Genomic DNA, 70,325 nt, shown 5'->3' on the forward strand with positions numbered 1-70,325 from the left:
CTAGCTCACTCCCATAACACACCGAATCCGACATCTAATACAAAACATTACTACGACCGGAAGGACTTCAAAGAATTTTCCTTGTGACAACAGCTCAAAGAGGAGACCCGAGTCAGACGCTCCTCACTTTAAAGCCGCCGAGTACACCGATCAATACAAGGTTGCCGCTAGCCGAGGCTGCTCCGAATAATCGACGCCACACTGAATTCTATCACCACACAATGATTCATTGTGTGCCGCATGCTAAAAAGTCGTTCAGTACCCGAGAAAAGCACTTCGCAATCACGTCCGTCGCCAATACACTACACTGCCTTTTCCCTTCGAGACAAGTAAACAGCGCTGTGTTTTTCAAAGTAGGTATTAGAGTTTGACAGTTTCGAGTTTCTACCTAATGAATCTTTTAAGAAAAATAAAAAAAATAAAAAAACCCAACCGAACCGGGAGTCGAACCTAGGCCCTTTGTAAAATGAACAGAAAGGCGCGCGCTTCGTACCACTCAGCCACGACGCGAGGCGGACGGATACATTTTGCTTGTTTTTTGCAGCGGACTACTTTCGTACCTTTGGCAGCGTTGACAGCTATGTATGAAACGGAGTATAGCGTCACGCATGGCCAGTTACGACTTTCAAATCGATCACTTATCGGCCAATCGCACCGCATTTTTATGGTAATGTTATCGTCTCAGTACTATTGCATCTCTGTGCTATCTTTACATCGAGCCCAAAACGAGCGACAGCAGAACACAAGTGACGCTAAGCACGTATACTGTCTCGAACGTCATCATACAATTTACTAGAACCGAATAATCTAACGTGCGGTCGTTCGCGAAACCTTGCCCTGAAATCCTTGTGATGATTATTTATTACGCGAAATATTTCGTGTCTTCAGGGCGAAAAGTATGAAAAGTAGTTTCGGGAAAGTTTTAAGCACAGCTGAAGGGGGTTCCCGCTAGAGGTCCAACGGAGATGCATGTGCTTCGTACGGGCTCCGAGTTCGAGCACCTTCTGCAAGAAAAAAACCCAGGATACTTCGACTCCGACACACGGACAAGAAGCGTGAGTCTATAACGCACCTTTCAAGACCTCATTTAAGCAAATCGGAGCTCGGGCGACCGAGCTCCGACTGTCTAAGGCCAGCGTCGCCCCGGCGCCCTAGCTTACCCGAACGCCAGGCCTGGCGCGGCTCGAACGCCACGGCGGCAGTCATGGAGTACGCCGTAGTTGGGACGAACGCCTCCCCAGACGAATTCGAAACGGCCGATTGGAAAACTATTGTTTCCTACCGTAATCAGGACCCCAAAGCTGTGTCATTACCATCTCAGAAATCAGACAAGCAGACCGAAAAGCCGAAGGCAAAACCTCTCCCTCCGCTCCATCCTATGAAACCGCTTCCACGACTACCGGAAGCAGACTATAAAATAATAGACAGACCAACGGGTGGTGTAGACATCACGCGCTACACCGAGAAATCCATCAGGCAAGCTATCGCATCAGCGAGCGGCATTACAGCGGCCGAGGCTGATAAAGACCAATCTAGGACGAACTGTACAAAGAATGTATTCACCCTATCGACGCCGGTGCAGGCAAACGCACTACGCTACGTCGCGGTCAAGCAAATGAAGATAGAAGGCAAAGACATCATCATGACATCGTACATCGCCCCTCCGGACAAGGTCTTGCAGGGCATCATCTACCGTGCTTACGATGGCGAAACTCATCAAGAAATGATGACAGAATTTCGGAAAAGAAACCCAGACATCGTCCAAGCACGAACCATGGGAAGAACAACAAAGTCCCTCCTGCTCCACTTCGACGCGGACGAATTGCCAGATAGCATCGTATACTTTGGAGTCCTGTACCCAGTCTACCCCTTCATTCCTAAAGTAGAGGCGTGTACGAACTGCAGAAGAGTCGGACACAGAAGAGACGTATGTCCGGAGCCACCGCAACAACGCTGCCCGTACTGGGGCAACACCTCAAGGAAGAAATCTGCGACTCAGTCTGCATTGTCTGCGGAGAAGGGCACCCACCGCACAGGCGATAACAGATGCAAGAAAAGATTTCAACGACCCCACACTACAGCATCGGAGCACCAGTCAAGATCCAAATCCCGGACCAGCGACGACCCAACATCCACCAAAAGGAAGGACCGCTCGAGCTCCTTCCCGCCCTTGGACAGCGGACGCAGCAGACGCAATGGAGGTGACAGTGGCACCAGCAGCCGGACGCAGAGCCCCGGACCGAAACAGGTGAGCTGGGCGGGAGTGGCCTCTCACGGAAATGGGACGGAGCTGCAGTTATTACAGTCTAAACTTGATCAGGCACTCCACCACAATCAAATACTCATGGACCGAATCAAACACTTGAACAGGAAAACAGTAAACTAAAAGCACCCGCCAAATTTAAGGACCCTCCTCCAAAACCACTTGCAATGCAGGAAGTCACAGAAATAGAAACTACTGTGTCCGCATCAGTCGAAACCCCAGTAAGCGTAGTAAGCAAGGAAGAAACAACCTCGCAAAAAACGAGCAGTAGCTGATGTTAGAAATCCCTTATTGGAGGATAGAGTCCCAAAACTCGAACAAAAAGCGGAAGAGCACAGTCAGAAACTCGATACCATAACACAGTTAACAATTTATCACAAAGACTCGAACAACACATACACGATGTAAACCACAAGTTCGGGGTAATCGACAGCATTTTACAGGAAATTTTACGTCGGCTTCCCCCGTCAGCTCAAGGGGCGCCAATCGATCTATCTCCGCAAAATGGCCAATCCTAAAACCATAAACAATTTGGCAGTGGAACTGCAGGTCTATGCGCAACAAAAAAGCAGATCTGCAGTTACACATTCAATCGCAATCCGAAAAACCTGACGTAATAGCGATCCAAGAACCTAGAATGTCTCGACTAAAACTGCCAGGATACCGGGCAGTTCTGCCATGTCACATCACAGAACATCCTTTAACCACTACGATGATACATAGAAACCTTACCGTTGTTAACCACGACATCGAAAACGTAGAGCTTGATTGTGTATTAGTAGAAATTTTACCCAGCAAAAGAAACTCCTCTTCTCTGTTCATACTGAACGCATACAGCCAGCCCAAGGCACTGGCTGGACCTGCGAAAGCCGCTATACTGAAAACCCTACAAATTGCAGGCCAAAACCCAATCCTAATTGTGGGCGACTTCAACGCTCAACACGTGCAATGAGGACACGCAACAATAACTAAGAAAGGCACGGCCCTAATTGATTTTATCCACCAAAGAGGGCTAACCCAATACACGGATCCCATGCAACCTACCAGGATAGGCAACAGCGTGAACAGGGACACGTGCCCGGACCTCACGATAGGCAAAAATCTCCCAGACTTAAGCTGGAGCAACACTAGACAAAATCTGGGAAGTGACCATTATATCATAGCATCTAAAATCACCACTGGCAATCTCAAACCCCAACCCAGAAAAAACAAAATCACCGACTGGGACAAGCTTAGGACGATCCGCGACCAAAATCAGGAACCGATCACAGACCTAGAACAGTGGACACAAACCCTCCTGTCGGATGTGGGAAAGGCCACTAAAGAACTAATATATGACCTAGGCGTAAATACGATTGACAGCCGACTTACACACATGTGAGAAGCAAGGCAAAGCCTAGAAAAAAGATGGCTTAAACAAAAATACAACAAAAAACTTAGAAACAGGATACTCACACTCACAGAGAAAATTCAACACCACTCCGCAGAAATCGCAAGACAGCAATGGAACCATATCTGCGAAAATGTAAATGGCAATCTAGGCACGAGAGAGACGTGGAATCATCTGCGGCATCTCCTTGATCCGGAATCCAATAAAGCTACGACTCAAAGGGAAATCACCAAAATTTTAAACATAGACCCAGGCACGGATCAAGATATTATAAACACACAACAACAGAAATACTTCTGCACAACCCGAGAGACGCAGTCCCTACCCGATTATAAAGGACAACCTAACCCCATCCTGGACGCTGACATAACAATAGCTGAAATAAGAGCAGCCCTCCATAAGATACGCACGACGTCCGCCCCGGGAGAAGACGGCATTAACAATAAGACACTCTGAAACCTAGACGACGCTTCCATCACAGCCCTCACAGACTTTGCGAACGAGTGTTGGAGGGACGGAAAACTCCCAGCGGCTTGGAAACATGCCATTGCTCAATTCATCCCAAAACCGGGCAAAAAGCTCGCGCTCGAAAACCTCAGACCTATTTCGCTTACTTCGTGCATATGAAAACTGATAGAGCACGTCATACTAGACAGACTCCAATCTCACATGCACAAAGAGAATTTATATCCACACACTACGGTTGGCTTTAGACCAAATTTATCAACACAGGACACGATGCTCAGACTAGCAAACGAAGTTCTATCTCAGGAGCAAGAAAGGAGCACCAGGGCAATCCTAGCTCTAGATTTAACGAAAGCGTTTGATAACGTCCAACACAAATCAATCCTATAATCTCTTTCATCGTTGAATGTAGGCGAAAGACTGTTTAACTACATCAAGGACTTTCTCTCTGATAGAACAGCTAAAATTCAAATTGGCACCATCAAATCCGACACCTTCAGTTTAGGAGACAGAGGAACGCCGCAAGGATCGGTCCTCTCCCCCTTCTTATTCAATATAACCCTCATCAAAATGGCACACGCACTCGCAGAAATCCCAGACCTAGAACACTCTTTGTACGCGGACGATATCACCCTTTGGACCACCAAGGGAAGTATCGCCACGATACAAGATACGCTACAACAAGCAGCAGGTGTAGTAGTAGAGGAGGCACAAGCCGCGGGACTCGCGTGTTCCCCCCAAAAATCTGAAGTCCTCATCCTACACCGCACATCCTATACTCATGTACTCAAGACAAGCCACCGCACAGTCAGCAGCTCTCTACCCAATCTCAGTGGGAGGCCGCGCTGCTCAGCTCGGACCCGGAGGTTCAACTTCGAGTCACAGAGCGAGCCGAAGAGGTCGCCGAACGGCATCGTCGGTCGGCCACCTGGCGTCCGGCCTAGAAGAGGAGCCCACCGCGCGCCTAAGACCTCTTCTTTAATAAAGTTTACCTCCTCCTCCTCCTAAGCACAGCTGAATTTCGCGTCATCGACAGTCACATAGGTCATTGTAGTTAGTGTAGCATACTACATTTGACTCGAATTGACAAAAAAAATTGATTGCTTTACAAAAACTCCTGTTAGAGCTCTAGAAAAGTGATTTCTTTTGCAGCGCCGAGAACTGCAGCCCAAAGTGCCGGTTCTATGGCACAGGCATACTTTATTAGTGCAAATCTTAAATAACGCTTTTGCTGAAATGAATAAGGGTTAGGCAAACGAATAAATATATCATTGAAGAAATGAGACAAGCGATAGTCTATAATGGAGAAACCAATACATTAGTTTCTGTGCATATTAGTCTCCCAGATTAAAAATAATAATAATAATAATAATAATAAACTGAACGAAATGAATCATTCTACGACACTTCCGTACTTCAAAATGGTGTGAAACTGTTGTGTTCGGAATAGTGCTATGCAGTCAATAATGGTGCACTGTTGTACCTCCGTTGGATTTCCTATGTTAATTCTGATCATATTTTGTTACTGTTGCTTCGTTGCTACCTTTTTTTTTTCTCGGTGATATCGTATCGATTTATGACATTTTGTATTATTGACAGCTTTATTTGCTCCCGCGCTAGCCATTTTTTTTTAATGCGACAGCGCCAAGGGCCCCGTGTCGCAGAGAAGCCGGCGTCGTCGTCGGCGGCGACCGAGAATTCAATTCAAAACTTTATTTCCAACGACTCGTTGGGGGTCATGAGGCAAAAAAGCTGCCATTGGCAGCTTGAGGGTGCCTGATGCCCGTACAAGGCAGCAGCATATAGCCAACACAAAATCTGAACACTTTCACATAAATTGACTCATCGAAACACATTCCAAACACGTCAAAACACAGCACAAGAAAGTATACAGTACGAAAAACATAAAGGCAATGAAAATACATTGAATACGGTTAGCTGCACAAAAACTGGGATGAGAAAAAAAATTTCACGTGTCTGTTTTCTATTACATGCGCTTAAGTCAAAATTTGCTGACAGTAATTTGTTAAGCAAGCACGGCAAGTTGTGCGTGAGCGACTGTAGCATATAATTTGTACGTCTGCGTGGTATCAGCCATGTCTCAGATCCACGGGTGCGACAATCACTTTTCTGTTTCTGCAAATGCGAAAGGAATTTTATGAGGCTCTTAAACTTTTCATCGGAAAATAAGTGTGAGTACAGTAGACGGAACTCGTAAATTTTTTCGACGCTTATTATGTTATACCGTGTGAACAATGGTGCAGATGAATGTAAATAGGACACATTTGCAATGCAACGAAGTGTTTTCTTTTGAAGAAGGAGCAGTGTTTGAATATTTGTTGGTGTGGTTGTGGCCCAAACCAGTGTACAGTAATTTATGTGAGAGGAAAACAGTGCATGATAAATTTGAAGTTTTGCTCTATCTGGAAGAAAATGACGGCACCGTGCTAGTGCTCCGACTGACGTAGATGGTGTCCTTGATAATGATTGAATTTGATGATTCCACGACATGTCAGCAGCAAAGGTCACGCCAAGAATTTTATGTTTCTTAACAATTTCTATGGGTGCACCCCCAAGGACCAACCTTTCTTCTATCTGTGCTTGCTTCCCTCTAGCCATGAATAATATGGCCTTAGATTTATTGCCATTTATTTTTAAACAGTTCTTACTTGACCAATCCCAAATTATTGCAAGCTCTTTTTTGGCTTCTATTAATAGTTCGTCTACATTTTTACCGGTGAAAAAGATGCTCGTGAAATTCGTGAAGAATGAAATTAGTCGAGTTGGGGAATCGAACCAGGGCCTACGGAGTGCACGCTAACCACTCCCCCACGCCAGCTCGATGGTTTGGAATGAACAAAGGCGCGTCTAGTGAATAAGGGCCTTCGAACGGTGCATTAGAGACATGTACTGTGGTGTCCATTCCTTTCGGGTGTCCACCGAGATATGAGAGACAGGCGCCGTTTCCGTCCCTTCGGGCAAGCCGTCGCGGCGAACGGGCGATGGCGTTCCGTGGACTCCTTGGCAACGCTGCAACACGCTGTCGCGTCCCACTATTAAAGACGAAGCTTAAGCGTCCTTCATTTTTTTTTTTTGCCTACATGCCTAGAAAATACGAGGCCAGAGGTTAGTGTGGCGCACTGTGGCCTCTCTGGTTTCTGGTCCTTTAAACTATCGTACAGTCCTGTGCATTATTAGAGAGAACTCACTCACTCTTTTCGCATAAAACCAATTTTGTTGCCTATTTCTCCACTAAATTTGAAAATGACTTTGGATACTATGCGCTAGGACGTTGAATAGGTAGAGAACAGAAAAAAACTATGCTTGTCACACAAAAATACTCAGTAATCAATAAATGAACGCTCCCTCTTTGTTCCCTATCATCTTTTTTAATACTGTACTTGTGCTTGAAAAGATTACAATTCTTAAGATAAGACATGAAGGAAAAATGACGCAGACACTTCGGCTTAGTTGCAGAGCCCATAATTATATTCCGGAATTGTGCTGGGTCTTAGACCTCCAAACACCTGAAGACATTATCCGGCTCTAATAGCTCTGAAGTTTCGGACATCTAGAAGTGGGTCGTGACACAAGTATATTTGTGTAGTACCTTTCTGTTATGTGGTGATAGAGCCTATCCATTTTCTATGCCTCGCCCACATTTGGCTGCGCGCGTGGCGCTCCTTGACAGTTTCGTTCGGTGTGGCATCGCATCCACAAGTATAAAAGGTTGCATCTCGATGTTGTGTTTGCGGAAGCAGCAGAATTGCGCGGTGCACTGCATGCACAGTTGAAGTTTACTTCGTCCGTAACTTTGAAATTGGGGCTTGCTGGTTCATACTTCAGGCCAGTAGCGCAACAAGACAAGGAACCAGTGAACGAGTAGACACACACACAGCGCTAACCTCTGACAAATTTAGTGGAAAAGATGCACAGCAGTTTATACATGCAGCATTGCCGTGAAATCACAAGATGTGCGAAAATCAGGGCGAACGTAGACAGGCAACTCGTTTCTTAGAAAGTATGACAGAAGGCGCGCTTACACAAGCACTTACTAATCTGGTTATCGTTTCTGCTTCGCTGATGTAACAAGTGCGCCTGTCATTGCTTTTTCCCCGCTAAAAAACACTTATCAAGGAAGGGCCCGAAATTGTTACATGCATTACAATACTTACAATCTCAGTAAACAAGGCACATACCCACGCGGGGGGACTGGCCAAGGTACGGGGGTGAATGCCAAGGAAGTATATGTGCGATAAAAGGAATCTAAATAGAATAGTAGAATGACAGAAACTAGAAAAATATATTAACTGTTGAAATTTTAAATAAATTAAGCAAATTAGAAATACCAGGGAGAAAACAAAATACAATATTTGGACATGCGGTGGAATTTTATATGGAGTTAATAGGGTAAGCGACCGGTTGCAATAATGTAATCATGAAGGTAGCCGCAAATAGTGCTTAACGAGAATCCTGTGGTACTCGCACCAAAAGAGAAGAACTGGTAGACACAAAGGGAGTCCTAACCTCGAAAGAGGGACCTCCAAATACTGTTTTCTCTGAATTGCGAACCGCCGGCAAGAGAGGCGAAAATGGTCTATTGTTTCAACTTCTCCGCATGAGTTACAAAGATTTGTCGTAGCGCACCCACATCTGCATAAGTACAAATTGAGGTGGGGGATTCTGCATCGAAAAAGCGTCATGGACACTTCACACAGCCTTGACTTACGCTATCGGACATTCCATTGGAACTTTAAATGTTGAAAACCTACGGTATTCAGCAACGGATATGTTGGAACCGCTGGAAGCGGGAAGTCGCCAACAGAATGAGGTGACGAACAGGATAGATTACAGTGGCAGTGAGAGCTGAACTTGCCAATAAATCATCCACCTCGTTGAAATAGATACCCGAATGATCAGGTACTCAGACAAAGCGGACCACCCTCGTTGTGCGCGGAACAAAATACGTAAGGGAACAATAATGCTTTACTAGTTCTCCGTCTTCTTCGTTGCTATTACTTACATTGCGATTATGCTCACGAAGACGGTCATTGAAGAAGTGACCAGTTTGTCCTACATATTGTTGTCCACATGAGAGTGGAATTTGAGACACTACATCTTGTGTACAATCAACAAAAGGCGTTTGATATTGCTTTTTGCACTGACTAGACACGTGACGAACAGATTTGTTTACCTTGAAAAGGCTGTCCAACTGCACAGGGGCGGAAAAAAACTGAAATATCAATCCGTTTTGCAATGCGCTTGGGATGGTGAGAAACGGTATGATGCAAATGCGGAATTATGACACTTTTTTCTGCCTTCAAAAGAGCGCCCGGACACAACCATGCTGTTCAGTATTCAACTTTTTCAACAAACTTCATACTATTGATATCTGAAGGTGACCAGGATAGCCAGCATGCGACAGCCTATTGCACTTTTGTTGCAGACTTTGATACATCAGATGCGCACATGATTTTCAGAGAGCACTGTGGAGGCAGTGGTTCGCAGTCGCCTTTTTGACCGGTTTGGAGTGGGCTGAGTTGAAGGGCAGGAGAGGCTTGCTATTGCGTGGTTCGTAGGCTCAGCAGGTATGACTTAGGGTGAAAGATGATGCTAATGTCCAGAAATCTAAGCCTGTTACTAGAAGGTAGTTCGAAAGTTAGAACAATCGGGTTAGAACATTGAGCATAGTGTGTTAAATGCCTTAGATCATGGTCACTGTCAGTCAAAATCAGACAACGAGTCTAAAATCTATAGCTACCTGCATATTGTCTAATCTGTCCATAACGGATTGTGAAGTTTTACTAAAAAGACGTTGCTTATTATTGGGGAATGCACGAGCCGATACAGTATAAGTGGTATAAAACTTTATTCCGCAAAATGGGACGGGGTTTAGGGGTTGGGGTCTTGAACAGTAGGTGGTGTTCCTAGGTACAGGATCCCATTGGTTCTTGCTGCCTCCTCGGACCGCTCAACCAGCGCAAGCTGTTATTTCGAGTCGGAGCTGGACAGAAGCTCCTCCCACAGCTAGACTGACGGGTTTGTTATTTTGGGCTCTATCGGGCTGGCCCGACAGCCCCATGTGGAGTGGTAGATGGTGGCTATCTCTCCGCACCACACGCATTCTGGAGTGTATTGCGTAGGCCAAATCTTACTGTATATGTAGCGACTTGGGTATTTGTTTGTAGCCGTCTTCATGTAGTTGCCTGATGTCTTGTGTCTTGTAGGGAAGCGGGCATTTACGGCGTCCTAACTTCCAAAACATGGTGAGCTCTCCGTCTCTTTTTATCTCAAGTCAACTTTTTTCATGTGGAACGACAAGCCCCACCTTCAAAACGAAGGAATATGTATCGGCTCAAAGGGGGAAACCAACGAGCCGATACACATCCCTTCGTTTTGAAGGTGGGGCTTGTCTTTCCACATGAAAGAGGTGGACCTGAGATAAAAGGAGAAAGGTTCTAAAAAGCTGCTAGCTGTAATACCTGCCGAGTTTTGAAAAGTCACGTTTCCAAACTGGTCAGTGCTATCTTCAACATATCACATATCACGAAGTAGAGAATAATACAGGTCCTTGATATCGACCGAGAAAGCGCGAAGGGTTATCACAATTCTCAGTGTGGATCAAATCAAGAACCTCGCTAGAATTTTTTTATCAACAACGGCTCTTCTGCTTTAAGCGGACAGCTTACTTTGCAAGAAACGAGAAAACTATCTCGGCCACGTACCTTCTTCCGACACGACAGGTCTAAAAGGCCACTCCGGTTTATGGGTTTTAGCACTAAAAAAATACATCAAGAAAATCTTGCTTCACGTCTAAAATGCTCTTAGAGAGACAACACAGGTTAATTTTGCTACAAAGTTTTATCGCTTCCTTCTTAGCTTTAGCCACCTTAATCCTTTCATAACAAACACGGAGGACACAGCACTATCAGCTTTCGACTTATGGAGTTCAGACGATAAAATCGCAAAACCCCCTTCTTTATCGGCGGAAAGCACAGTAAGGCCGCTTGCCTCGAGGAAGGTCCGGACCCGCTTGGCAAGTTGTTTGGATGAGGCAGGCCCTGAGTGATAAAGAACGTCAACACCTTCAGAGATGCAGCGATCATGCTCGCTGGGAGGTGCATGCGGCCTATGCTGTGCATTAACGAGAGGAGTTCCGGAGCGGAGCGCTTTTTCTGAACTGCGACCCTCGGCCCCTGGGAGGGGACACGGGTAACAACGGGTTCCAGGCCCAGCGGTTTCAGGGCATGAATTTGGTTCTTTGCTGACTGCGGCTGCAGCTTGACGCCATTCCGTAGATGTATCAGGTGTGTCATCCAGATGAACTCTGCAGTACGAGCAGCAATGAGGAGGCGACGGGAAACTTTCGAAGCGTCACAACTGTCAAATAGCTGAGCCGACAGCAGTTGTCTGTAGAGCCTGGCTTGTCTGTTGCACTCAGCTTTCAAGATCTTGCACTCTTTCTGTGTGACCAGCGGAAGGAAGGAAACCACCAAAAGGTTTATTGAAGTCTTCCGGCAAGATGCGGTTCTAAATGCAGAACGAAAGTGCCCCGGCACGGCATGTGGTCACGGCAATGAGCAAGACAGTCATAGGAGGATCCAGGGAAGCCATACCTCGGCACTAATAGAGGTGGCTCAATCACACTCACACTCACGGTCACTCGCACTCACATCCACTCACTCACTCACACTCATGTCCACTCACACTCGCAACCACTCACATTCCCATTCATGACCACTCGCGCTCACAACCACTCACTCGCACTCACACTCATGACCACTCACACTCACACTCATGACTACTCGCACTCACAAACACTCACTCACACTCGCACTCACAACCACTCACTCACACTCACAACCACTAACACTCATGCCCACTCACTCTAATTCACGTTCACTTACTCTTTCCTTTTTGCTAACAACGGAGGGGTTGAGAGATTTACTGCCGCAGCCGACTGACCTCATGGCTCCCCTAGCATAGCCTGTGTCGCAAAGATGGGGTGCTGAGCGGCCCAGGCTTTGTCGGGCTATTTGGCCAATTTTCACAGCTTCACTGCTCAATGAAAGTGGTCACTGATCACGCATATTCCATGCACTGAATGGTACGCACGTGCGCTTCCGGGCTTGCTGCTGAGACGATGAGTGCCTGTTCGGCATCAGCTAAGATCCTTAGAGAAGTTTTTGAACGGTGTCCATAGGCGTGCGCAGGGTTCTCCATGAAAATGGGCCATGTTTCAGCGCAGTGCCCCCCCCACCCCCACCCCCAACTTTCTCTCCTAGGCCCTTACGGCCAGAACGGAGTGCAAAGGTGAGGAATGATTATAGACCATTTTTTCCATGCGATGTAATTTCAAAATATACAAGATATTATTCAGCAGTAGCTTTTATTTTAATCTGTAACATCGGCAGAGGAATATATGGTATAGAGAGGATAAGCCGCTGGTTCCTTCACACTCAAAATGTGAACGAAGGGAGGGAAATGGCTCAGGGTGCTTGCCAGAGTTTCCACAAGAGGTCTTGTCTTCATCCTAAGACAGCCCTCTTGTTGAAACGTTTGCAAGCACACTGAGGCTTTCGGCTCCCTTGTTCACCACGTGAGTACCGGCAGAGGAAGGCATGTCACTGCGTCGCTGAAGTATCAATGTAACATCGCGCTTCCAGAGTAATTTCCATTCTCTCTAAACCCCAGCAAATGTGGCAGATTTGTTTTTTTTTTTTCACTTTCACAGCAAAAAAGAACCTGAAAAGCTTGCCTCAAAATGACCCGGACAGTAAACAGTTCTTGAACGCAACATCATGGGTCTTCGGCCACTAAAAAACCTGATTGGACATAGCACTGCACTGTAAACTGTGACGGAACAGGTCCGACAAGTAATTGTATTAGGCAGACTTGGCGATTAGGGGGCTTCGACGATTGAGGGGGGGGGGGGGGGGGGGGGCACCTCCCTCCCTTGTGCGCGCGCCTATGACGGTGTCTAAGTAAAAATAATGAATTTGTCTTGGCAATAGTATTGGATGGTGTCTAATTACCAATATTTGGTCTTGCTTGACAATGACGTTCCGTGGCTCGGCATGAACACATTGCAGTCAAGTGGCGACTGTGAATACTTTTCGCGGCATGGAAAATGGAGCCTGTTTTTCAAACGATCGAGTGATTTCCTCACCCAAAGGAAAATGGCTGGAATGGGCCGCAAGTAGAGGATTTCCCCGCGTAATAACGATGCTAGGGGTAGTTGCCATTATCAGTCCATTTACAAAACCTCCTAAGCTACTAAGTGTGACCGATCTGTGGACATATCTGCAGTGCAGAACGTTTTCTGCAGTGCACACAATCCCTGTGTGAAAGAGGTCTTACAACCCAGCGCGATGTTTTTGAGGCTAGCGCGTGCGGAGACCACGTGCGCATCCGCGTGGTGATAGGGGGCGCTTACATTCCACCTGATTATTCTTCAACGCCGTTCGCGGAAGAATGCGTATGCAGGTAACTTGTGAGCTATTTTGTAGCGCTCGCCTTACTTCACTGAAAACACGAAAAATAAACAAAATCGCATTTCACAAGCTTCTTTCGATTTCACTCCCCAGTGACAAAGCTTAGGCGCCAAGTAGGTCAGGTTTTCGCGTGGGTCCGGCCCAATCAACAAATTACAGCCAGAGCAAAGCTCTGCAGTGCACACACCTGGGCACACAAAAAAACCTAAGAGTCCACTGCAGCCCTCGAGATCCCATCTTACGGTAGTTATTGCCAAGAAGCGGACAGTCGTTGTTTCAGCAGTAAGCATTGTAACTCTTGTGTATATGAGATCGAGCCGTGCGGGGAGCGTGGCAAGATACACCTGTCTTTATTTTCAGGGCTGGCAATGCGAAATTCAATAAAGGATCTCACAAAACTTGTAACGGCACATTGCATCCGCGAAGGGTCTGCGTCCGAGCCAATGGTGAACTACAAATGCAACGAAATATTGCCGTTCCTGTGCCAGCGGAATCCTCTGCTTCGGCTGTCCAAAGACACGAGCATGACGCCTTATGCTGCCTCAAGGGCCCTCAGTAGTCAATATTTGCTTCCCTCAGCTGTCAACAACATGAAAATAGCTAAGCGGGTATCGTCGTCGCGAAACATACGCGACAGACTTCGCTGTCGCGTCCTCCCACTACTCACATCCATTCATTGCCACTCACCTCCACTCACAACCACTCATTTCCACTCATGTCCACTCACAACCACTCATTGCCACTCACGTCCACTCACAACCACTTATTGCCACTCACAACCACTCACTGCCACTCATGTCCACTCACATCTACTCGTCAAACATGTCCACTCACCCCTCACCTCTACTCACGCTCACATCCACTCACTCACACTCACACACATCTCCACTTACACTCACATCCACTCACTCACACTCACACTAATGGCCACCATGCTGACATCCACTCACTCGCACTCACACTCGGGTCTACTCAAACTCACAACCACTCACTCGCACTCACACTCGTGACCACCCTCACTCACATCCACTCACTCGCACTCACACTCACATCCACTCACAATCACGACCACTCACTCACACTCACAGACGTGAGTGTGAGTGTGAGTGTGAGTGAGGCGATATGAGTGCACTCATGAGTGAGTGCAACTCGCCCATCAGCTCGTGCTTTCATGAGTGAGTGTGCCAACCTATGAGGGAAGCACTCCGAAAAGGGCCCGATGTACTAGAAATTAGTATATACTAGAGCAGTTGAAATCTTGGTTAGTTTATGGTTCATACTTCTTACCAGTAGCTCAACAAGACAAGGGACCAGCGAACAAGCTGCGCGGCTCTGATTTCATGACAATGCCGCATGTATAATTTGTTGTGCATCTTAAAGTTGTTGGGGGTTAGCGCTGTGTGTGTGTACTCTCGTTAATCCCTTGTCTTGCTGCGCTACTGGCCAGAAGTTACTTCGTGCTGTCATGATGAGCATTGTAGTGTTTATCAAGCTGCAACGTTCACCCCTGGACACTTTTCTTAGGTAAACAATGGTAGCACATAAAAATAGCGCGCATATAGCCAAACGATGCACGGCAGCTACGCGAAAATGCTTTTTGGATACTGACAGCTTGCTGTTAGCGAGGTCTTGGCCGGCTGCACTCGCTCTCTTCTGAATACAATTGACAAACGTTAATAGCTTTGCTACAGCTCCAGTTTCTTGCCAACGGCGTTTAAAGATTGCACATGACACTTTTAAGTCTCTCAGTAGCACACGCAAACTTTACACACCTCTCAAGACACGCGATTCTCTAAAAAAAAAAAAAAAAACGGCAGCTCGAAGTTACCGTCCTCAACTACGGGCTGCTTGCAGTCAGCAGCGCATTCTACAGTTGAGACTGGAATAATTCACGGTACCTACATAAAAAAAGAGAATACATGCTAAAAATTCGATGCAAATTCAAAATCTTTTCCCCTATCACGGCTATCGGAATGCCGCATATAACATTTGCTGCATGCAGCGTTTCTTGCAGTAAAACTTGAAATCAATCAGCACAAAACAGCGCAGCGCAACAATCGCAGCCGACGGACAATGAAAATATTAGACGCCGAAGTTTTTCACCTAACGTCGCGAGAGTCGTGGCTCATCTTCAGACTTGGGACGGCTGTGTGGAAAAGTGGTATAGGAAACAGCGCATTAGTCTTTTCGCTTAATGTTATGGTTTCTGATACGTTTTGCGAAGAGTTCAAGCCAGTCATTCGCCAACCACGAGACATCAAAATACAGCATAACGAAGCACTAAAAACAAAATTACATATACCATATTAGGCAACACGAAGTTCACGCAAAACCCATGATGCAGTAATAAAAATCGTTGCAGAAGATGGCGGACCCTTCACGCCTTCAAGAAACACTGGTTAGAAGCGAAAGTATGTTCTTTCCTTCGCCATAATAACCAGCGATAACAAGCTAGTCGTGAAGCGTGGAGCACTCTTGAAGCTGTTGAGCGCCGAAAGTTACTTCGACATGCCACACACGGGGCCAGGATACATACCGCTGCCATGACTGCAGCTGAACACAAGATGAAATTGGTTGAGAACCCTCAGTAGGTCGTTGCACTGGGATGCGGCGTTCGGGTCGCCGCAGTGGATATAGCACCACAATATAAAAAATAGCTGCGCATCTGTGACGCTGTTTCGATCCCCGGCGGGCAGGCTGAAGGCGCTGCCTTTGTGGAGGACGAATGTCTCGTAGAGTGTGCTCATTGACATTGCCCTCAGTCCAAGGCTGAGCGCCTCGGAGGGACCAGTGTCGTTGCCGCCGAGGTCGCAGGACGCCTTCGATACCAGTTTGTTGCGGGTCTCCGCGTCCACAGCCGGTAACGCCATGTTCAGCACTCGAGCAAAGCCGTCCGCAATCACGCCGCCCAGCGCCCCGAACTTCACAGCGATAGGCGCGTGCTCGTGGTAGGTCGGGGGTTCGAACGCCATGGGAAACAGACTGAAGCTCATACCGGACATGCTGTAAAAGCTGTTGACGCGGTCGAAATTTGGCGCTTGCGTGTCCTCCTTTGTGGCGCGGCGTCCTTGCGTGGAGAGTTCCAAGTTAGTGATGATGGACGCCGTCATGTCGGGAAAGCGCACGTACCGTTTGTCCAGGTACTCGTCGTCGGAGTTCGAAACCAAACTCAGTACGATGGATTCACTTTCGTTGAGGAAAGGAGCGACAGATACGAGCTTACCCCAGTCCAGCCAGGTGTTTTCGAGGCGCTGTCTTAGTGAGTGGTGCACGGTCCTCAAAATTGCCGAAGCACCGCGAAGGTCGCCAGGATTGACGCTGGCCCTGACGTAACTGGCAAATAATGGTACACCCATGTACATCCGGGCGATCGCGAAGCATATTTCTTTGTGTCCATACTCCGCGAAGGCTTCCGTCTGGAAATAGTACCTTACGAGCTCCGCGTTGGTAATTAGTGCCATCGTCTGCACGAGGGCCCAGCCTACGTAGTACATGAAATGCTTTTCGCCCAGTTTCTTGGCCGTGTTGAAAAATTCCTGTACGAACTCAACGTTTCCGATGTCAAAAACGGGGTCCACTGTGATGTTGAAGTGTTTCTGCAGCTCTTGCTTCAAGGTCAATTTCGGAATGATTCCCAGGGATACCGCCTCTAGTTCGTCGAGGCTTACGTTCACACGAGTGGTGCGAGAGGCGGCAACGTACTGCTTCGTAAGGGGCGGTAGTATCTTGGACTCGAGTTTGATCAGCTCATCGTAGGGAATCACCCGACCGTTGTTGCGGCTGAAGGCCTCCACCATCTTGTCAAAGTACTGCTTGTACGAGCTCTGTCCTCTCGTGGGGCTCAGCATGGCCGCTCTTCGCTCCAGGGTCACGCCGAACATGAGTGTGGGGCCGACAATGAAGCGCCCAGGTTGCCAGTTGTACAACTGGATGACTGAGCCCCAGTTCCAGGCGGCTGACGCTGAGACCAAGGTGTGAACTAGGCGCGACTCGTTGCTCATCTCAGGCCAGAAGACTCCGCAATCAAGCAGCCGCTTCCTGGCCAGTTCGAGTTCGCTGCTTTTTCCGCTGTAGACATTCCGGCAGGACTGGTAAAGCAGCGCCGCCTTTTGCACAGCTGTTTGTCCTTCCGGTGGTACGGCGGTAGTACTTGCCGTTTCGGACACTTTTTTTACAAATCTGAAGAAGAAAAAAGAACATAGGAGGGGACACTTTAGCTCTGACATAACTGTACGACGCATTAGCGCAGTGGTTTAATTTCCATACATGCAGAAGGTCATACTCTCTACCTCTGTGTGTCCTCATACCACTCCTGGCGCAGTGGTGCAGCGGTTAAGCGATGCGCCACTGCCCTCCGATGGGAGATACTTCCAGCGGTGGGCCTAGTGCGACCAAGGTTGCTCTTCCTTATCGATCACTCATCATTTAACTGTCACGTGCCCCGGTGGGCAGATTGCTCACTATCCGGGGGGGCAGGTTATGACGATGATGATGCCGCAAGATCACGTGACCTAGGTGGCCCGGCTGCCGCCTACGTGCCAAAGCCATGCCTGTGATTTTCCGCTCACAACTCCACCTACGCAGACGCTGGGATTTCTGCGTAACGGGGCCTTTAACGCTACCGAGTTAATACGAGTAGGGCTTGTCACATCAACAAGCATGGATATCAACGAAAAAAAAAAACCGTGATGGCAGTATATTCAGCATTTAGACCTATTCTGACCTAGGTCAAAAGTTCACGTGGAGCTAGCGTATTTGGCGAAACATTCAGCTCCTGACACTGGGGTGCAGCAGGAGCGGAGACTGCTCTATATATTTGCGAGAAGGCGGAGCAGAAACGCGTGAGGACACTTGCGAGACAAAAAGTAAACTATGGGAATGGAGACTGCGTTGTAATTTTGTGACTTGGTGCTCATGACTTAAGGTGAGCTGCTTTTTAACGATAATTCCGCGTGGACTCAAGCTATATAGGTGGAGTGGCAGAGACCTCTGACAATGTCGCATTAAACTGGACTACACGCACGTGCTTGAGTATACAGGTGCCTTCCCTTCGAGACACATATTTAGGTGCACTTAAAGAAAAGGAGGTGATAGAAACTAAGCCAAAACCTGCCCCCACCCTGTGGCTCGTCGCCCACAGTCTGTTCTTTGGGCGTAAGAACGCATTAAGCATTAACTATAAAGTGCACAACTTCTTATGCTACCGGTTGTTTCGGTGATAACGAGAAGCGAGCAGCCCCTTGTGGGGACCACAGGCATGCGCACTGCAGTGTCTGCCGTAATATGTACCGAAATCTGAGTTGGTGACGGTTGAAAGGAAGCCAGCTTTCGGTAAACGTTAGTCCACTTGTTTGGTAAGGCGGACGTACGAATGTTCCCATTTGTTCGGACGAGCATTTTTTTTTCGCTTTTTTGTATTTCTATGCTGATGCATGTTCGTATAAACATTCGCTCTACTGCAACTCCTCTCCAAGAATGGCGCTACAATGTTTCGAGGAAACAGAGAGAGGACGCAGAACGAAGAGCTAGAGCGCTTAACGTTGGTGTTAGAGGTAATGCAATATTAAAAATAACTGAAAGCTGTAAACGTGCGTAAAGCATCAGTGAAAACTAGACGAGAACATGTCCACTAATGAGACTGCAAACGTAAGTGGTGCGTTCGTTGAGGCACACAGTGAAGGGACAAGGTTGTAGGGAAGGGAGAACAGGAGCCCGAACCCGTCAACTATATTTAGCGGGTAGGGGCACATCTACTGCCCCTCCGCATGAGAGGAGCATGTGCACACTTTTATAGTAACAGAGGGTTTTGTCCAAGCATTTCGTCTAGTTCGCGCTTTTAATAGGTAATAATGACATACAGGAGACTGGAACAGCGTCTCAATCTCTTCCAGTCCACTTCCGTCCTCAATCAGCTGGTCCCCAGCTCGGCTTTTTGAATCCTACTTCGTATCGGTATTCTCTCCATTCTATGGTGCGTGCATATATGAGACAAGTCAACAGTAATTCGAAAGCAACGGATGCATAGGGGGAGAATTTTTTTTTTTTGAGATGAAAATGATGAGAATGGGCCGTTAGTAGAGCAAATATTCTGAGAAGAAAAATAATTTAACAAAAAGCAGAAAAAAAGACGACCAAACTCACGACCTCGGCATGTCGCGCACAGTGCCCTACCAGCAAAGCCAACGCGGCAGCTGTTAAACCTTCTACTTTCGAGAGTTTTTACGTTGTGCGTAGCCCAACTTTCTGTAATAAGGGAGTAATTACTCAAGGGAGTAATTACACATCTAACCAAGCTCAGCCAAACGGCGGCGCTTGGGTGGGTGTCAATGAGTAACTACTCCCTTATTACAAATTTACTCCACCTTGGGGGATTCCCCTAAACATTTAAACGACCAGACCAACTTTTTGTTCACTAGCGCCAAAAACCGCAGCGGCGGAATCGGGAAGTGCGTGTGCAGCTTACGTATCCCGCCACCCATGAAGAATAGTTCTATCGGCAGAACTTACTGTCGGTAGACGTGCTTCCTAACTGGCACGTTTTTCGACTTCTCCCAGCGGGAACACACGTGAGCGTGGAAGTCGACGCAAGGGGACACCGTGTGGTCGAGAGAGTCGCGGAGCAGGCCAGCGTAGTAGAGACATGCGTCCGTCTCGCAGGTGGTCTCCGCGAACAGCCTCGGCAACACAATGGCGGTAAAAAAGACCAGAATGACCACGGCCATGCCAGCGAGCACGCAAGTCCCGTGTTGCACAAGATGCTCGCTTCCGGAGGGCAGGGCCGACGACACCGGTCGGGCAGGCGTAGCAGTCGATGACATATCGGGGGCTAGTAGCTCCTGCAGGCTTTTGGAGTCGAGTTGCTACAAAGGGAGCGCATTTGGGGATGTCAAATAGCTGAATACGGAGCCAAGTCGACGGACATTTCTCTCACTTGTGCGTGGGTCCATTATGTGGGGAGAGTGGGGCAAAATGCGACAGTGGATAAAACGTTACAATTTGTTATTTAGCGCCCAATAACTTTTAAACTATTAATCAAATTCATATTTCGGTGGCCTGATTGGATACTTGCCAGTACATGTGGCTTTAGGGTTCACCAGATTGGTTGCACGTAAGCAGAGGCGAAAATCAGGAAGTAAGCCATGCTGAACATAAATTAGTCGAAAAGGAGCAAAATTCTGCATGCCACATTTTTCAACACTATGCAGCTTAATCAACCTGAAATCCCAAATTAGCGCAGGTACTTGGACAAGAGAATTGTTTATTGGTTATATCTGATGAAAATTTGTGGAGCTTCCTCGCCTAGGGTGATTATAAGAAAATCATTTTGACATCAGGCTACAACTTGGGAAAAACGCCGCGCTGTGATGTTCTGCTGGGGCCAATGTGAATGAAACAGCTTTATTGCTTGATCGAAAGCTCTACCCGTGTTTTCCCGCTCTCTCAGATAGTTTGAATGTAAATAAGAACAGAAGTGTATGCCGAGTAGAGCGCCAAGTAGAGCGCAGAAATGATCAAGAAAGGTCTGGAGATACGCGGGCAGCGCCGGTGCCTTTAATGCCTCATCGTTGTAAGCAGCAGTTGTCGACAGAAAATGTCACGCTTTTCAGTTGGTCGAAACGGCCGTGACGTCACAGTGCGCCAATTTCAAACGGGGCCAATTGCACTTTGCCTAGTAACCATGCAACCAATTGAAGGGATCGTATAGTGATGCTCCAAGTAAGTGGGACTGAGCTTAGTTAATTGCGTAATTACCCAATTAGCCTAATTAACTTTTCTAGTTAGGCCATATAAATAAATAAAACGGAGTAGGAAATTGGTCGAGCTCGGGAATCGAACTCCGGTCTTCGGCGTGCGAGACGAGCATGCTATCCACTCCGCCATGCCAGCTTGATGGTTTGGTATGAACAAAGGCGCGTCTAGTGAATACGGTGTCTTCGCTCACTCCCATCCTCCTACCTTCCTTTCCGGAGAGGTTTAGGTGTCCACCGAGATATGAGAGACAGATACATTTCCTTTCCTCAAAAACCAAATTACCGACGAGCGAGGCGTAGAACCGAATGGGCAATGGCGTTCTATGGACTCCCTGGCAGCGTTGCAAGATACTGTCGCGTTCCACTCTTAGAGGCGAAGCTGAACATCTTAACCACACATCAGTGGCCACACTTTAGGTAAAAAAAGTGCCCCCTGAACGTTGACGGGTGTTCACCGAGATGTGTGAGACAGTTACTGCGTAATTTCCTTTCCTCAAATACAATTTTCATTTCCTTCATTACGGGCCCTCTTTGTCTTCTTTCACTCCCACTTCCTCCCTTCCTCTACGGTGCGGTTCAGGTGTCCACCGAGATGACAGAGAATTACTGCGCCATTTCCTTTCCTCAAAAAGCGTTGCGTTCAAAGGGCAAGGCATCGCGCCGAACGGGTGGTGGCGTTCCGTGTACTCCCTGGCAGCGCTACAACACGCTGTCGCGTTCCACTCCTAAAGGCGAAGCTTAAGCGTCATTAATTAGCAGTTAATTAGTATTCAGGCATTAATCAGTAATCAATCATTAATTAGTGATTTGTCATCACTTAGTAATTAGTACTCAATTATATGTGACGCCACCAGTGCCACAGAAGCAGCGAAAGTGGTGCGGAAAACGCTTTCGCCTCTACGCACTTTAGACAGTCAAAGTGCCCCCTGAATTTTTTTACTGTTTCCATGTTCTTCTTTCAGCAGTATAGTTCGGGCTCTTGCAAGGAAGGTGCCAAATAGTCTCTGGAGTGTGGCACTGTACGCAATTTGGGTTACTTTCGATGCCGATCTTGTGAAGTTAGTGTTTGGTGTAGGCAACGTCAAGCCGTAACCGGTAAAGTTCTATGACGTTGGAGAACATTGAAGAACATTGGAGGCGACTGTGAAACTGGACTCTCGCCCTCTCTCTGAGGAGACTCTTCTGGGCGCAAGGGCGAGAGGTTCTGATTGCTGGCGCATGACAAACGCCGCGCTCAACTTTTTGTGTAAAACAGGCCTGGATACCCGTCTGTGACCGCCTGTGCACTACCTACATGGTTAATGACATGTGGCGGTGTTTGTGTTGCAGACACCAGTTTTATGTGCGTCTACTCACCGCGATGCGAGTGCCAGGCAGCGTTTGTGCGGGTGTGTGCGTCGACATCACCCGCGAAACTCATTGCATTATGCCATCATCAACCTTCATTCGCACTTTCCTTTTCCTCCCCTTCCCTTTCCCCTGTGTGGAGTTACAGGCCAGGGCCATGTTACCACCGGGTGACCTCTCCACCTTTTCCTCATTAAAAATTCCTTTCTCTCTCACTCTCTCCCTCTGTTTCCACAGGCGCTTACCTTACAACAGCAAAGGAAATTTAGCTGTGTCAAACGTCTTGTGAACTTTAGCGTCTCACCCTGCCCGGTGGGCAACAACAGTCTTTTGAGAACACACAATGAAAATAGAGGAAGCCATGTTTGGTGTGCCGAATGCAATCACATTCAACACTTCATGTTCACGGCGCTATGAATCGAAGCAAATAGCATGTGCATTCAACACAGCTGAGAAGAAAGGGCAACAACTGTGGCATTAAAGCAGAAAAAAAAGCTGTTAACAAGGCAAGAAGTTCGAAAACAACGCTTGCCAGGCTACATGCAGAACTCAGCGGTAGAAGCGCACAGACTCTTGTGGGAAATGCAACACAACTGTACCGGGTGTGGTCTGAGTACACTGTCTGCCCTTCGAATAGGCTCGCAAATATTGTCTAGATGTCCGTGAGCCTAACTTCGTTTGCATTCTTTGCAAGGATCACTGATATGTTCATTTCTGAAGGCGGACTCTTTTTGCCCCGCGCACTGTCTCACTTAGCCCCATGGGGTGGGGCAAAGTGAGGCGTGTTTAAGTTTTATGCTTCATTAATTTTCACTGCGTTGCTATGCAGTCATTCTTTTTATACGTAATGATCGTGGGGTCAGGACGATAGGGAATAATTTGGCAGCTTTTGTTTTTTGGTGTCCACGAACAAAAATTAATAGCGACGATTTGCATATTTTTGTCGCATTTTGCCCCTCTCTCTCATATACAACAGTTAACCCATGAGTGGGTGCCATAAGTGGGCGGCACAAGTACTTCTACGATTCGAATTTCATCAAAAATGTTGCATGTAAAAGGGATTCTTTTTCAAATGGAACGAAGCCAATGACAAGTCAAATCAACAAACTACAAAAAAAAACTTGAAACATCTTTGAAATTCGCTTCAACGCCTTACAGGCGCATCGAAACGCCATCCAACCTAATAAGAAACGCCATTCTAATTCTAGCAAGGAAAAAAAAATGAATTGACAACACTTTGATGGTTTTACTCTAACGAACGTTTTCAGTCTGTGCCGAACCTTCAGACACGCTACAGAAATTTTCTAGATGTGAAGGTGGGCGGAGGCGGATTGAAAGTGGAGGTGGGGAGGGGGAGGGTGGCGGGGGAGTTCATGCCACTAACTGAAGAGGTAGGGTAGAAAGGAGGCCACTGGGAGATGCCATTGAAAGCAAGGTGGGCTTCCACTCCTCCTCTGTATGCGATTTCACTGTCGGTTTTTCGTTCCGTAGCTACGTAGTCTTCTAGTGGGTGGTGACGCTTCTGCAGGGTGAGGGTGGGCGGAGGTGGGGTGGAGTGGTGGATGGAGTGCTGCGGTTGGTGGGTGGTCACCAGCCTAGCTAGGCGGGTGCGGAGGGGAGGTGGGTGGTGAAAACTGCTCTCAGCTGTATTCTTTTACAGGTGAAACTACTGCGTGATCCAACTTGAATGCTGAGATTTCGGGACTCTAATGGCAGGATATTAGCACCGCAGTGCTTCTAACCAAAAGGTCGGCAGAATAAGTCATGCGTGCCATCTTTTTGGCGTCAGCCACACTCCACTCGCATATGTATACGTGCACCTATCATGGTGCCGAGGTATGCTTGTATACCTCACCGCAGGCATGGATGCATCAGGTAAGCACCAATGGTAAATGATATTTGTGCCGCACAATGCCTATTGTTATCCCAGGAAAACCTTCCCAGTGATTGTATTAGAATTATGAAAGATAACATCAGCCATAAATAAACAACGAATAAAACATGGTTACAAACAATACACATCTGGAAAATTTAGCTGCACGTCTTCATTTGCGGAGTTTAAGCAGCGACATTTCCGCGCAAGCAAGGTGCCACTTTTCGCCAGCATCCGACATAACTGCCGAAGGACCCGAGCATCGCGCAAATGCTTCGCAGTCTCCCCTCACCTTGCGAGATGCGGTGGTAGTTTCGCTCTTTTGCGTTTTAACCTCCTCCTTGGCCATTCCTGTCAATGTCAGCTTCCCCATGAAATCTTTGAAGATCTGAAAAAAGTGGCGACGCAACCCCTTGTCTAGCGTGAAAGGGGTTCCTCCAAAACGAAAATAGACCCCCCCCCCCCCCCCCCCCGTGAAAAAAAAAAAGAAAACCCTCTTCTGATGCATATATTGAATGCAGTAATACCCAACTCTCACGAATACTGCTGTCAGAGCCTCGCCGTAGTTTCGTGAATAGCTTTTCGCGGGAGAAGCACGAAACACTGAAGAAGGCTGATGAGCATTTGATTTCAATAGCTCCAAGGAATTTTCGTCAAACAGCGCTATGACGAACTTGTCTGGTCGACGCGAGGTTGGGTCAGTTTATTTTTTCGAGTATTTCACCCAAGAGAAGCTATGCAGAAGACCGGTACTCATCAGAAAACCGATGGGTAACCGATCGAAGGCTCTGGGCTTCGAACTCCGCCCCTTCCACATACGATATGGATGCCCAAATCACTAGATCACTGCTTCGATAACATTCATAAAGACGATCACGTTGACCGATAAATCACCATCCCCATAAATTACGTCCGAAAATATAATTTTGCTCATAGCAAGAAAGAGCCACCTCTTTTAATCTCTGCTGATGAGCACAATCGTGCTTCGGGCACATTTTTAAGGCGAAAGCCAGGGTTGCCAGATTGGGCTATTAATAGCCAAATTGGGCTACTTTTTATCCGAGTTGGCGTCAGAAATTTCGTTTTGGCTATGTGGCTACTTTTGGGCTACATCTTTTTCATGCGTGAAAAAAAAGTTAAAGCAGTTATAATGTGCTCTGTTACAATTACTCAGGGACAGAAATAAAAGTAATTGAGCGCGTCTGCTACAAAATGACAATTTGAAAACGCTGTGTTCGAGAAAACTTATATGCGTCAGGCAGTCAAGGATCACGACCTTTTGATTTATTTTATAGAGTGGACACTACGTGAAAGTTGCCCCCAGGAAACACTTTAGGGCCTATAGGCTCCACTTAATCCGCGCACTAACGCCACCCGCGCGCGCGCGCCACCGAACATAGACTCTTGCCGTCTGCACATGTGAGCGTTCTCCCATTGAAGGCGCAGCGCGGGTGACCTTGGCGCCAGAATAGAGGGAAAACACAAAAAGAACTGTCTCCCCACGTGGTGCGAATGCTTAAGCATTAAATGCTACTGTTTCGCTTCTGTTCCGTGGTTTCGTGATGCTCACAAACCGTAAGCGTGGCCTAGTGGTTTGGGCGCCCGCTTCGGCTGCGGTAGGTGGCTGGTTGGAAACCCACCAGCAGGCATGTCTTTTTCTTGCATTTTTTATCCAGGCTCTGCGGACACATTCTGCTCAAGATACGCATGAGGCAAGTAATGCGTACGCATTAATAAAGTCTTTTTCTCTCTCTTCCTATTCTCATGGTGGACACAGCAAGCGCGCCACTCGCAAGAGCCTACGCTGTTTTCTGCAGCCTCAAGCGGCACACGCGCAGCCCTCGAGATTCATTGCGAGCTACGCGAGAGCGCCGTGTCCGTCGCGTAATCCGCGTGCACTCATGCGGAGCCATGGCAGCCATGGCGCCATCCTTCAGCGCGGCGCAGAACCCACTGTACCTAATGAGGACGGCGGAAGTTAGTGGCATAACATGGCATTAGATCCGTCGCTACGAGAACTTTAATCAGAATGGGCAAGTTGGCGAAGTACATCCCGAACTACAAGAAGGAATGGAAAAAGGAGCCGGAATTCAAGGGTAATATGTTTTTCTCATTATTGCGAACGTGCTGTTAGACTGAAGATAAAATTGACATAGATTATCAGATAATGACATATATCCTTGATTTATTCTGAGCTCATGCATATCACCGAATGTAGCTTCAAGATGGCGCATGCTAGATGTTTGAGGTGGCGCCCTCAATGAGAACTTTTCTCTTAATGCATAAAATTGAAATGTGAGGCTGCGTAAGTATACAGCAAGGCATTTTCACTGTCGATATGCCTAATCTGCGTACGAACATTTAAAAGGCGAAATATTTCTAAACTAAAGCTGCGATTGCGTTATATCGCGCCGCCGTTCTTTTGCGCGTAAGACTGGCTGTCGTCATCAGCCTGAGGTGATATGGCCTATTGCCGCGCCTGCAAAGTGGAACTGCGGCCCCATCTTCAGGACCTGGTTAGCCGCACTGGTTAGCGCGCATGACGGAGGCGAAACGTAACAACGTAAAGAACATGCCGTGTGGACCACCTCAGACATCATGTGCTGGAAAAAAATGTAATATGCAAATGTTCTTGCCAAAAATTTATTTAGTATGCCTAAGAAATGTCACAAAAATATTTTTGGCTACTTTTGGGCTACGCAAAAATTTCGCTATTGGCTACGTTTGGGCTACTACTGAGGTCAATTTGGCTACCTGAGGTCGGAGCGATCTGGCAACCCTGGCGAAAGCCTTTAATGGACCATACTGTCGTCCGTCCGTTAACAAAGCGTGTCACACGCGTTTCACTCGTGAACTAAAAAAGATAGAAGAAACCCAATGGATGCTTTCGATAGAGGAGAAAAAATGAGCCTAGAAGCCAAGTTTGGCGACTTTAGAGTAATTAGTCAATTAATTATAGGCAGAAATGTCGAATTGCATCTAAATAACGGTGACGTCGATATAGCCACGGGACCGTCGTCACGGCATAGTAAAAGCTGTCGCAGAATGGTCGAAAAAATGCCAGATTTATGTCAAATTAGATGGAAAAATGTGTAATTAAGCGTAATTAACAGTTAACGCATAGTGTCCTCGGCTTCCGCCTCTCAACACTTTTGTTGCCAAAGTGTTCTCGCAATTTTATTCTGGCCATAATCAGATGCTGTAGCTACTGCGTGATAACCGAAAGGCCAGTGTAGTATACTCACCGAACCTCTTTTCTTCATGAGTAGCGCATTGCCTTCTGTAGAGGTCGCAGGGGGCTTGCTGGAGTTTTCGTTGGCCACTTCTTGTGCATCAGCGGCCTCCTGTGTACGCAACGTTTAGTGCGTTAGAATTCTCCGTGCCTGATTATAAAGTGAACAAAGCATCCAGCGCGTTTTTATATATTTCTTCAAAAGTGTGCCAAAATTCTTCCCTTCCTCCATGGTGTACCAAGGATGGACCTCAGCTAAGTGAAAGCAGACGACGATCTTTGTATGCTGAGTATTGTTACTGGAATAGAGAACGTTCTCTTCTCTCTGCTTCTATGCAGGACGCCAATTGGGGCAATAATATAAACCGGTCCTAGTAATACTAGCAGTACTACGAGTGTTGTCAGAAATTCGGGGAATGCGCTGCGTGGAGGCCTTAAAAAAAAGTGCTTCGGCATGGACCTCCTTGAATTATAGACAACAGCGTTCTTTTTAAGGCGAAAGTCTTTATTGCCTCATACTGTCCTGACCAAGATGTGTTAGCAAATGCGTTTGCGTTTCAGATGCATGCCTTATATGGGCATATGCCAATCAATAGCCAACCGATACTTAACCGGGTGCAATCGAAAGACATCGGAACATGATATAAAGGGATTTCATGATTAAACATTGTCATTAATGGCTAAATGAATAATTGGTAATTAGTAGTAGTTAAGAAGAGGCATGTGGGACTGTGCATTGCGGCTGTACCTTAACTAACACTAATTTATCAGTGTATTAGTTAAAGTCACGTTAACTATCACTAACCATGCATTAACTTGTATCACGATGTGTGCAAGTCATGCTTAACTATCATTAACCATCATTAACAGTTAGACGTTTCTGGAAGTTTCATAGACATTGTGTCGAACATTCTGGAGAGTTCCATCACTTGACACGATGGATGGCATTAGAACAATGGTAAAGATAAATTAACCTAATTGACCTTTCTAGTCAGACATAAATAAAACTGAATAGGATATTGGTCGAATTGGGGAATCGAACCAGGGTCTCCGGAGTGCGAGACGAGCACGTTAACGCCTCCGCCATGCCAGCTCGATGGTTTGGAATGAACAAAGGCGTGTCTAGCTAATACGGCGTTTTCGTTCACTCCCATCTTCCTCCCTTCCCTTACGGCGAGGATCAGGTGTCCACCGAGATATGCGAGCGAGAGAGAGAGAGAGAGAGAGAGAGAGAGAGAGACCTTTCCTTTCCTTAAAAACCAATTTAGCGTCGAGCAAGGCGTAGAGCCGAATGGGCGATGGCGTTCTGTGGACTCCCTGGCAGCGTTGCAAGACGCTGTCGCGTTCCACTCTTAGAGGCGAAGCTTAAGATCTCAGCCACACATCACTGACACTAGCAGCAACACTGCGCTTAAGACTTTCGCCTCACCGCACTTTAGGTCAACAAACTGCCCCTCTGAATTTTTTTGTTCTACCGCCACTTGGCGGTTGAGAAGACACAAATGTTCGTATTTTTCTGAAAAAAAGGGAAAAATGACGGACGATTGAGCGTGGTTGGGCCAAATGCGAATTTTAGGTGCGCTAGCTCTTCGGTTTCGGGTCGAGGCTCGGTCTTCAAGGTCAGGAAGATCGGCGACATCGTATACGGTGGGGGCTTTCGTGCTAGGGCCAAAACTAGGAGGGGGGGGGGGGGGGGGGGACGCAAGCTACCCCTTGAGGGTATGATGCGATAGCATTGCTTAGTTAGTGCCCATATATGCGGAATTGGCCATTCTTTTCTTTACATTCGTAGATCGCTGATAGTCTTTACATTAATAAATCGCTGGGTAATCGTCATTGCGTTGCGATGGCAGGTGCTGCCACTAGTGGAGCTTGTGAGACCCAGTAAAAACATCCCGCGAATAATCAATAAATCAATAATCTAACTGCCACCTTTCACGGTGGTAGTTTGCTCACAATGCGGTGGGCAGGTTGGAATGGAGTCACAAAGACACGTGACATAGGTTGCGAAGCGTGGCCTTTTACAAGTTCAGTAGAGTCGCAAAAGGAGTTGATAGTAAGGCACTAGAGTAGTGGTATTTTCCAAGGTGGTTTGCTGCCAAGCTACAGAGCAGGTTGCTCAGGATGTTGGGCCCCTGGGATGTCAGCAGCTCCAGATTCTTCCTGACCATGCGTCGGCACATTGCTTTCCTACAAAACGTTTTTTTTTTCTTGTTGCCGTACAAGTCCCACGTTTCGCACAAAGGGCCGCCATTTTTTTCTAAGTGTTCGGTAATTTGACAGAAAACGCGCGATTTTCGCGCATATGCCGGTCGAAGCGTGCGTTCTTACTTATCCCGGAGATATGGACAAAAAAAAAACTATACGCATAAGCGAAAAAAAAAACATAATATATTCTCACCGGCGACTTGCTGCCAAGCTGCTCAGCGGGTTCCTTCTGAAGTTCCGCTTCAGGGCTTTTGGTAGCGCCAACCTCTTTCTGAACTGGCTTCGACTCTTTGGTCTTCTGAATAAGGACAAGAGTTAGGAAGTCTGAGTTTCATCATTAACGACTGAACGAGCCGTGAAAACCACAACGAAAAGTTTTACGTCAGTAAGTGCCATCCTATCAGGATTGCTCCAAGCTTCATGTACGTAGGACATCGCAGAACCATGATATAAAACCTCTAACACCAGCGGTGTATTTTGCAAGAATGGAGGCGAAGAGTTTAGGGTGTTTGCTTTATTAAATTCGAGCTATTATTGCTTTCTTTTCAATAAGCGGACAAACTCACTGAAGACAAGCAGAAAATTCAGTGATGAAGTTTTAAAGCAGCTGGCAGTTACGCCATAGAACTGAAAGGTTTAAAATCGAATACAGATGTGCTCTGTCCTTTTCTAGAAAACATTTTTAACGCCGCTTACAACTCCGGCACATGCTCCGTTCTTCTTAATATAGCAAGGATGTCTTCTGTGTTCAGGGAGCGAATCCAGGTCTGCTAAAAAATTACTGGCCTATATAGGCCCTCTAAAAACTTAACACATTTTTTGAGAAACTTCTGGCAATACGAATGCTACGCTTTTTAATAAAGTACAATATCATAGTTCCTAATTAGCATAGATTCCTGCCGAACAAATCGATAAGCAAAGTACAAATGTTGTAAATACAAATTAAAATGCTTTACATAACAAAGAAACAGTTATTGGCATATCCTTAGCCTCAAAGAAAGCATTTGACACGGTTTCCAATCAGTTATTGTTAGGAAGCTGGATTGCTATGGGTTTCATGTCGTACTATTAAAATTTTTCAAAACTATCTTTCAAATCGAGATCAACAAGTGCATAGAGAAACGCAAACTTGATTTTTTTTAAAGTCTCACATGAGTTACCACAAGGATCGGTGTTAGGACCAATTTTGTTTTACTGGTACGCAAATGATTTTCCGAAGTGCATAAAAGATGGTGAGGCTATTTTATAGGCCGATGACTCAGGTATACCCATTTTCGGTAGAAATAGTGATCAAATAGAGGAAAGTGCTAATAAATAACCAAGTACATAGCGAAATGGTTTCCGACTAAGAAATTCACGTTAAAATGCACGAAAACAAGTTCCATAATCTTTTCACATTCAGGCAGCAAAAATAAAGGTCCTATAACTTTAACAATCGGTAATGAAGAAATTATCCAAGTAGAATCGTGCCGATGCCTTGGCATTCCCCTGGACTCTTCATTACATGTCAAGGAACATATTAGTAACTGCTGCTGGAAACAAAGTGAGGCATGTTTTGTACTTTATCAAACACGTCAGCGCTTTCCTCCAAAACATCAAGAATGCTGCACTCTGCAATTTTTTACTGTCATCTTACATACTGTGTTGAATCCTTTCTCTCTGGAATCACTCATCCTTTTGTAAAAAAATGTGCTCTGCGCATTTTGACCTTTACATACTAAAGAGAACATACAGCACCACTTTTTTACGAACTTCACATTATGCCATTCATAGTCTCACGCGACTACAGAACAACATGTGATGTGCATACAATTTGTTAAATAAGAACCCTCGTCCTTCCACCATCTCTATAAACTTCCAAAATAACACACACGTAGTAAAGATAACTAGTTTTAACTTTACGGCCGTCCACACCTTATAACCAGGCGAATATTAGCATACACTGGCACAAAGATATAGTACAAAGAAGCCACATTTTTTCGCGATCACTAATGACATCATTACCAAAAATAACTCTTTTTGTTACCGAAATGTAACGCTACCTTGTAACCATTCTTTATTGCAGTTGAGAATCTTGTTAAAACCTCTGCTTCTTTTGACACGGCATTTGTGTATTATTTGAATGTTTCCGAACATTGTCCCATGTTGGTATTTCGCATCTTTCGTTGGTCATATATCACGTGATGTATACCTCAGTTGATTGCTATTTTTGCGGAACCTATCTTCATGCTTGTAAATGTGTGCACATTTTACAGTTATTTGTTACTGCTGCCCGGGTACGCTATTTTGTACACTCGTTACACGAGCCCAAACTAGCAACTTGTTAAGGGCCCAGATGCTATTGTCAGAAGTTTATGGACACTTGTTCCAAAGTAAATAAATTGAATTGTATTGAGTAGTGCGAAACAAGGAGCCCCAACTGCGTCACTGCTGCTATTGCAATCTACAAAAAACTTTAAAAATCATCCCCGACGTGAGGGCGCCTCCGATTGAAGTCCTTCGCCAGGTGGAACTCGTTTACATTTCGCTGCCAGGGCGCCCTCTATACGGAGGAGGCGCTGTCACGGGAGCGCGAGCCTAGCACTTTCGCGACTAAGTGTTCGCACAAAGCGCAGACTAAGTGTCCGCACTGAAGCTAACTTCTCGTAAATTGCGTCATTCGTATTCCTCTCAGCGCTTTACAAGTTCTAAACTAAAAAATTCAGGGGGCACTTTGGCTCTCTAAAGTGCTGCAAGGCGAAAGCCTTTCCTGGCACACTGTTTGGCATTGACTGCGAGACTGTTTGTGCTGTACTAGTGCTTTATTTGGCTGCCCACTTTGACTACACACTTTGACTGCCGACCCTGACTGCTTCTTTAGCACGGCTCTCTATCTGCTTCGATGAGTTCGGTTGGATCCATGGCTCTGTTCGGAGTAATTGGGTACGCAATGTGGTCATCCACGGACGCCTTGCGCCCCCTGTCGGAGCGGACGACAACTATTTTATTACTTGTTGTCTGCTCCAAAAGGGGCGTCAGGCATCCGTGCGTGACCTCATTACTGCGAATGCGCGCACTCTGACGTCATAACCATTTCGACCAACCAAAAAGCGTGACACCTCTGCTGACAACCTTCAGTCGACAGCGATGAGGCATTAAAGGCTTTCACCTTAAAGCTGTGCCTTGTAGAGCGCACATGCAGCTTCAGGACAATACCGGAACACTCGGGCGAGATCAAAGTTGTCAGCCGTATCGACAGATAACTGCGTTTTAACGACAATGACGCTTCTTTCCCCGAAAGCGGAGCTTTAGCGAACGAATTTTTTTATTTATTTTACTTATTAACAATACTGCCACTCTCAACGGAGAGCCTAGCAAAAGGGTTAAAACAGCGCTATCTTTTTTTTAGCGGAAAAACACACGTGTGCGTAACACGCAATAATTACCCAGCGAAACGATTCTTAAAGTAGAAACGATAAATTAAACAAAATTTAGCACAAAATAAACGTACAATAAATTAAAAAAAGCAACGGCACATGTTAAGGCAAACCAAATATACGCAATGTTTCCAAACAATAATAGGTGCGTTTAAACTTCAGTTCCACGCATTGTCAATGTTACATTACAGAGAGTTCAGAACAAACATAAGCATTAATTATTTTTCATGAGCACTAGCTGTGAAACGAACCAGTATAATAAATTTGTATTTGTTATTGACGGGTTTAGTTTATTCCATTTTATGATCACCCGAGGAAAGATTAAGAACGAATAAGCTAAAAAAAAAGCCCTCCCCCCCCCCCCAAAAAAAAAAAATTCTCAGACGCTTAAGCTCTCAAAGCGATCAAAGCGGAAAGCTGGGCTAGTTGGTGTGTCATAGTTAATTAAAAGACTAGCGCATAAAAATGGGACAAAGACAGAGAAGGAGACAGGACGAGCGCTAAACATCAACTGAAGGTTTACTACACCAAACATGTACTTAAAACACTTCAGTGGCACATGCGCACACTGAGTTACAAAAAACTAATCAACAAGTGGCAAACTGTTTCGAAGATACATGGTTTCTTTCCTCGTCAGGGCAAGTGACGTCGTGCTTACACACTTGTCACCTTCCCTGATAATGTGATAAGCCTCACAAATCTCACGACCTAACCTTGTGCCTCCCCTACCAAGCACACACGTGGCATCAAACGCCGGCACGCACCCGCACCGCTTACAATGCGTAGCCAAATGGCTGCCCCCCGCCACTGAGCTTAAGCTCTGCCCTTGAGTGTGTTACTGGCTCCCTTCGGCGGTTTCTGTCCACACACAATCACTGCCCCTTCTTCGAGTTCACACAATTATCGCTATACAGTTGCCACCATCTTCTTTGAACTCTCCCGCACTGCAGCGCACACACATAATTCCGCTTTAATTAAGATCTTACTAATTAGTACGTCTCTAGTTGACTCCACTAATTACCACATTACTCAGCTTCAAATTAAGCCAACACCGCACTCAGAGCACCGCCTCTAGTACCTCAGCAAAATTCACGTGCCTACATTGGCCTAGTCTGTACCGTACCCAGCTGGCCACCCAAGGATCTTGGGTTCGAGTCATAACTGAACTTTATGAATGCCATCTTTATGAGAAATCAATTTATTCTAAAGTTCAGTGGTTTGAGACATGCGCCGACTTTTATGCAACATCACAATTTCTCTTCTCAATTATTTAAATCCAGACGTCATTCTCGACACATCTAGATATGTCTCGACAATCTCGACACAATAACGCCACGGGTCTTCCGCTGACGGGAGCGTTCACGCTGTCGTGTTTAAATAGCATACACGTGTCGCCCTCACCGGCCGATTTCGCAACTAAGGAGCGTGCGCTGACACGGTTTTGATCAGAGATCTCAAAGGGTAAGATACTGCGCCTTCCACTTCACAACGGCCATCACGGAGTCCTTCTTGGTGTGGATGTCAGGAATTTGATTTGAGTATCGGGATAAATGAGTCTCTTGGTGCCGAACAAGCGCCAACATACTCAGGAGGGGCCATAGAACGAATTTTTCACTAAGAAAAATTGGATGGAGCGGTCTTTTTAAATCACACGCACTTCATTCCATGAACCAGGCCATTACACTCATCTCTAATGGCTCTTAACATTAACAGATGGTCTGTTCCAGGCCCATATTCGCCTATGGGTTCTCTCTAATGTCTTTTAAGGAAACTAATCGAGCTCATTAACATTAACATATGGTTTTTTGTGGGCCGATATTAAACTGTGGGTTCTTAGGCATTATTAAGATCGACGCCAGCGGGTCTCGTTTGGAACCAGCCAGCACACCTGTTTCCACTGTATATGGCTGCGAGCGACTTCAGCGTGATTACTTTCGGGCCTGCCGCCATGGACCGCACGCACTGAGAGGACCCAGGTGACAGCTGGCTTCAATTACGGAGTTTGCCCGGTTGGAATGCAGGACCAAAACCAGACCCCCTTTTTGAAGTGCCTGCACGTGTAGAACGCCGCCGCCGCCTCGGGGAGACGAACGTTATCTTCCCCATTTGCCGTGAGCGTGCCAGGGAACAAAGGGCCTCGTCTCCGGTTGCTCTTTGGTGTGCCAAGCACCGCGACAAGCTGGCGGGCATCTTCTCCGACCCAAGCACGAGGAACCACTTTCGGCGTTTTCGTGACCTTGCGTCCGGCCTCGAGCGGCGGGTGTCTGATTATCAGCAGATGTCGGTGACCCGCAGAAACCTTCGACTGGCCGGAGGCCATCACCTACCAGTCAACGCTACCTCGACGACAACCTTCTCTCCCTCAGACTCAACATGTGACGTGGGCGTGGCCCTAAGTGCAGTGGTGTGTTTGTGCGCACAAGTTTGTGTTGTTTGTGATCTGGGCCCCTCCCACCCCGGCGTGGGCGTCCTCAACCTAGGGACTTTGGGGAACGCGAAGGCTATAAATGTCGAGAACGAATGCGGCAGATCAGCTCACTTCAGAACTCACTAGAGCTCTCTTCAAGCCTCCCATAGAGCCTCTTTTGGAGCCTCACTTCAGTCTCTAACCGTGATGTAAAAAGATGTAAATAAACCCTCTTGTAATCTTCCTCCCATCACTTAACTCTTTCACTTGGCGGCACTCCTGTCCTGGTGATGGTGGGAACGGGTGTCGAAGCTTGACAACGGTTCCGTCAAGCGAGCAGCAGCAGCAGCAGCAGCGAGTTAGCAACGACTCCGAACCGACCCATCAACGCCAACAACTGGTGGCAGCGTCAACAACTGGTGGCAGCGTCAACAACTGGTGGCAGCGGTGGGATGAACCGGGTGACATGGTGCTGCATCTGCGGGTAAGTGTTTGGTTTTTGCTTTGGATCCTCCAGGCTTCAAATTCTGGGTTAATAATTTGAACTGCTGGTTGATCGGTGTTTGTATGTCTGTAGCACAGGGGTAGTTGCTCAGAATCACCATGAGCGAGCAAAGCCAATATTTGAAAGCAGCGACCGTGGACCTGACGAGGTTGTCGAGGACAGAACTGTTGTTCTTGTGCGATGAGTTAGGAGTGGATGTGGAGGAAAGAGCGAAAGATTCGGATATTGTCCAGGCAATCCAAAATTTGGAAACGGAGGAAGAGGATGATTTTGAAATTGCTTGGGATAATATGCAGAAGTGGGCAAAAGAAGAGCAGCGTAAAACAGCTGAGGAAGTACAGCTACAGGAGCGTAAAAACGCTGAGGAAGCGGAAAGAGTGAGACTAGAGGCACAGCTACAGGAAAGTAGAAGAGCTCGGGAAGAGCGTATGCAGAAACTAGCAGCGGAGCTAAAAGAGCTTAAACTCGAGGCTGAGAAAAGGCGGCTCGCAAAGCTCAACGGGCTTAATGGGGACGAAGTAGCAATGAGTGACGCTATCTCCGTCCAGACAGGGCCTTCAATGTTCCAGTCCATCGCCGGGCTGGAGAGACATGACGCCATAATACAGGATTGCGAAATGGCGCAAAACCGGCATGGATGGTACACGACAGAGCGCGGCCAAAGTAGAGAGGCTACAGAAACCGTCTCCGAGTTAGCTAAGTGTAACTCCGCGAGAGCTCGTTCAGAAAACGTGTGGAGAGGGCACGGATGGCGTCGGACAAAGCCGAGCCAAGAGAGACTTCCCAAGCGAGCTAAACAGACCGTCGCCCAGTCAGATAGTCGCAAACCTGCGAATAAGGGCCGAGAAATAGAGTCTACCTGGCACGGACGGTTTAGAAAAGAGGGAGCTCCGAAGAGAGGCTGTGCAGTGAGAGTAGGAACCGTGGCCGAGTTGGTTAAGCGTGAGGACGCTCGAAAGGGGCCTGTACAGGCGACTAACCGGCACGGATGTGAAAGGGATAACTTCCTCAAAGGTAGATGTTTCGAAAGGGAAACAAAGGGGAGCCCCTTAGGAATGGCGAATCGTGGCAACTCAGATTTGAGGCGTCACTGCGGTGCCAGTGACCAAGCCAGGGTTGTGGCTACCTCGGCGACGCTGGCGTATCAAGAGTGCGAAGCTGCTGTTGAGTTAAAACGCAGTATTGAAAGCCAGGCTGAGACACAGGAAGAGAGCCCGATTCGAAAAGAGCAGTGCGTTTCGGAGGAAAGCACTGGGAGCGATAAGCCAGCTGCAGAGGACTACCTTCAGGGGAGCGAACTGCTCATTTCCGGGGCAGCTGAAGGTCCGTCTGTCAGCTCTGTAGAGATGACCATCTGTTGCGAAGACAAAGAGGTCAAATTTGTGCCTAATGAAATATTAGGCAAGTCATGTCAAAAGCTGGAGGAGACAGACTTTGTTCAGGCGACGCACGTGGAAAGTTCTAAGCGAAAAAGAAAAAGGGCGAGGCCAAAAAGGAAACGGATGAAATTTCAGGCCCTAAATTCGCGTGCACGGACAGGTGCTAGTGTTACCACAGATGAAAATGCGGCAGAAGGGAAAGAGAAGCCTTCCCGCATTAGAGCTCGCAAGCTTGCGGCTAAAGTTACTGGTCAGGCGACACGCGTGGATTGTTGTAAGCCTGACCGCAGTAACAGAAAGGGAAGACCGCATCTTCCAAGCAGAGCAGGAGGGGGGTTTTTCAAAGGGCATCGGCCTGCGGGAAAACCCAGACAACCCCTACCTGACAAGAAGGCGGAAAGGGAAAAGGCAAAGCGGCCCGAGAGACCGGAGGGCACTAGGTTGCGCTACCCTCAGCGCGTGCGAACACAGGGATTTAGCAGCAGAGGCCACGCACGCAGGCGGGTTCACCGCGCGCAATTGAAAAGAAGGATGCGTCCTTCACTTTCGGCACTGGATTCCGGGAAGCGCGCAGGGCGAAAAGGTAGCCGAGCTTCGTGCTGGGGGCGAGAACAAAGAACAGCTTCTCGCGCTGGTCGCTGTGCGTCGCCAAGAGCCGGTTCTCGACTTTGCATCCCCTACCAAGGCTTTCTGAGTGTGTCGAGGGGGCGCGGAGACGACAGAGGGAGTCGTAGATGGCTTTTTTCAGTGGCCTTTTGTAGCGAAATGACCGCAGTGTCATCAGTCACAGCGCGACCCCAGAGGGCGCGTCTGAAGGGCTAATCCCTTCACCGCGGCGGAGGTGAGTCAGCTTTCACCCCCGCGTAGCCATTCGAAGTAGCTGGTTTTTTGTTCCCTTTTTTTGTGTGTGCGAAATCAAAAAGGGAAAGGCTACTTTGTTTTGAGCTAGACTGATCCGACGTTACTGTGTTTTCACTTAAAATTGAGAAAGATTAAAGTCTGAGTTAGAAATGAGAGTTCAGTTTGCCATGCTACTGAGAAATAAGGGCACTTAAAGGAATTTAGCGAAGATTCCTGAGTAGACTATGTGCTGTTTGGATAGTTGGAACCGTTCAGAGCATTCAAGTTTTGCTGTGTTTGAAGGTTGGCACAGGTTTCTGTTGTATCGATAGTAGACTCAGACGTGTCAGACTTGGTTGAGATACCAAGATCTTGTTGCTACATTAACGCCAGTGTAGCTAATGCCTTGCGAAAGGCAAAGAAAGTGCGTGTATTTGTGCTCATTTGCGTACTCGTGTTTCCTGGCGCGTGGTTATTATCCGATTGCGGTATTCGGAGATTAACCGAATGAACTGAAAGTGCTGAATTTTGTGGAGAACAGCTGTAGCAGCTTGTGTATAGGTTATGGTGCCTGACACAATGAGTTTAAGAGAAGTTTTGCGTCAGTACTGGAATGAGTACGGATTCTGATGAGCAGTCGCATCTTTGTGAGTTTAACTGGAGCAGTTGATTCTCAGTCTCGAGCGATCAAGGTTCTTTGAGAAGAGCCAGAGGATTAAACTGAGCGTGGGCCAAATTTTAAGCAGACTTTCGATATTCGGGTGGTATTAGGGATCAGAGCTTGATTGATAAGGAATGGAGTTTCTATTCAAAATTTGTAGGCTTTGACACACCACCGCTTATCGTACAACGTGGCAGTCTGTCTTTGGCGACCTCAGATGGGACGCGGACGCTCGCTTTGACCCTAAATTCGTGCAAAATTGAGGGGTCAGCATTCTGGAGCAGGATTTTGTTTGGAACTAAAAGGAAGCCTGGTGGGTCTTGAGTGAATTCCAAGCGCTTGCGCGTGGAGCGGTGCTTTGTTGTTTGGAACGTCCCATCTGTGCTTTCCTTTGTTGGTGGTTTGGTGTTTTGTGTTTGCCTTGGGAGTTGATGTTGCAAGGCAAGATATCAACGTGGACGCGAGCCCATCTCTTCCTGCCCAGCGGTGGGGAACGCTGGCCATTCGAGATTTTCCGGGCCGCGGAGGAGCTATTAAGATCGACGCCAGCGGGTCTCGTTTGGAACCAGCCAGCACACCTGTTTCCACTGTATATGGCTGCGAGCGACTTCAGCGTGATTACTTTCGGGCCTGCCGCCATGGACCGCACGCACTGAGAGGACCCAGGTGACAGCTGGCTTCAATTACGGAGTTTGCCCGGTTGGAATGCAGGACCAAAACCAGACCCCCTTTTTGAAGTGCCTGCACGTGTAGAACGCCGCCGCCGCCTCGGGGAGACGAACGTTATCTTCCCCATTTGCCGTGAGCGTGCCAGGGAACAAAGGGCCTCGTCTCCGGTTGCTCTTTGGTGTGCCAAGCACCGCGACAAGCTGGCGGGCATCTTCTCCGACCCAAGCACGAGGAACCACTTTCGGCGTTTTCGTGACCTTGCGTCCGGCCTCGAGCGGCGGGTGTCTGATTATCAGCAGATGTCGGTGACCCGCAGAAACCTTCGACTGGCCGGAGGCCATCACCTACCAGTCAACGCTACCTCGACGACAACCTTCTCTCCCTCAGACTCAACATGTGACGTGGGCGTGGCCCTAAGTGCAGTGGTGTGTTTGTGCGCACAAGTTTGTGTTGTTTGTGATCTGGGCCCCTCCCACCCCGGCGTGGGCGTCCTCAACCTAGGGACTTTGGGGAACGCGAAGGCTATAAATGTCGAGAACGAATGCGGCAGATCAGCTCACTTCAGAACTCACTAGAGCTCTCTTCAAGCCTCCCATAGAGCCTCTTTTGGAGCCTCACTTCAGTCTCTAACCGTGATGTAAAAAGATGTAAATAAACCCTCTTGTAATCTTCCTCCCATCACTTAACTCTTTCACTTGGCGGCACTCCTGTCCTGGTGATGGTGGGAACGGGTGTCGAAGCTTGACCACGGTTCCGTCAAGCGAGCAGCAGCAGCAGCAGCAGCGAGTTAGCAACGACTCCGAACCGACCCATCAACGCCAACAACTGGTGGCAGCGTCAACAACTGGTGGCAGCGTCAACAGCATGCTGGTGTAGAAGGCTTCGAATTAATTTCGACCCCGACAGGCGTTCTTGAAATTTGCCTTCATCGAAATGCCGCCGGACCAGCCGAAATCGAACCCACAATTTTTGGATTCAGCAGCCGAGCGCCGCCGTCACTGAACGTCAGCAGCGTGTTTAACAAACTGAGTATTCCCCGGTAGCCAACAGGTGATATCCCAAATAAAAATTCCGTTAAATTTTCCCAAGATCAGCCAGTAGTTTTTTGTTTACCCAACCTGAGTTTGTCGCTAATCAGTAAAAGCAGTGGCATCTAGAACCAAATACGCAAAGGGGCATGGCGCCTCTAACCTTTTCATTACGTAGACGATACACATTTGTCACTATGCAAGTTGTAAGCTCTGACTTACCTCGGACTTCTTCCGAGATTTCTTGTCCCCTACGGTTTTCGCTCGGGAAGTTGAACGCACCTGGGCCTTTTGGCTCGACACGGGCTGCGTCTTCTGAAAAAAAAAAAAAATCACTTATAAGCGGTTTACAGCACATCAACAAAGGTGAATGCGAACACTGCTTACTGTGTAAAAGACTGTTGCTGTGAGGGTTTAAATGTCTGAGCAGTTTTAACAGAGCACCAGACGATTCCCTGACGAGCTTTCGTTTATTAATTTTATTCATTTTGTTCCAAGTATGTACATTTAAAAGCCCTCTTTCAGGGGTGCTAAATAAGGAGGAATGGTTCAACAAAATATATCATAGCAGACCAAACCTAACATTCACAACCACACGACTGTTTTCTTAGCACTGAATAAATTCACAGGAAAAATACAAAGATGACGTCAGGTAAATCACTAAAGCTATGCAGAAACGTTCGACAATAAAATAGCGTCGGAGTTTGATAAGTCTCCCCAACAGGCGCATTCAAAGGAGGGCATCAACCTCAAACCCGTAACAAGAATAATTTGCAAAAGTGCGAGCAAGTTAGCGACAGCGGTTGTTTGCTCTTTCCGCTGCTAGTTCACTCACTCTTGCGAACATATTTGTGTTGCTCTTCTCTGGACGTCATTAGATCGGCCAACCTTTGTTCACTGATTCAACCATCCTTTTCTTTCAAAAATCTAATTATCCGTCCTCTTTGTGCCCTGAGACAAAAAAAAATATATAGCTTAAAAATATATCTATGTTCATTTAGTTGCCTCTTTTTCCGTATCGCACCTACTTTCGCAAACTTATAATGATAACTTGACTCAAGAGCAACCTGTTTTAACTGCTCTGTCAAAAAAGTAGAAACGTGCAGTTTTAGATAGTAGACGCTATATCCTTGATAGTTCCGGTATCTCTGCAAAATTGCAAATCAATATAAAATACACTCAAGGGAATTAGAAGGCAGCACTTGTCACGAAATCAAGGCTCGCTTTTTTAGACACCTGGAAATGTTTATAATTTCGGCAGAATTCGCTCAAATTTCCACAGAGAAAAGAGATTGAGGATGGTATTATTTTGTCTTTCTGAAGCACTTTTAAACTTTTGTTTTCTGCCTTGTACTCAGTACTCAGCGTGTGTGCTGAAGTTCCTAACATCTTAACGTCTTTCTCCGCACTTCGCGCCCGCTATTAGGAGAAGCCTGAACATCGTTGTAGCTCTATACAGGCATTAAGAAAACAATTTAAATACTATTTACTAGATACAACAGCTGTATCTTACAGGTAAGTTACCTACAGAACAGAAACGTGGAGGCTAATGTAACGGGTTCAGCCTAAGTTAATAAGGACAAGGCAGCTAGCTGTGGAAAGAAAAATGATAGGTGTTCCATTGAGAGAGCGGAAGCGGGCAGAGTTGGGGAGGGAATAAACGCGGGTTAACGACGTCCTAGTCGAAATCAAGAGGACGAAATGGGCTTTGGCAGGGCATGTAACGCGAAGGCAGGATAAAGTGCATCAGAGTAGATTCCTAGAGAAGGCACGCGTAACAGGGGGCGGCAGAAAGTTAGATAGGCGGATGAGATTAAGAAATTTGCAGGGATATGGTGGCCGCGGCTGGCAAATCACAGGCTCAATTGGAGACACATGCGTGTCAAATTTACTGCCTGACAGCGCAACAAACATCTCGACCATGGTCAAGCTGAAGGATAATCCCGCAGTACTGCGTACGTCAGCCACATCTCGATGCCCCGAGCTTTAAAGCGAGCTACGCCGTCACGTTTCCTTAAGATGGAATGCATTTCGCTCACCTGTGGCACACTGACCGTTGCCGCAGGTTGCGATGTCCCTCCGCTGGATGTATGGCCGAGAGACTTAGGAGTCGGAGAACGGGGTTCTTCCATGGGCGGCATCGTGGAACAAGGCGTCCGGGTCGATGCGAGGCTCTTCTTCGTCTTCGTTGCGCCCTCGCGCAGAACAGCGCGTGGTACCCGGTCTTCCCTTTCTTCCTCAGGAGTCCACAATGTGGGTAAAGGGAGAGAGGTATATTTGAAGCAAGAACAGCTTGAAAAGAAAGCAGTTTTGAGCGTCGTCTAATGTTGTCTACATGCTTCATTGCTCCTCTTGTCAGGGACAATTTTTGTCACGTACTGTGGTGACTGCAGTCCGACGAACAGCAAGACAGCGAGAATGGCTTCTAAACGAAACTCTTTATTTGGGCTGACTTGCGCCCGCAAAGAACTGAATCACTCCGCGGCGCCGGTGTAGCAACAAGCGTGCACGGCGGTCGTCGAACAGAATGCCGGCCGCTCTCGGCCATGCTCTTTTTAAAGCTGATAGCGAACTTTCGAAACAAAGCTTGGAATGTTGCTAGAACGTTCTAGAACAATGTAGAATCGGCTCCGCCTGGATGCGATCAATCGAGATAAATCTAGGCGCGTCTTGCACCACAAACAAAGCGATTCATCTTCTCTGATTACTCATGTTACTCCAGCGTCACCACATTGAAGTCTAAAGCCAAGTTAGATCAATCAATCAATCAATTTTATTTCCTTAAAGACCCCTTTTCAGGGGCATTACATAAGGGGTGGGTACAACGTTTGGTGAGACAAAGTAATCATGCGTTATGATGACCAAAAGGTGTTAGCTCTGCGTGCGAAGTTCGCGGGACAGGTTATTGTTGCAATGCCAACGGGAAGGCCATTCCAGTCCGCGGCGGTGCGTGAAAAAAATGAAGCTGCGAAGGTGACTGTACGTGCACGTGGACGGCTGATCTGGAGTTGATGGAGAGTGCGGTGAGATATGCGTGCCGGAGGGACCATGTAGGGTGCAGTTCGTAGATGGCTGTAAAATAACTTGTGAAATAATAAAAGACTGGCTGTGCGGCGGCGCAGCTCGAGTGGCTGTATGCCTGAAAGCGATTTCAGATACGTAACACTCGTGCTGTAATGATATGAAGAATGAATAAATCTGACGGCACGGTTTTGCAAAACTTCTAATGCGTTGGTTAGATAAGCCTGATGTGGATGGCAAATGGGTGATGCGTATTCTAATTTCGATTTCACAAGTGCTTCGTAAGCTAATAACCTAACATGAATGGGCGCATCGTGGAGATGACGTTTTAAAGCACTGTGCCGTAAAATTTCCCGCCTATCACTTTCCATAAGTTTTATCACCGATCCTTCTCTTCATGGTGAATTCTTTCAGCCACCGCCAGTTATCTTTCCACATGGTGATCATTCTCACAAAGTTAAACGCATTAACTGCCAGTCATCCCATTATGCTTATGCTTTTTAACTACGCACAATAACCTAATGGAACGCTTTACCATCACACATTGCCACAGAATCTGACCTAAATAAGTTCCAACGCCTTATTCACTCATGTTTCAACAACTCAAAAGGTTTTTTATTTTCAGCCTACTTTCTTCCACCTTGTCTTTTTATTTTATATTTTTGATTTGTACTTCAGCGCACTTTTTCCGGTGTCGTCTTTTTCTTGCGGTGTTGTTATTTATTCCTCAAATTTTGCTGCTATGTGCATTGTTGCAACTCTTTGTGCATGCCTATTTTTCATTAATATTTGTGATTTCTATTTTATTTTAGTGCATTATTATAACCTTTAACCAATGCATTGTACCCGTTCCCCCCCCCCCCCCCCTCCCCTCCCCGTGTAACACCTTCGATCGAATGAGGGTCGCTGGGGGTATTTTGAATAAATAAAAAATCAATAAATAAATAGATGAAGTGGCATGCCAGCAGCTTTGAAGAAAGAAGAAAGAAACACTACAAACATTAGCGGCAATATATCGGAGAAACCACGCGATCAATCAGCGCCTGATTAAATGGTCATCGAGCTGACACAGCAACGAACATACAGAAGGCATTGTCGGAAGATTTTAACCAACGCGGTCACAACATCGACGATCTTAAACTGTTCATTCTTTAGTCAGGATTCAAATCAGCAAGGGATATAAAATACAGGGAGGCATTCTTAATCTACAAATTTAAAACCTTACAACAAGCAAGGATCAACATATCCAGAGGAAGCTTAGAATTCCTCATGTACATTACGGCAATGGCGTCGCGGTGGCTCAGTGGCTATGGTGCTCGGCTGCTGGCCCGAAAGACGCGGGTTCGATCCCGGCCGCGGCGGTTGAATTTATTTGGAGGAGAAATTCGAGGCCCGAGTACTGTACGATGTCAGTGCACGTTAAAGAACCCCAGGTGGTCGAAATTTCCGGAGCCCTCCACTACGGCGTCTCTCATAGCCTTAGTCGCTTTGGGACGTTAAACCCCATAAAACAACCATCCAACCAACCAACCAACCAACCAACCAACCAACCAACCAACCAACCAACCAACCAACCAATTCTTTAAAATGCACATGGTCAGACATTTTTCATTACTTTAACGTTTCTTTCACCTTACCCCTCCGCACCGACGCACAATTTTCCTCTAAATCGCCTTTCCTCCCTTCCTTGCTTTTTCTCTTCGTTCAATTTATTGTCCTACGTTTACCGTATGCCCTGGACCTGCTGCTGTTATTTCTCAGCATCCCTCGGCTTCCGTGTTCCTCCCACCCCAATTCCTTTCGTGCTTTCACTGAATTCGCCCTCGCCTCTCCCTTCAGTTTTCTTTTTTTTTTTAGTAACCATCATCCGAATCGCGGCGAATGCTCGCTGCGCGGAGTTAGCCAGTATTGCAGCCGTCGAAGGAGCCCGACGGGTCTAGCGTCACGAGGTGGCTGTCTGTTAAGAATTGCAAATCACTAGCTTAACGCCCAACCTTATAGTTTTATTTAAGTTATTGACGTGGTTTTAGTACTTTTCGATTTCTCTGCTCGCATACTTTCCAGTGATGACATTCCTAGGATCAGACAAGTCGCCTACGTAAAAAGAACAGTAAACACAATTTCCGCACCTCAACTGGGCAAGAAAGAAATCGGAGACGCAGCGGTTAGAGCGTGTAGAGAAGCGGAGACTGGGTCCCCTACGAGCTAAACGTGGCGCGAGGCGGAGGAGGCGAACAGGCCGAGTACAAGGTGTCAACTTCTTTTATTTTCCCTGGCGCGTGGCTCCAGCAGCCGGCGCCAGCGCCTGTCGCGAGAAAGGCGGCGCAGCACCGGTGATGGCGACAGAACCTCTACATGGCTGTCGCCGCAGAAAGGAAGAAGAATTGCGGACAGCAGCACGCTCGACCTTCGTGGGCTGAGGAAGTTCAAGTGCTTGAGTTGATTGACAAGCGCAGGTGCTCAAGACGTGAGGCAGTTGCAGTCATCATAGATAGGACATCTGGCTATGCAAGTGTGGCAGCGCTGCACGCAACCGTTTTGGATTCCTCCTTGTCGCAAGTGATTGCTGCGGCGGTGGAGAAAGCAATGGCGAGTGCCATGGATCGTATAGTCGAAAACCTATCCGCGTGCATTTCGCAGGTCATGGCATCCCATATGTCCGCTTTGTTGCAAGCTTCTACTGCTCCTCTTTGAGGCACAATCACTTCTCCGTTGGTTGCACCTCCCCAACCTTCTATGCCCGTGGCTTCCAATCCACTGAGTCAGACTCAATCAGAGCATCTGTCTATTCCTCCAACCAGTTATCCACATCACAGTGTGATAGAAATCTCATCTGAAGAGTGCGTTGACATGGAGACTAGGATGCATGCTCAAAAGCGCAGTGCGTCTCCGTTAGGTATTAGCTGGTCCGTCTTGCTCTCAGACGAAGACAAAAAAGAATCACCCTAAATCTACACCCAAAGGCAGTATTTTGGATCAGGCGGTCTCCGCTGCGGCACCCTCGGCGACATCGGGTCGTTGAAGGTGTTGCAGTGAAACTGCCGGACTATTCTTTCCGCTTCGACAGATTTAGTTTGTTTAATCAGTAAATTAAGTCCAGATTTAATTGCTCTTCAGGAAACGTGGCTCACTAAAGATTCTAGGTACAATTTACAAAATTATCGTTCTTTCAGGCTTGACCGGCCCTCAAGAGGTGGTGGCTTGCCATTGTTCGTATCCACAAAATTTTGCACACAGGGCAACAGTGTCATTTCAATATATGGACAGGCAGTGCGAAATTCAGGCTCTTGATCTCAATATTCTTGGATATCAGCCACTCACTCTGGCTAATGTATATTTTCCAACAGGTGTGCATGGCATTCGGCCTCTTGACTCGTTTTTATCTAGTTGCAGGAAACAGGTCTTAATTGTTGGAGACTTCAACTCGCATCATGTTTCGCGGGGCTTTCGAACATATCGCTCCGGTACGCTCTCATGGGACTGGGCTTTCGTAAATAACCTCATCTGTTTAAATTCGGGTCTCCCCACATTTGTCCGTCGTCAGTCTCGCTCAGCGTTAGACCTGTCATTTTCTTCCCTCGGAATAACTGTGTCCTCTTGGGCGCCAGTTGACTGTGCCTCCAATAATGATCACCTTCCGATCAGTTTCCAAGTTATGTGTCAGTTGACCTCTCCTAACAGCACACTGCGCACATTCATAAATTACGGCAGTTTTAAAAATGTCCTCAAAGCAGACCTTCAGGAATTATCTCATTCCAACAGTGGAGATAATGCCATCCGCATTTGTTCAATTTTGGATGGAGCTCGCAAAAAATCAGTTCTTGGTCCAGGAACATAAGGGAACATCGCCATGCCTTTGGTGGAACGCAGAGTGCACTCGAGATTATAGGCGCCGAAAGGCTGCTTGGAAGAATCTTCTCCACAATCAGTGTCCCAAAAACTGGATCGATTATAAGTTCATTGCAGCTACGTTTAAGCGCACCGTATCTCGTGCTAAAGAGTTGTACGATACTCAACACTACGAATTCCTTTCAAAATCTGGTAATAGGCGTGCTTTATTCAATTACCTAAAATCCAGGAAACTAATCTCGACCACCATGAACGCTGTCTCCCTAGTTCAGTCACCGGCTGAACTTGCTCAGTCTTTAGAAGAGATAGGCAGAGGCCTTGAGCGTCGGTTTACGGCTCTTCTTCCTTCTCCTCCGAGATTTCTTGCCACATTGGACGATTTCGAGGAGGTCACCCTCACTGAGCTCTCGAACTCTGTATCCCGCCTTCCACCCGCGGCCCCTGGCCCTGATGGTGTCATTTCTTTGATGATTAAAATTTTGTTCGAGGAATCTCCCACCGACTTACTGGCACTTATAAATTACTCTCTTAAAGAGCCATGGATTCCAAATGAGTGGCCTATAGCAAAGACCATCCCTTTGCTTAAAAAGCAGGGAGATGATTATGTGTTAGACAATATAAGGCCAATTTCTTGAGCTTCGAATCTCGTAAAATTATTTGAGAGGGTGTTGCATTGTAGAATGATCTCCGTTATTTCAGAGACTGGGTTGTTGAACTCTTGCCAGATAGGTTTCCGGCCGGGATGCTCTATATGGTGTGCCCATACCGATCTGGAGAGCCGCATACAGTTAGCTTGTCGCCGAAACCAATACGCAGGGCTTGTTACTTTAGATGTGTATAAAGCTTATGATAGCGTTGAGCACAGGACGCTCTTGCAAAGACTACAGGCAGTAGAACTTCCGAGATACTTTGTGGCTTGAGTTGCTGAATTTCTTGCTGACAGGGAATTTTACTGCTTCCAGAACGGTGTTTCGTCAAGCAGATTTCGACAAGCGAGAGGAGTGCCCCAAGGGGCGGTCCTCTCCCCTGTACTTTTAAACATCTTACTCAGCAGTATTCCCTGCAGTCTTAAGGTGTCCGCCTATGTGTATGCTGATGACATCGCCTTTTTTTGCTTCAGAGAACGACATTTCCTCTTTGTACCAGTCCTTACAGTCCTACCTGAATGTCCTGGATCAATGGTTAGGAGACATTAATCTGTCCCTTAATGTCAATAAATGTGCTTTATTGCTTTTCCCGCTCTCTCATCTAGTTAACATCTCTATTGTTTACCGGAACCATGTAATACCTCAAGTGCAAAGTATCAAATACCTTGGAGTAATTTATGATCCTTCTCTTTCCTGGCGGGCCCATATCGAGCAGATCAGTGCGAAAGGAGTCCGAGCAGTCGGTATGCTGCGCAGGCTGAGCAATGTTCGTTCTGGCATGAGAAGGCACTCGCTTCTTATGATTTATAGAATGTACGTCCGTCCAGTCTTAGAGTTCGGCTGTGTTTTATTCTCTGGTGCGCCAGCGTATAAACTTCGCCCCTTGATTCTCTTGGAGCGGGAGGCGTTGCGCCTCTGTTTGGGCCTTCCAAAATTTGTGGCGAATTCCGTTTTGTACCTGGAAGCGCGTATTCCATCTTTGCCTTCAGGATTTCGGCTCTTAACGGTGAAAACGTTTGTAAAATTGTGCGATTCGTCGCTTCATGCCTTCAATTTGATCTTCCTTCGTCAGCCTCGACCATTTTTCAACGAAACCTGGTCTCGTTTCCGTACCCCTTAGACGTCCGCATTTCGGACATCCTTCCGGTATGCGTCAATTCTTCATCTATTCAGATTGTCTTCGATGACATCTTTCCAAAACATGGAAAGTTAATGCCTTTTCATTTGCTCAGCGGTTTATTACAGGATTACTTGCTGCGGTTTAAAACTCATGTGCTCATAGCGACAGACGCCTCACAGTGTGAAGAAAAGGCCGGTGTTGGCATTTCTCCATCTCCCTTGACTGGTCATTCTCACTTCGCCTTCCCGATTACACTTCTATTTATTTGGCCGAATGTCTAGCAGTAGTCTTGGCGTTGCGCAAATTAAACAGCTCTTCGTCTTCTGTCATAATTATGACGGATTCATTATCGTTGTGTTCCTCTCTCACCGCGCCTACATCTCAGGCACTACGCTTACTCAAATGCTTGATTCTACCCCATGTGTGTTCATTACGGTTGGTCTGGGTGCCTGGGCACAGAGGAATCCATTTGAATGAGGTTGCTGATACCCTGGCAAAGGCATCTCTTCAAGGCCCAGTCGTATCTGTGCTTCCACCCAGCGCATATATTACTGCGGCCAGGTTTCGCAGGTATCTGCTCTTGAAAGAATTCGCAGCATCAGCTTTGACCTCCTCTCCCGAATTCCGGCATCTTTACCCGTGGTGCAGTAAAGGATGGCGATCACGCAAGCTTGAGGTTTCCTTCACACGTCTACGTTGTCGCGTGCATTACTTATACTACTGCCTTTATAGATTTGGTCTGGCGGTCTCCCCATTTTGCCCGTTCCGCGGAGAACCCGAAACGATAGATCATTTCTTATTGAACTGCCGCCGTTTCTCCTCTTTACGGAGCCGCCTGCTAGAGCATCCGTTACGACTGTTAGGTCTAAGTCTGTCAGCTGGGGTTGCTCTGTCTCTTGGGGCTTCCTCCCTTGGGCACAGTAACTGGAATGTGCTCTCCGCCATGCAAAACTTCCTTACAGACACTAAACAGCTGCCGTCTTAAGCTCTGCTCTTTCTCATGATCAAAATTTCTCTGTAACGAAAGCTTTCAGAAACATGGATTATTTAGCCCCGTTTTCTATCTCACAGTATTTGTTTAGCTTATTTCAATTACACATCTGAATTTCTTTCATTTATTTCCTAATTACTATTATTATCATTCTTATTTTTCACCACCATTTTTTGTCTTGTTTAACATTCTGAGTACCTATCAGTTGCCGCCTGTGTCTTGGCCAATCCCCCGCAGTGGCTAAGCGCTATTACTTAGAGGACAACAACAACAACGACTACCTCAAATGAGTTAATGTTCACAATTGTTTGACTGTACAAGGCACCCTGGCCGACCTTCTACTGTGGGTGTGTGCCCCTGCAGCAGAGGACAACACAGCCACCAACAACAGCCAGGAGACATGTTTGCTGACGGCACGGGCGGAGTCAAGCGAATAACTTGACGTTGATCTTTCTAGGGGCCGGTGAAACAGAATTCGCGCCAGTTGCGATTTTCCCCAGCTGCGGTTCAGCCCGGCGGCGGGGACTCCGTGCTAAGCATCCCCACGCGCACCCCCCCCCCCCCCCCCCCCTCCTCACGCACACACTTCTCGCTGTCTGGTCTCCGACGGTGAGAAAGCAGTTGTCTGGCCAGTGACCTCCGGTACGCGGAATTCCGGCTCGGGCGTCTGCGGTGCCAGCCGGGGCTCGGCGCGGGACGTTTCGGCGCGATAGTTTACGTTTCGTCGCCGCCTCTGATTCGTCGGTCCCGGGCCCCGGGCTGTCCGGGGAGGGTGAGGGAGAGAGGGGGACACTACGGGGGGCCTGTGGAATGTGGCGGAGAGCAGTCGAGGTGGAGATCTTGGATGTGGCGGTGTGCTAGCTAACCGCGCGTGTGTGTGAAGTGTCAGCCGAGAGGAGGTCGGCTCGTCGCGAAGTGTCTGGGCAACGAGTAACGACTCCGGGGACCCGACATCGACAGCCCGACGCCTATCTCGGACCGGACCTCAACCACCCGAACAGCTAAGCCCCCGCCACTCCCACATTTACGAACTATACCCTAAATTCTTTCCTTTAAAAGTGCCTTGTATTTGTATTTCCTGTCGCCTGTCATATTTGATACTGTGTGTCAAAGCTAAAGTTTGTTCCGTCTGTCCTGTGTCTATGCTGGGCTATTGTTGATGAGTTGGTGAAAGTGTTGTTCTCTTTATTAATTAAATTCTATCCACTCTCATTCCCGACTCCTGTGTCGTGCCTCCGGTCAGCGGCTGGTCAGGCGTGGACCTATCGCCGGTTAGCCACTCGGTCCTGCTTAAAATCTGGCACCTGGGTGGAGGTGTTTGTCTCTCCTCCCCTAGAATTGGTAACAGAGAGTGTGGAGCCCATTGGAGGCGTGCTCCCACTTCGTGACAGCCGGTTGGAAGAGATACGTGTGCCCTTTGGCTGGTTTCGCTCGGTCAGTGGCGACGATCTCTTCTCGTCCGTTGGTTCGGCCGCCGTACGCCCCTTGCTGTTATTTTATGTTCACAGTGAGTAAGAAGTAGGTGTTTAGTATTGGCGATTTTCACACCGTAGACAGGGCGCTTCAGTTTATCCAACATGGCCGCGCTACGTGCAGGGCTTCTCCTGGGCGCAGCCTGCAGGTACAGTCTTGCTTGATTAATAATTTCTCGATAAACTTGCGCTTACTTATGGATGGTCGCGACCTCGTGTGTGTCAGTCTTTCGTTGCACGACGGTTTAAAAGCAGACAAAAGGGAAATCAATCTCCGCCTAGGGAAAACGGTTGGTGTCAGTGCGGAACGGTGGATGGTGAACGCACTCTTGAAATGGGAAAAAATAAGATCGAGTTTGGAGACCTGTAAAACAGACGAATGACACACGCAGACGCGCAAGTTTTTTCATCTACCACAACAGGTCAGCAAGACTAAGCGAATTTCATGCGGCTTTCGCGAAAGACACGACCGAAACACTTTCGCCGTGTTATGATGTTATAAATTCCTGTTGCCGGCCCCATTTTGCTTTTTTGTGCTCATAAATATTATTTACCACGTGCTACTTTAGATGAAAATTCAGATTTTTAATCATGTGCAGAATGTGCACGAGAACAATATGATATCTGTAAGGACTGCAAGGACTTAGATCTGGAAGTATTTCTGTAATCTAAGGCCACTATGATTTAATTTAATTTAATTTAATTTTTTTCCTTAAAGTTTCCTTTTCAGGAGCACTACATAAGGGGTGGGTACAATGTTTTGCATGCCATACTTAATAGTCATGTGCTGTAATGTGCTGCGAAGTTCGCGGGGCAGGACGTTGCTACAATGTCGTCGTGAAGGTCATTCCAGTCGACGGCGGTACGAGAGAAGAATTGAAATGCAAAGGTGACGATGCGTGCACGAGGACGGCTGATCTGGTGTTGATGGCGAGTGCGGAGAGATATGCGCGCCGGTGGGAACAACATGTAGGGTGGAGCTATAAATGGCTGTAAAAAATCTTGTAGAAAATCTTGTGGATGTAAAAAATCTAGTGGACCAATTATTCGACCGATTCTCCTCAGTTCTAGCCATCCGCCTGTCAAAGTACACGTTTCCAGACACAGCGAATACATGAGGCTACTTGCTGCTGCGTTGTGTGCTTACTCGGTGCTTCTTGCTGTAGGGATCACTAGTATCGCAGTTTTTCTTTGTGTTCGTCCCATCTTTGCCGAGGGAACGGGCAATGTTTCTGCGAAAAATGTGCACATAATGACATCATCTCCTTAAAAACTGATAATGGGAAAGCATACATGTGTTTTGTGAACGCTGACAAACTTTTCTGGAGCATGAAGATTTATTTTCGTTGAGCTCATTAAGGTAGGGCGTAAAATTGGAAGAATCGATAAATATTGTTAGCTGGATATACCATTAGTTCTTAAATGAAGTCTAAAAAAACACGTAACTAAGCTAGTTCGCTTGTGCTAACAAATGTGATTTCTAAAATTCATTTGAATAAACTTCCAAAAATAACGTCACAAAGGAAGGAAGAAGGGTGGCAGGGAGGCCTCAGTCCGCTTGGATAGCGGAATGACGTTCCCTTCCCAATTCTTCTTCATTTTGTTTTGTGTTGTCAAGAATCCCACTTTCCTGCCCTCGCTCTACTGGAGTTCAACAGACGAAAGTCAGGTGCAGTAAGACGTTTCGTACGTACATAAAAAAAAAGGGCTCCTATTTCTGCGCTGAAACCTCGCGGTAAGAAGCGGTTTATAACGAAATAATGCATATAGCAAAGGAGTATTTATTCAACTTGGAAGGTGTATTAAAGAAAAAGTATTTGAAACTTCCTTCTTACGTCCTCATAACGGATATAATTGGTCAAATGTTTAGGGGAATCCCCCAAGGTGGAGTAGATTTGTAATAAGGGAGTAATTACTCATTGGCATCCACCCAAGCGCAGCCATACGGCTACAAAGGAAAGCTATACAGCTTTCTCAGAACCTTCGTAGTTAAAGAAAAATTCGTCCTGGTCCGGGGTTCGAACCCGGAACCACCGCCACACCGGAGCAGTCGCTCTACCAATTGAGCTAACCGGGACGGCAAGCTTATGGTAGGGCGAGAGCGAATTGATCAGTAACTCGAAGTGGGAAGAGTGTTGGTCAAATGTTTAGGGGAATCCCCCTAAACATTTTTCTTTAACTTTCTTTAACTTTTTCTTTAACAAGGAATTTTTCTTTAACTACGAAGGTTCTGAGAAAACGGATATAATTAACGCAATATTAACCACACTGGCGCCATTTCGCACTGACCACAGCGATTTGTACCGGTGCGCAACTTCTGTAGTCATTCGATACATCAAAACGAGAATACCGTTCAAAGCCTGTCTTCTCGAGCACTGCAAAAAACATGGAAATCTCTTTTCTTGCCTCAAGCGGGGCCCGCATGAAGCGTTTCTCGGCGACAGGAATTCGGTGCGAGAGAATCTTGACGCCGGCGGGCCCGCCACAACCTGGTGCGCTTGGTGCTCTGCGCCTCAACTGAATGCCATAGGTCCTTGAAGTTCCTCTGTTCTCCAACCTACTTACTCCACGCGGCCCGCTGCGTCACTGCTGTGCTTCTAAGGTGTCGTACGTAGTTTCGTTCCTGTTTTCGCCGCATTGTCTAGAAGCATTGCTTCCCCATTTGGCAGTGCGTTTGGTGTGCATGACGGATGTTGTGTACTGTTCCTTTCAGAAGGCCGACATGAGTGGCAGTTGCAGAAAACGAAAACCTAAAACGATTTCCATTGACCAAGAGAGGACCATCATCATGATGCCATGACCAAAGCACTGACAGCCTTCGGTCTGTCGTAATCACTCTATACAACAAAACAGGTGTGTTATGCAGCAAAGCCTTCTAACAGCGCTTTTGTGCTGCGGGGAAGACAACCAAGACACATGTTAGCGACGAAATCGTCGCCGCGTCGCCTTGTACCGCACTCTGTATCAGTTTAAGAGCGGAGAAAGCTGGCCGAAGTATTCGGAATAGCCCACTTCCTTACATGGACGGCAGCCGATACGGGCCAGGGTAAGCTGTCGCGAGCACCTGTTTTGGTTTTCCATGGACGGCGCCCTCCTATTGGACTCTAAAAGTACATCTTGAAAAATTTAGCGCGACACACAAGGACAGAAAGAGTAGACGACACGAGCGCTGTTTTTACTAACAACTGGAAGTTTATTCGAAAACACGTAGAATTATAAAGGAAGAAAGTGCGATAAAATCGTTGGTCAAAAACCAAAAGAAGAAAACTAAACACAACAGTCACCGTCAGCTCCTGCTATCAAGACGCAAAGCACTTGTCCAGATAAGCTACCTCTTTTTCCCGTATAGTAACGGACGGTTTGGCCACGCACGTGTTATGAGCCTTGGCGATACTATATGCCTCGTAAATTTCCCTACACAACACGTTGTCATTCTTGTACACAATCGTAGTGTTGTCAAGGTTCGGCGAGCACTTGCTGGTCCCGAGATCCTTGCACTCTTTCTGTCCTTGTGTGTCGCGCTAAATTTTTCAAGATGTATGTTAACCAACTCGCCCAATCTGCAGTATTCTAAAAGTACGCTGGCCAAAACAGTGCAGCGCAAATCGGCGAAGTGTAACCGTCCGTTAAGTGGTCCTCAGTCGGCAAGAAGCTGGGTAAGCCCACAGTAGCTGTGGGCTTACCCATCCGTAGCTGGCCTCTGTCGCAGTTGCGGCAGAGGCCAGCTACGGATGCAACGTAGCACCGCCTATAACGAAGAATCAGCGGGGTCCCGTATCTCAGTGTCACGCGCTCCATAAAACCAGAAGGGGGCAGGTGGCGTCTGGTCTTGAAAAAGGTACTTCTGTTCGATAGCCATTGCTGAGGGTGATCTTTGCTGATGCTTGAACATTCTCGTTTCCGCGAAGACTGCAGTGCCCCGGGATCCAATGAAACACGGTGCGTCACAGCATTACAGCAGCCACTGTTGATGCGTTTGGCTCACAAATCCATCGGTGTAAACGTAGTCATCGTTGCTATAATTTCATCATATGTACGACAGAGTAAACAGCTTTGGTCCAGCGACTGGTTCAGTGGGTTTATTTCGGTTATCGGGAATACGCAAGCTTACCAAAGCTTTAGCCATCACCCGCGGGGGCTTGATGGGGTGACGTGGAAGAGCGTAACCTAAGCACCAAATGAACAGAATGCGTTCTGATGCAATTCGAGACTCATACGAATGTACACAGGGCGTTTAAACTCGTGTCGAACGGGGCACTCTTCTGTAAACAACACTGCGCCTTGCCGCAGCTTCCAGTTCTGGATGGAAGGCTTAAGCGAGAGTACACCTGCATAGGCCAACAACCCAGTTTGACGGGATAATGTTATCTGAAAGCAATTAGCGTTTCTTCCATTTGGCTTTTCACTGTCGGCCGCGTACCAATCGAGCACTCTGCACGAGTTTATTGCCTAACGCCAAGTAAGCCGTGGCATGACGTCGGCACCGCTTATAAAGGCTTCCCGTGGACGGGTGCTGTGGGGATATGCCCCAGCTTTGTTGCTGTCGATAGTACTGAGTGAACTTCCAAAGGATCAGCGATCGCATTCTTTTCTTGGGGTAGTCATCTCCCAGGGGTAGAGCTCCGTAGCGCAAAATTACACTGGATACCCTTGTGGACCACGCCCAGAAAATCTTTACAGACGCTTGTAGTTTGCACGGCTGCCACCGCGTGCCGTGTGTCACTGAACACTCAAATTCAAGGCGGGAATTTCGAATGTTAGGTTCCTCCCATTTATTATCTATGGTGGTCGGAAGTAGATGGCGTGAGCGCAGCAAGCATTCTATAGGTCAGAGTTTTGCAACGAAGAGGAATAGCGGGCCATTATAATCACCATCTTCGCGCACAATCTCAAGGAACTTTCTAGTTTCTAAAAATTGCAGGTCTAGAATATCCGCATTTAGTTGCATGGTTTCGCAACTGACGGACAACGTCGGATGCAATTGAAGAACAAAGCGACAAATGCCCTTCAACAAATTCCCTCCAGCCAATGGTGTCGACCGATTCTCCCCCTCTCCCCTTGACCGATCCCGTTTTACCTGCTAGCTTGAAATTGCAGGGGGTGGCAGATGAATGGGGAATAACCTCGGCTTAATCGGATTAACGGCGGCATCGTGAAAATGGGTCGATGCCATTGGCTGGAGCGTCTCTTTTGAGGGCATCTGCCGCTTCGTTCTTGAGTTGTACTCGATTGTAGTTGCTGTTTTTCAGGAAAGCTGACATGTTCGTTCGAGAGGCACAAACCTCAGCGATTCATTTATCCACGTCCCGTCGACCGTCAAGCTGTAAGGTAGGAGGACGGAAGCCAATATTAGTGCTTTCGCTCGAGAACGACATTTCAATAACAATGGCTATGAGTAATGGGCCAAAGTGGATGCTCATGGGCGTCCGGAGGGGGGGGGGGGGGGGGGGCAAGGGGGGGCGGCTGCACCCCCCTGGAAAATCACTCACTCTAACCGTGAGTGATGGCCGCACACCAGGGGCGGCGGTGCGCTCAGCAAAAAGAGTAAAAGCGGCCCCGCTTCCAGTTTTGGGTCACATCTGCGAAGTGCCGCGTCCGGGGACGCGTCGTTGCAGACATACAGCGGCACCGGCGAGCATGTGTTTCGAGGCGTCTTGAGATGGGTGCCTGTTTCTTTGATCTCTAGAGAGATAGCCACACGGAGGCAGACAGTGCACAATCCGGCCACCGATGAATTCTTCAGGAGGGAGGGACAAATCAGCCGTGTCCACCCCCGCTTTGTCGGGCTGCTCAAGGGCAAGCAGGCGATGAGTTGGCGCCGCCGCCGCTCGCTGTCTCCTCCGATCCACGGGAGAGCGCAGTTCGGTAGAAGCGCCGCTTTCAGAATCTTCGGCAAAGGGGATTAGCAGTTGCTTTTGTTCACGGCGACGCAGTCTCCAGAGGCGCCCCCACACCAGCGTTCCTTGCATCTTCTCCGGAAGCCAGCGCCTTTGGTCAAGGCAGCCCGATGGCGCCTGCCTGGCTCGCCTGGCTCGCCTGTCACCTCTGGCTGGGCCTCAAATCCCAACAGCGCCCATGTACTGTGCGATGTCAGTGCATGGTAGAGACCCAGATGGTCGACATTATCCGGAACTCTGTACTACTCCGTCCCTCATAGCCTGAGTCGTTTTGGGGCTCTGAACCCCATAAAGACACACAAAACAAATTTTCCGACCGGAGTGGCGAGTGTCCCTTCCCCTCGGAAGTCGCGAGGCGTTCCTTTCACCCCCAAAGTGCTATTAGGAACGACGACAACAAGTCTCGCCGGGTGGCCGCCAGCACGCCTGTTTCTACTGTGTATGGCTGCTAGCGACTTGAGGGTGATTGCTTTCGGGCCTGCCGCCATGGACCACAAGCACCGAGAGGACCCAGGTGCCAGCTGACTTCAATTACGGAGTTTGCCCGGTTCGAGTGCAGGAACAAAACCAGACCCCCTTCACAAAGTGCCTGCACGTGTAGAACGCCGCCGCCGCCTCGGGGAGACGAACGTTATCTTCCCCATTTGCCGTGACCGTGCCAGGGAACAAAGGGCCTCGTCTCCGGTTGCTCTTTGGCGTGCCCAAGCACCGCGACAAGCTGGCGGGCCTCATCTCCGACCCAAGCACGAGGAACCACTTTCGGCGTTTTCGTGACCTCGCGTCTGGCCTCGAGCGGCGGGTGGCATTTGATGATCAACAGATGTCGGTGACCCGCAGAAACCTTCGGCTGGCCGGAGGCCATCACCTACCGCCGTCAACGCTACCTCGACGACAACCTTCTTTCCCTCAGACTCCACATGTGAAGGGGGCGTGACCATGAGTGCAGTGTCGTGTGTGTGCGCACAGGTGAAAGCTCTAGGCCCCTCCCACTCCGGCAAGGGCGTCCTCAACCTAGGGACTTTAGGGAACAAGAAGGATATAAAACTCGACAACGGATGCGGCAGAATCGTCTCACTTCTAACCACCAATGTAAAATGTAAATAAACCTATTCTCCTTTCGCCATCTACCTCTTCGCTCAGCGGCACTCCTGTCCTGAACCCTCAACTCCAACAGTGCGTATTCGGGGATACTGCGGCAAGTAGGCCCTTGCATGTGTGCGCGCCTCTGTGTTTGTGCTTCGGTATTTTTAGTGGCCGGTTGTCAACGAAGCTGAGAACAATCAAGGCAGCGGACGAGAAAACGACGAGCGGCGAGTAGTGTGTGTGCAAATACTCGACTGTGCGGTTGCGCGAGCAAGATGGAGCGAGGTGTATGAAGCTGCGAGCGTGCATTTATCTTGTAAATAAGTTTTCGTTGTATATATAGTCATTTTTTGTTTTCAACGTACGCATTCAACCGTTTTTTCAATCAATGTGTATATATTTTTAACACTACCAACCCCGAAGAACTCCATAGCCAGCTTTGTCTCGCGCGGTTCCGAATGATGGACATTCGGCGCTTCTTCAAGCGTCAGCGGTTGTCTGACGAAGCGTTATCGAAATGCGCCCCTGCAGATTCTGGTGTGATATGTGACAACGGTGTAGCATTTGAACAGAGTGATGCAAGCTTTTATCACCGGACAGTAGCTGATGTCGTCGACTCCATGGAAGGGACTCTGTCAACAGTGAGTTCAGGTAATGCAGCAGGCCGAGATGATTCCATTTCTCCTTTCTTGGGATTTAAGTCCGGATTTGACCAGAGCGATGCAACCTTTCATCACCGGACAGTAGCCGACGTCGCCGTCTCCATGGAAGGAACTTCACCAGCGAGCTCCGGTCACGCAGTAAGCCGAGACGATTCCCTTTCTCCTTGCTTGGGATCGAAGTCCGGAGACAACATCAAGAAAACAAATAACTTGCCTCAAGAATATGACTTAGGAGAGTTTCTAGGCAAAGCTAAACTCACTGGCATACCGGACTTTTTGAAGTTACGTCTTCTTACTAAGCCATGGTCACCAAATGTTACATACGATTTTAAGAAGGATGTAACACCTGGAAAGAGGCCTTTTCGACATCAATGGCTGGGAGATTACGCCCCCTGGCTTGCGTACTCAGCGACAGCGAAAGGCGCTATTTGTCGTTTTTGCGTCATTTTTCCTCCACGTGTTCACCGGGGTACTCAAGGAAGTTTTATCGTGCGCGCTTTCAGTAACTACAGAAAAATGCACGAGGCGTGCAGGGATTACGTAAAATCCCAATGGCACTAGGAGGCAATGACGGCCTCACAGAACTTTATGGATGTGATGAAAGGCAAGCAGCTACCCGTTGTAGAGCAGCTGAACAGAGCACTCCACGCGCAAGTTGAAAGGAACCGTGAGAAACTATTTCCAATAGTTTCCACCATTGTCTTTTGCGCGACGCATGACTTGCCAATTCGCGGCAAGCAGTCCGATAGTGGAGTCTTCAATGATCTGCTTGACTTTCGTGTAGAAGCTGGAGATACTCTACTTCAGGAGCACTTCGCTTCTTCTGCTGGCAATGCCAAGTACACTTCTGTCCGCGTCCAGAACGAGATCATCACAATCTGTGGCGACATCCTGAAAGAGCAGATAGTTACCGAAGCTAACAAAGCGTTTGCTTTTTCCGTTCTTGCTGACGAAACTGCAGATATTTCAGGAAAAGAGCAGATGTCTATAGGCGTTCGCTTTATTGACAAGGCGGGAGCCGAAGTGTGCGTTCGAGAGCAGTTTTTGGGATTTGTAGAGCTGGAGCAATTAAACTCCGCTTGCATCGCCGCGGCAATCTTGAAGTTTTTGACGAATGTCGGGCTGATTCTTTCGAACCTCGTTGGACAGGGGTACGATGGATGCTCTACAATGGCTGGAAAAGAAGCTGGAGTGAACAAAATTATACAAAAACAGTTCCCGAAGGCACTATTTTTCCACTGTGCAAGTCACAAACTAAATCTCGTCATCAACGATCTGAACGACGTCTCTGAAATTCGAAACACAATTGGCATAATCAAACAAACCATAAACTTCTTCCGCGAGAGCATACTCCGGAGAAAATTGGTGCCGAACATTCCGATGCTGTGTGAGACAAGATGGTCTGCAAAATATAAGTCTATTAGGATCTTCTCTCAGCATTACGTGGCCATAGTCGAAGCACTCGAGGAGCTCGCGTCCACGGAATCATGCTCGAACGCTGCAACTAGACAACGAGCTCACATCCTCTACTGCGCAACAACAAGCTCATCTTTCATCGTCTGCTTGCATATTGTAGCGAAGTACAGCGCTCGGCTCGAACCAGTTACGAACATTCCGCAAGGTGTATCCATGGACTTCCATTCTGTGCATGACCATCACTGAGCTGCAACGTATTTTTCGCGGCCACCGGACGAACGCTGTAGAGGAGTTCTCTAACATCATGAATGCAGCAAGGGAGGCAGCCAATCACTTAAATGTGGTGATATCTGTGCCAAGACGAGTCTCTCGTCAGGCCCACCGAGACAACTACGGGATTCAGTCGCCGGAGGAATACTACCGTGTGGCAATATATGTGCCGTACTTGGACTCCCTCACTGCTTCTTTAGCTCGGCGCTTTTCTGAAAGCAATGAGAGGAGCTTCAAACTTCTCCAGCTGCATCCATCAAAAATGAAGCACTTGAGCCGTGTTGAGTTCGCTGTTCTCGCCGAAGAACTCCAGTGCTTTTACGGCATCGACAACTTCAAGGAAGAGGCCATCTCTTGGTACGAGATGTGGTGCAACAAAACTGGGGACCCATCAGAAATAACTTACTGCGAGCTTCTACATCAGGCCAAGACATTCTTCCCTGGTGTTGCAAAAGCCATTGAGGTGGCTCTGGCTTTGCCAGTTACTACCTGTACGGTCGAACGCTCCTTCAGTACAATGAGGAGAGTGAAAACGTGGCTACGCTCAACGATGACAAACGACAGACTGGACGGCCTTTGTATGATGAGTGTGCACCGAGAGCGTGTAATGAAGCACAGGAATGAATTTATCACCCGTGTCATCACGCAATTCGCCCAGAAAAATCCGAGGCGTCTACAGTTGCTGTTTACTGACTGACTGTCGTTGCGTGTTTGTGAACATATTGTGCTGTGTGCTGGTCATCAATCCGGGTGTGTCGAGAACCCGTATGCAGCAAGACTGAGCACTCTTCTCCACGAAGTGATAGTATCTTTTTGCATTTTTATTAATTTTAATTGTTTCTTCGTTGATAAACTCCAATGTATCTCTCCTAGCCACGCTTTAATTTGCTGTTTGTAATTTTTCTTTCATGTGTGTATTTTACTTATTTATTTTATTTATTTATAAATAAATAAATTTACTCCGCAAATAGTGCCTTTTTGCTACGAACATAACCCCCCCCCCCCCTCCGGCGCCAACAGCCAATGGGGCCCCCCCCTGCAAAAAATTCTGCGGACGCCCTTGTGGATGCTGTTAACAAATTTGAAGATCAGGCTTAAAGAACCGACGCTGTAGAATGGTGACCTCTGTCGCGGTATTTCGCGAATAAACAAAGAGGCCGCGCATGCCTAGAATATTGTGCACGGCTAGAACAGCCACAGAGACCCAGAATTTGTGAAAAGGGTGTAAAGGAAAGGCAGGCACGAACACTTAATACCTTCACTCGAACACCGTATTGTTTATTGTTCACCCGGGGAAGGAGTACATATGGCTGCTGGAGTAGATGCCGCTTATACAGATGATGATAGTGCAATACCTCTTGGAGGAGCGTCCACAACACAGTAAATTTGTTGTCGTGAGCAAGACCTTGGAGAAACGCCCTTAAAAAAATACCCCTACGTTGCATTGTGGGACGCAGACGTCATAATTTTCCCTGCCGTCGTGAAGCTCAAGTTTACGTAAGTTCAGCCTTCACATTACTTTTAGAATGACCAATAACATTCTAATTTTCACTTCCAGTTGCTACCACAATCAATGGCTCACTGAGAGATTCTATGCATGTCCCTTTGCTGCAAACTTGAATTGTTTTGCCTTGGTTGCCAGCACTGTCTGCCCTGTATGCCCTGCCCTGCCTTGTCTTGTCTCACTTGTCTCGCCTTGTCTTGCCTTGCCGCACACTGCCGTGCCCTTGCCTACCTCGCCTGCCCTGCCTGCCCAGCCTCATGCGTCTAATTTTCAGAGGCGGAACAGGACATCCGTTTTTGAAGCATGACTTTACTACAGGCTCCTGGACACCTCATTTCATTTACCTCCTCCTCATTTACACCTCCTCTGTGACTGCCCTCGTTTTGAGCGAGAGCGCGGTTTCCTAATTGCTACTCTGTACCGCTTGGACTCGCGTCCTTCAACAGAGTCCAACGTTCTGGGGCCTTGGACTGAACCTTCCTCACAAAGGAAAGCGGTGAAAGCGCTCCTGAGATTCTTAAGAGACTCGGGATTGTATTCCCGTCTATAATCTTTAAGTTTTCAGTGCGCGCCCTCTGTCCCCTTGACATGGTGGTCGCTGGACACTTAGAAAACTCATTTCATTGCCACTCTTTTTCCTTTTTTCCCTTTTGTTCCCCTCCCCAAGTGTAGGGTAGCCAACTGGGCGTCGCCTGGTTAACCTCCCTGCCTTTCCGTCCATTTCTCTCTCTCTCTCTTGGAGTAATTTTCTCTGTATTTCCGCTTGCTTACTTACTGCAGTTGCTCAACACTTTCAGTTTGCGCACACCTTTCTTCACAATGTTTTGATGCAAGGAGTCGTAGGAATAGGCTTTAAGCATGACGAAATCATGTAAACAGTACTTTCAGAGAAACTCTTGCTCACAATGACCACAGTGACTTCCTTCGCTGAGCAAGAACACTGGAACTTTCTTGGTATGCCAGCGTGTTTTCCCACTTCTTTGTCCAGTTCCGAACAGATCGTAAACAAAAATTGAGCCGTCACAGACATGCCATCATGTATGCCCGTATAGAAAACGCCTTCGTCTTGAGCCAGACGTCTCGGCAAATAGGAAGAAAGAAAAAAGGCGGAGTGAAAGGCCCGCATAGGAAACGGTCGATCGTTTACAGAGTCATGCCCTCGCTCGTGGCTTTCACTGCCCTTCTGTCGAAAACGAAGGTACTACAGCAGCACGATGTGGGCGAGCAGACACAGTTCCGGCAAGAGAGGGCCGACCGCCGAACGCTTTCACGTCGATTCGCCAAAATCACGACGGCGACGACGACGCTTCGGAGCGCGCTTAGGAGGGGAAGGAGAGAGCCGGATGGCTGCTCAGCTGAGACGGCAGCGGGCAAGAGTAGTGCGGGCTCGCTCGCTTGATTTTTCGTGGACGGTGGGCTCCCCAGCCCCGCCACAACCGAGGAGGCGGGGCCCAATTTGGTGCTTCGAGACTCGGCGCTCCGTTCCCCGGAGAGGCCCCGTGACGGCGACGATGCCGGGAGCGATGGGGACCCTTTTTGGGGGGAGGCGTACCCACGTGGAGCATTCTATACACGGGCCACCCCGGAGAATGCAACGGCCTTGAACACTGCGGGGATGACGAAGGAGCGAAATGCATCTATACGTCGTCGGAGACGCGTGCTCACGATGTAGACTTTAGTGAACGAGTTAAGTACAGGTTTGCTTTAATGTAAACGAAGCATGCTGTTCAGATCCAACTGCTCTCAAGAACTTCAAAGTGCTCTTTACATGTGCCGCAGTGAAAGACAAACAAATGGCGCGCAACTTAAGGCAGCATTACCAGTGACTGTTACCTATTAGGCGTGCATATTTAACACACTCGACGTCTAATTCTTAACTGCTGTATACGTGGGAAGGCTGAAATACATATCATCTACTTCACATTTGCCACAGCTGAGCTGAATCTCATGTAGGGCTCCAATTCTAAAAATTTAACTCTTGTCTCATAGTTTACGACCCATTATTCTCGATCATAATTCCCTCCCGCAAGTTAAGAACAGAGACTTCGTTTTGCTCATTTTTAAGTAAAAATGCGCTTGACAGATTAAGATTAAAAACTGGTGCTGACTTAAAGAAACTACTAGACAGAAGAAACACATATCTGGCTGTGTAGCATTTTCTTTGTGTATACCTCCGTTTTTTCATAACCAGAGTGGTGCGGTTTTCCTTGAAAACACCCGCTACAAGTCTTCCGCGCTTACGGCGGACCTCCAAAAATTTCAATGTTCAAATATTTCGAACAGAATCCTACATTCAGCCGTCCTCACTACGGACGTGCAGAGGCATCCTTCGGCAATGGGTCATGTTTTGCATTATCGTTTCTGGCAAACCGTCAGGAGTATGCCCGCTTACACACCACTCGAACAGGAGCGGGCAAAAAATATGGCGCTTGACAGCGGTTCACCCGAGCTACAATATGTTTTAACAGCCACGTTCGTCTCGTCAGAAAAGGCTCGTCTCGAGGCGTTCCCAATCCGCGAGCGCTGAAACGTGCGGAAGCGTCCCTGCACCGCAAACAACGACGAGTCGGCGGTCAAGCGAGCACGCCACAAACACCGTGGCTACGTCCGAGCGCACTGCCTCAAGAGCACACCTCTGTGACGAGGCGAAACAGTCGTGAACGGGAGCAGGTTAATTGCAACAGCGTTGCAGCGGCTCGCCCGTACGCCCCAGCGCGCGTGTTTTGCATCCGAAAAGCGAGGGAAAAGAATAAACGGATCTTCGTCGACCCGACGCGAGTCGTCAGCGCGAAGACGTTGCGACGCCGAGCTCGCTTTGTTTGCGGCGCTCTTCTTGACTACACATGCTTCGTGATGTAGCGCCAACGCGTGTATGTATGAGCTGGCCGTTTTAATTGGCCCTCGAGATCGTTTGCGGTGGGCGCCGTATGGAGCGGGCGATGACCGGCCTCCGATGCGAGGTATGGCGCAGTGCTCCCGTGTCTGACCCTGCGCCGTTGCTCGACAGTGGTTTCTGCTCTTAGTGTGAAACCACTCAAACGGTCACCGACAAAGAATAATAATCTTGTCACCTTTCAGCGTACGTAAGTACGATCTTGTGCTTTTGCCTTGCAACCCGAGTTACTACCCGGGCTGGTGCGATATTAACTTGGGTAAGTTTGGAAGAGCGTCGCGCCAGCTGTCCGAGAGGTTGCTTGGGAAGAACAACATGGGCCACACAATCCTTTTCGGTGGCTGCGATAGAAACACCGGTCACCACCTGTCAATACAGTGGCGCATATCTTAACCGGTGCGCCACTGCGCTGGGGCAAACGTCGCGCAATTCTAGCGCTTGTTGGGCAGCTCAGCCTTCTTTGCATTCGCGTGCACTTGTGGTTGCCCTTTACGCGTTTGTAAACTTTTTCCAGCATTTGAACTGAATTGAATTGGTTTCATCAGTTCAAGAAATGGTTCCTTACATTGATTTATCTAAGTACTGAGTAGATCATTCATAGCGGCAGTCCGCAGGAATCCTACGTTTCTATTCGCGCAGTGTAGGAGAATTTATTACTGATGATCGTTCGTACTGGGTGAGAGGTGTCTATCGTTGACGACACCTGTGGCACTTGAGTGTGAGGTGTCGTCAGCAATCCAAAATGTTGCAACGTTAAGTCTTTTCTTTCCGCATTGTGGGTCACGTGAAGATTAGTTAAAACCTGCCGGAAGCTCTGGTATTGTGAAGGTGTGAGGTTAACAGCTTCATGATAAACTTTATGACCACGTGACCTAATAAACAAATGCACAAAATTAAACGTTTTGTGCTTTTTGCTGTCTCATATATCAGATAACATCGTGCCCTTGAACTGCTCTTCAAATTCTTGAAATATGCTAAACTTAAAGCAGGAGGCAGCGCCTATTGTGGAACAATGCATAAGTATCTATTACAGCGAATCTGTTATAGCTTGGTGACCCTATATGGCATCTAGTTTGTTGCTTACTATCACTAGCAGGTCGCGAATGGTACTTAGTATAGTCTGGCCTGAGCCACCAATATTTACTAGCAGCTGAACAACCCACCCCCTGATTCCTCGTCATCTACAGTAATCCGAACGGCTTCTAATAAGTGTGTTTTCATGTCTGCGAAGCTTCTCGTGAAATCGGATGAGCCCAGCGCTGCTTGCGTTTCGTACAAGTTACACTCTTGTAATAAGGGAGTAATTACTCATTGGCATCCACCCAAGGGCACCCATACGGCGACAAAGAAAAGTTGTACACCTTTCTCAGAAACTTCCCAATTAGAGAAAAATTCGTGCTGGTCCGGGGCTCGAACCCGGGACTACCGCTTCACCGGAGCAGTTACTCTAACAACTCAGCTAACCGGGACGGCAAGCTTATTCTAGGGCGAGAGCGAATTGATCAATAACTTTAAGTGGGAACAGTGTTGATCAAATGTTTAGGCGTATCCCCTAAGGTGGGGGATTCCCCAAAACACACGACCAGGTTACACCCTCGCAGGGAAGAAAGACAACATCGCTGCCTTCTCATAGCCTTTCTGTCGTCACCTATCTGCTGGCAGCGCCGAAGGCAGTCATCCTCGCATCCCGAAGTCCTTGGTCTAATTATCCGCATATTCGGAAAAATTTTATTTTTCTTTGATACCACACTGACGTGATCTGGGATTTTCGGGACCACTGCTGGTCAACGCTGACGCCTGGTTTCGCTGCCCTTTTTTTTTTTTAATGCCGTCGCATTAAAAACGAACAAAAAGAAACAGCAGGTATCCTTCGCGTTCGAGCCGTCCTCTTTCACAGGAAATTAATGGGTAACTAGAGTTCTTTTCGCACGTTTCTTTGGAGGCAGTGATGCGGATTATAAATCAAGAATTACTGCTTGCGCGTGTATGCGCGCGCACGCGTGCCTGAGCGTGTGCGTGCGTGCGTGATCATTTGGTACCGTCTTCTACAAATATAGTGATCAACTTACGCAGCACCCAAAACAGCAGAACAAAAAACAAAAACTATAATTTGTAATAAGAATAGGCAACTCTTGATGCTTCTTGTAACGTTCTGGCGACAATATTCGCCTTGTAGCGGCCTCTCATGCCGCACCGTAAAGACGCTAAGATTGGCGCTGGCGAATGGCGCCTTGGTACCGGCTGGGATCGGGAAGAGAAGAATAGAGATGAGCGGCGCGTGCTGCGTGCGCAAGCACGGCACAAGCAGTTCCGTTCCAGAAGCCTGCTGAGCTGGTTCTCTTTTCCTGCCGCTCCGTTGCGACCCCGTGATTTCCGGCAGCTTCACACTTCAGCTGTTTGTTCAGTCACTCTTCTGTGTTTACCAACCAGTAGCATCTAACGATCGAGGCACATCTTCCCCGGAAGCCACCCATACAAAATGGTGAGGCGAAAGACAAAAGAGCACAGACGCTGACGCACCTGCTTCAAGAGCGACCGGAACCGAGGCAACACAAAACGACGTAAACTTCTCGGCAGCTCGACTCAGACTCACTCATATGCCAAACCCAGAACAATCACACGCAGCGTACACCACCGTATCAACCAGTATTTTTTTTTCTACTCTCGATTGCGGGCTTCCGCCACTGTGTCGAAACGGGCGTCGCGACAACCGCCCCCGTCACGCACGTACCCTGCCATTTAGGCTCAGCGTACAATGGAGACAGTAAACGAGGGTGAGGGGGGAAAGTTGCAGAACGTTCAAAAGGACCCCCGATTCGGCAGGCAGAGCGAGAGGTATGTGGGAAGAAAAACAGACCAGTCCGATCTGGCCTTCCCGGCAAAGATCGACTCCAACGTGCGTCGTTGCAGCTTAGTGGAGCCGCCCAGCGTATGTGGTCATATAGTGTCCACGCAGGGCAGCGGCAGCAACATCAGCATCAGAAGCCAAATGCACTCTCCTGCGGACGACGACAGCATCACGACGATGCTTCAGCCCCGGCACTCAAAAAGAACGATTCGTCCCGGAATGGTGGTCGTCTCTCTCTCAGTTGCGCGAATTTTGCTTTTTTTCGGCGCTCGACAGCGGCGTTGCGTTTGCGTGAGCATACCGCCAGCCTTGACCGAAGACAAAAAGCGCGCCCACGCCCCTCCCGCGACCGGGAGCCGGCTGAGAGCTCTGACGCCGCCACCGCCGCCGCAGCACGAAATGCAGCAGCAGTTCCTTTGTTCCGGTCTCTTTATATAAGCGCCGCAAAGCGGCCATCGGGGACGGGCAACGACGCCGACACACCCTAGCGCCGAAAAGCGGCCTCTCGGTGCACTCTGCGCAGCTTCCAAAATAGTTACGAGCAGCACACTGGAACGCACGCCTCTACGTCCTGATCCATGCCCTTAGAGAACAGAGGATTTCCTATCGCCGGACTGCGCCGCTGCAGTGATGGCCTAATTCCTTTCAGCGCTCGCTGTCGGCAGTGAATCTTCCAAGCTTTATCAGTGGTGAACTTCGAGCGTCAAGAATAAAACGCTTTTTAAAAGTTGATGGAGAAATGTGCTGTATATTACTCAATAGCGAGGACAGGCTTACCGAGCACTGCACGATAATAGCAAGGTGGAATCGAGGGGCGGAGATGCACCTCCAGCAAGCGATGAAGTGCTGCAGGCTGGACCACGCGAGGGTTGGGCCCGACTCCCGCAGACAGTCCGGAGGCTAGTGATGGTGGTGGCTTATGTTTCATGGTGGTGCAAAGAACAGTGACTCGAGGCGCTTTATGGTCATCAAGGTGACATATCTGCCGAAGTAAAATGTCTGAGTAAGCGTGGGGAGGATCGCATATACAAGGGGATGAGGCGATCTTCAAAAGGGCGGCTTCGTTTCATCGTGTCTTCCTGAGTGCGCTGCTGGCAGCACCGTGTGAGTCGACGTAATGACGAAAAATGGCGCAGGTCAGTGTCCTGCGACGTCCAGGAGCTGAAGCTTTAGCTGACCCACAGAAATGAGAATGCAATTCCATTACGGCGCGCCGGCTGGCGAGCTATCTTTTGGTTCTCGTTCGATGCATACAGTTCAATACAGAAGTAATTGTAGTAGCACCACCTTAGGAGCCGGCGCCGTCGGCATAGATGAAAACCACATAAGTGTGAAGCTGGTTTGTTCGCGCAACCGCAGGTTCGAATGTCAGCCGCGGCAATATTTATTTTATTTATTTATGGTTCGACCAAGGTCACCCTCAAGGTCAAGCTTCACACAAACTTGGTGAGCCGGTTAGACCTCGTGAAGTGATGCTTTCGCAAAAAAAGGCGAGCATATGACGTGATGGCGGGTGCGGACAGGAATTCACGGGCACGCGACGAAGTTCCCCTTCACGCTGCTCATGCTTAGGGAAATTGTTTCGTGCAGACGCCCGTGCGCCCGTGGGTCTATGCGCAAGGTTGCTATTTCTTAATATATAAAAAAGTTGAAGGTGAAGAAGAAGAGAGAGAGAGGGGAAGAATGGGCGTTCTTCAAGCGGGTCGACACCCATAAGGTCATTG

The 70,325-nt window shown here is 47.9% G+C and overlaps 1 pseudogene; it reads right to left on the reverse strand.

Moving 5' to 3' along the window:
- Positions 1 to 16,110: 16,110 nt before the first annotated feature.
- On the reverse strand, positions 16,111 to 43,379 carry LOC149340754 (neprilysin-1-like; annotated as a pseudogene).
- Between the last annotated feature and the right edge of the window lie 26,946 nt (positions 43,380 to 70,325).

The sequence above is a fragment of the Amblyomma mixtum genome, chromosome 6 (assembly GCF_055824585.1).
Source record: "Amblyomma mixtum isolate Tamu chromosome 6, ASM5582458v1, whole genome shotgun sequence".
Lineage (NCBI taxonomy): Eukaryota > Metazoa > Arthropoda > Arachnida > Ixodida > Ixodidae > Amblyomma > Amblyomma mixtum.